Source organism: Caretta caretta, chromosome 8 (genome assembly GCF_965140235.1).
Source record: "Caretta caretta isolate rCarCar2 chromosome 8, rCarCar1.hap1, whole genome shotgun sequence".
Classification (NCBI taxonomy): domain Eukaryota; kingdom Metazoa; phylum Chordata; order Testudines; family Cheloniidae; genus Caretta; species Caretta caretta.
Genome location: NC_134213.1, coordinates 6155953 through 6226636, shown reverse-complemented (window position 1 = coordinate 6226636; position 70684 = coordinate 6155953). Strand labels below are relative to the sequence as shown.

The 70684-nt window shown below is 46.3% G+C and overlaps 2 protein-coding genes across 5 annotated transcripts; one reads left to right on the top strand and one right to left on the bottom strand.

Moving 5' to 3' along the window:
- Window positions 1-20663: 20663 nt before the first annotated feature.
- On the bottom strand, window positions 20664-28560 carry ATOX1 (antioxidant 1 copper chaperone). Its single transcript, XM_048861782.2, has 4 exons — window positions 28418-28560; window positions 26292-26367; window positions 22916-23091; window positions 20664-20919 (listed from the first exon to the last, which is right to left on the bottom strand). The coding sequence occupies exons 1-3, from the start codon at window positions 28421-28423 to the stop codon at window positions 22967-22969; spliced, it is 207 nt and encodes a 68-aa protein (XP_048717739.2). The 5' UTR covers window positions 28424-28560; the 3' UTR covers window positions 20664-20919; window positions 22916-22966.
- A 6484-nt stretch (window positions 28561-35044) lies between these two features.
- Window positions 35045-69877, top strand: G3BP1 (G3BP stress granule assembly factor 1). 4 transcript variants are annotated; one of them, XM_048860688.2, is made up of 12 exons: window positions 35045-35164; window positions 53822-53935; window positions 58159-58240; window positions 59088-59261; window positions 62122-62212; window positions 62580-62670; window positions 63049-63253; window positions 64763-64864; window positions 65499-65610; window positions 66040-66165; window positions 66284-66393; window positions 68779-69877. In XM_048860688.2, the coding sequence occupies exons 2-12, from the start codon at window positions 53841-53843 to the stop codon at window positions 68983-68985; spliced, it is 1395 nt and encodes a 464-aa protein (XP_048716645.2). In that variant the 5' UTR covers window positions 35045-35164; window positions 53822-53840; the 3' UTR covers window positions 68986-69877. The 4 variants fall into 4 exon arrangements, with proteins under 4 accessions (XP_048716645.2, XP_048716644.2, XP_048716649.2 ...); XM_048860687.2 differs by having other exon boundaries at window positions 66263-66393; XM_048860692.2 differs by lacking the exon at window positions 35045-35164 and adding an exon at window positions 35289-35418 and having other exon boundaries at window positions 66263-66393.
- The last annotated feature ends 807 nt before the right edge of the window (window positions 69878-70684 follow it).

Here is a 70684-nt window from a genome sequence, read left to right as displayed (position 1 = left end):
CCAGAGCCGGGTCTCAAATATAGCCAGCCATTAAACTCCTCCCTGCCATTGGGTAGAGACTGAGGTATCAGCCTCCCTTTCCAGGCAGTTATGGACCTAGCTGTCTGCTGACATAACTCCACTGATTTCACTGGAGTCACCCAGCGGGCAGTCAGGCCTGCAGACCTTTCGCAGGTCCTGTTCCTGGTAGGCAAATGTACTGTAAACAGAGGTTCCAACCCCTGAACTCTTCTGTGCAGCCTATAGACCAGACGGTGCTGCCCCCTAAGTGCCCACATCATGGCTGTGCGCTGCCCCCTGATTCATCTGCACAGGTTAGCCATACTGCAGACGCTTGTGTGGGGTGGGGGGAGCATCTCTGGGAGAATTTTGATAGCCCCCCCACCCCAACTATGCTTCAGGCAGGGAACGGGTGAAATCTTGATTTCTGTCCCTCCCGCCATGTACTGTCTAGTGCAGCTGTGCTGATGCGCCAACAGATATATGCTGAGCCAGGCATAGGGCTGGGGGAGGGCCTATCCCAGCCGAGACAGGAACTGGGAGTCACAGTCTGCTTCCTGGCAGGCTCCCAGGGCCGCGCGACCAGCTGCGACCCCTTGCTCAGAGCAAAACCCTGGTCAGACTCTGGGCTAGCACCACTCTCTCCCCTCCACGCCGCTGGCCTTTAAAATGGGTGACGAAGGCTCAATGTGAGGGACCCAACAAACAGGGCAACGTCTGGGCAGCCCCTTCACCTGGCCCAGATTGGCCTGAGAGCCCTTCCAGGCTCCTCTGTGGACGCACGTACCGTACGGCCAGCATTTGAAAGCTATGACTTGGAGGCGATAAACAGAATGCTCATTGAACGCCCTTGACGTGCATTGGACTAGGAGAGGTGTCTGGATGGAGAGGGGATAATGATATCTGCTGTGCCTGGATAAATAGGACCTGGCCCTTCTAAAAGGGAGGGTTGATGTACACACCAGGGTGGGGGCCATGCCTCCTCATAACATCCAAACATTGGCCACCCAGCCTCTGCCGGCCAAAGCGGCAGGAATAACAAGTAGGAACAGTTTAAGTTACAGAGTCTCTTGTTCTTGTGCTGGGCAGGCGTGTGCCTGACAGTTAATTGCTTGTCCTAGGGACAGCGGGTGCATGCTGTGACCAATCCTCACGGGTGAGAAATGGCAGGTGGCGCCTGTAATGAGAGGAGATGCCCTGCGGGATGGGGAGAAAGGCGGGCGATATTGAGGTGACGAGAGTGCTGTCCAGGAGAAACAATCAAGCCAACGGCTTTGGGACCTTGCAAATTTTGTGTCGGGAAGGGCGAGTCTCTGAAAAGACCAGCCCAGGAGAGAAGGCGCAGTATGTACCCACTCCTGAAAGATGCTGCTCCCAGGTGGTGCTGAGCTCTCAATTCCCATTGAAGTCAATGGAAGCTGAGGTTGCTCAGCACCTTGCAGGACTGGTCCCTATGGGAGACACCACACATGTGTTGTGGCCTCTTGTTGCTTCCCCTTAGGAGTCCAGCTAGTCACAAGAACGGGGCCAAAAGTGCCTGTGTGAGCTTTCCTGCCAGGAGGGCAGTGTCCTGAAGTGAGGGATGTAGCTGCTTAGGAAGGAGCTGGTGAAAGAGCAAAGGCCTCCAGACGAAGGCTGTTGGCTGGGCCCATGACACCGACCCCCCTTTGATTCACTCAGGTCTCCATGTTGCGGATTCCACAGTGACCCTTGCAGCCAAAGGCCAAGATTTGCCAAAGTTTCTGTTGCGCTTGGGTGCCTCCATTTTGGGGGCTGCCACTTGAGAGCCCTTAAAGGGGCCAGATTCTCAGAGGGCAGGTGCTCTGCACTTACTGAAGATCAGTATTTAAGGCCTCTATTTAAGGCCTCTCAGTATGCTCCCCCCCAAAAAAACAAACAAACAAAAACCCACCCACCCACTTCCCAAAAAACCAGCAGCAACCCCAAATTACTCGAGACTTTTGGAAATCTTGGCCTAGGCTTGGAAGTTCTGGTTTCTTGTGGTGCTAATGGAGAAGTTTGCTGCTTTGAACCAGAACAAAACAGAACAGAAAACCTGTGTTGGGGCCTGTGCATTGCTGAAGACAAATGAGACTAGAGGCAGCTGTTCGGGGGATGTTGGGTGCGTGATTTTACATGAAAATGAAACAGAAGCCTGGAAAATATAATAATTCCCTTGTGGTGGCTGGAAGGCAGGACTTTATTGTCCTTTTAATAACACTCAGCTTCAGTGAATGCTTGTTAAATGCTCCCCCCTCTCGCCTCAGCCTGTGAGTAGTTTAGCGACTGGATTGCACTGGGTGTTTCCTCTGTGAATTGTCCCCCACCCTCCCTCCTTCCTGTGTTTGCCAGCTGTACAAAATGGCTGCCCTGCAGCTGGGGATGGTGCATGTCCATATCCTGCCCAAGGGGCGTGGTTCTGCAGACGTGGTTGCGTATGCTGGGAGATACAGTTTAAGGGATCCCAGGAGGCCACGTCCCCACTGGCATCACTCACCGTCAAGCTGTTATGAGTGCGCACGGAAGGGTAACCAGTCTGTGCGTGAGCAGTAACGTTGGCTCATCCCCAGGCACAGGCTCTGCAGCATGGTACACAGATTCGGGCGTGTGTGTGTGTGTGTTTTTACAAGACATACCACAGGCACACTGGCAGAGGGTGTTTTTATATCTGTGCATTATGTGAGTAGAATTTGTGTTGCTTATGTTACCGCTTTGGGCAAGTACGTGCTTAACCCTCTCTGTGGCTAAGCAGAATTTCCATCTTTAGGGCTGTCACACCAACATCTTTGGCCAATTAAAAGTGCTGAAAAAAACCTGAGATACACAGAGCAAAACATCCTGCTTCCGAACTCAAATGGCTCCACAAGTGGACAGCAACTGATTGATTTTGGTCAAACAAGCTCAGCATATGTGGCAGGGCCCCACATCCCTGTTTAGAAGAAAGAGACTGACCACATTGTAAACACAGCACAAGCTGATCCCGCGGAATGGTTAAAAAGGACCCCAGGCATCCTTGGAAAGCCATCGGCCCCTGGCTGAGTGTTTCCTCTCAGGCATAAAGCAGTCGGGTTGATGCAGAGAGCTGCTGCGTGCTCGTAGCTGCAATCGAATTGCGAATGCTCAGTATCTCTCAGGAACAGACCAAAAACCAATAGAGTAAGCAGGAAAGCCCCGGCGTCCCTGTCCCATGTATCTTCAAGCTCTCTCGGGCTCTTCTCAATACTGTTATGAGCCATTATAAAATCTCTGGCTAGGCCAGTGATTCACGTTGACTTTCTAGTGGGGAGAGAAAAGGGCGAAGAATTTGATGTGCATAAGAGTTCTTGTGCCTTTGGCAATCCATTGTTGTATGCAGTGTAGTTGTAATGGTGTCAGCCCCAGGGGACAAGGTGAGATATAATATCTTTTACTGGACCAATTTCTGTTGGTGAGAGAGACAAGCTTGACATTACCTCACCTGCCTTGTCTTCGGCCACCCAGATATTTATGACCATGCATAAATATTTCATTCCATGCATGGAATAATCAACCAAGAGACTACTTGCTTAATCCGAGTGGATTTAATTTGATAAGATTTCTTTGATAGGAAGGCTAAAGAAATCTGAAAGCACAGAAACATGGAAACTTAGTCTGGTTAAAAATATAATAACCCAATAGAATATATTAACACACATGAAATACTTCAGCTCCTTTACTATGGAGACAGCAACATTGGTTTTTAAGTCATTGATGATGCAGAAAGGAACCCGTTGAGTACTGGGTTAATGCACCAGCTCTTCGCTACTGCAATGAAATGTGTTTGGGTGGGTCTCAGACTAGCCCCTCCAGCAGCAGTTGTTTGCTCATATGTATCGGCAACCACCAGAGTGTGGCACGATTTGGCAAGACTGGTGCTCTGTCCATGAGATGCTTGGGACGGATAGAACAGGGGCTGTCGCATGCCTCGGGACAGAGGTGCCTCAGCAAAGCTGCATGTGTTTGTGTGGCCAGAACTGAAATAGCAAGGGTGCTGCAGGACTCAGCGGCACTGGTAGAGCTGTGTGAGTGGAAGTTTGCCCCATGACTGTCCATGCCGTGCCTGCCTCTAACTAACTCTGTGATCCTTCAGTTTTAAGATTGCTAAAATTAACCATATTACACACTGAAATTAGTTCTTTGCCACTGGCATTGTCTATCCTTGAAGCATCACTAAAATTAGGGTGACCAGATGTCCCAATTTTATAGGGACAGTCCCGGTTTTGCAGTCTTTTTCTTATATAGGCGCCTATTACCCCCCCACCCCGTCCCAATTTTTCACTGTCTGGTCACCCTACTATAACCCATGACTCACGCCCTCGGTGGAGACCCTCCCTGAACTGATCACAGCTGGAGAAGTGCAGCTGTTTAAATAAAGTGTGTGTGGGGGGAGAAAATCCACTATGAGCCTGGCAAACATTCCGCCTCCATTGATCAGCATGTGAGGTGAAACTGGAGTGAGTCGTTAGCCCAGGTCCCAGAAGCCTGGTGAATTACCAGCAGAAGGAAATGCCCAAAGATCAATAGTAGTGGCTTCCCATTCCCCACCAGGAGTCACTGTCACTGCGTCTTTACCCATCACCATTTGCCAGTTCAGTCTGGAAAGAAATCAGATTAGAAGTGGGTCTGAACCAACCCACCTGCATCCAAAGAGCCCAGAGCTTTGGGGAAATTTGGAGCTAACTCCAAACTATGTGGCCTGGGTCCAGATCCCAAGTCACAGGACAAAGACTCCCCCCATGGTGAGCTCTCTTCCTGGCCCTGCAGGGATGGCTGCCCTCGCCCTGAAATTCAGTCTGGCAGCTGTTAATGCCTTGAATACAAGTGCTGACTCTCCGAGCTGTCCGCCCCCTGGCTCCCCACAATAAGGAGCTGCCGGGCCGGAGTTCAGCAGACAGGGGCTGCTTGCAAGTTATTTTTTTGTTTGTTTGTTTAAAATATCGGGTCCAAAGGGAGTTTTAGAAATACGGTTTTGACATTACGCTTTTGTAACAACAGGTTAAAAAGTCTCATCTGTAGAGTGGGAGCCTTCACTAGCCAATCAGAATCATCCGGTCCTAGTGTTTGTTCCTGTTCATTAGCATCAACTCCTCATCAGCCAAAGAATTTTTTTTTCTTGACTTGAGAGGTGGAAAATTTTGGCGGTGGGGGGGGAGAGAAACACGTTGATGATGTTTCTTCCCCCCCCCACCCCCCACATCCCCAGTTCCCACAAGGAGCAACCCCTCTGCTGCTTCTCTGGTCCAGCCCAGCCCCAAGAAACCTGCCTCATTCCCTCACTTGTATTAACCTGCCTGCCTGAGCCATGCTCTGAGTGCGAGAGAGAATTTGTAACTGGGATTGGAATCCCAGCTAACTCTGCTGGTGTATCACTGGGGAGAAGGCGCATCGCTAAAGAGGTAGGAACATACCAACTCAGCCTCAGAGGCTGGATGGTAGAGTCCTAATCTGCTGGGTTACACCCGTGTAAAACAGATGTAAGATCAGAATCAGGCCCTAGCTCTAAAGCAGGGCAGGTGCTCAAATCTAGGCAGTTTACGACCCTCTTCTAGAGAAGTTTCCCTTTCTCACACACACACAGACCTATCCAGAGACTAACTAGGCGTCCTTTCCCCTCCCAAATGAGCTGAGGGTTGGGCAATTGTGTTGGCTTGCTGGGATATGCCACAAGCTACCTGGCCCATGCTACCCTGTTCCAAGTGAACTTTACAGAGAGAAGATCCCAGCCAGCCAGCTCTCTGCAGTGTGTCCATCTTTACTGTTTCAGAGGAACAGCCGTGTTAGTCTGTATTCGCAAAAAGAAAAGGAGTACTTGTGGCACCTTAGAGACTAACCAATTTATTTGAGCATGAGCTTTCGTGAGCTACAGCTCACTTCATCAGATGTTTACCGTGGAAACTGCAGCAGTCTGCTGCAGTTTCCACGGTAAACATCTGATGAAGTGAGCTGTAGCTCACGAAAGCTCATCTTTACTGTGACATTAGTGATCTCAAGTTGCCGCTCCAACTTGTCGCCTTCCAGGGAATTAAAAATTGAGGGGTTTAGTGAAGAATCTGGGAAGGAGTTTGTTTTTCTGCTGGATGGCAAGTCAGAGATTAACCACTTTTCTGCCTTTGCCTGCTCCAAATCTCTCCTAGTTTAATGTAGTTCAATAGAGTTACAAAGCACATCCCCATTTTCCCCCCAGCTCTAGTCTCCCTGTTCCTAGCATTCCAGTCCTGGCACGCATGGGAGAGGGAGAGAGAGATTTCATCTCTCTGCATGTGCCTAGCGATAACTTGCATCTGGAATGAAAGCAGATCCCTATGATCACAGGCTGACGTGTCAGGGGGTTGACTCCCAGCCTCCTTCTGCTCCCAAAGGCAAGTTCTACCCTGCAAACTTTCTGACAACGCGTCAGTGATAACGAGGAGCCAGCCGAGAGATCCCTGCGTGTTCCAGGCTCTGAGTCTCCCGTCCATTCTGCAGGGAGATGCAGGGCACGGAGTGGCTTTTTTTTTTCTGGCCTTGATTTTTCCATTAATCAGCAGCTCCCAGCCTATTGCCATCCTAGGCCTGGAAAGAAGAGCTGGAGAGGTTTTTTTTGCAATACACGCTAGGGACATGTTTTAAAATCACACACCCAAGTGTCCCTAATTCTTTTCCACCCAGAGAAAATAGATGATTCTCTAGTAGGGCCTGCCCATGTTCTCTCTTTCTTCCGGCATCTGTCCTTTTAACACAGTCCATCCATTAACCAATGTGCTTTGTAGCCAGGCAAGAGTTTGCATCTCTGCTGCTGCTGTTTGCTGTCTTCTTTGAATGCACCCCTCTCATGCTATGTAATAAGAGCTTGGTTTTCAGAGGGGCTGAGCGGCACACACTGTTCCCATGGACACTCTGAGCCCCGGTGGATACCTGCCCCAGTGGAGATGCTGACATCTTGTTGTGTAGATGGTGTAGGTCTCGGTGATGGGACAGAGAAGGGAAGCAGCTACAGGGGCAGGAGGAGTTGGCAAGACTTGGTGCTGAAGATTGGAGAAGCCAGACAGGGTGGGAAGGGCCAGGTCCCTAATTTAAGACAGCCATATACAGCAGTGGACAGGTGTCCACTTCTCCATTACCTTGCTGGAGACCAAAGATTCAGTGGGTCACAGAGTCTGAACTGCCGTCTTCTGGCCAGGACTGAGGGCTGTGGGCAGGACGGTGCAGCTTGGGGTGGTGCAATTGATATCACTGAACCTGCCCTGTGCCGAGCTTCACTCTCCAAGATGTTCAGTCTATCACCTCTTACCCTCACTACGCAAACAACCCAAGGCGGGCTGGGTTGCCCCTTCAAAAGCAATTGACCCTCCCCCAAGAAAACCCACCCTCGCCTCTGTCAGCTGTGTGTCTGCTTTCCTTGGCTTCTCCCCAGCAGCTGAATTAAGAAACCAAACGGAGAGGAAACCATGAAGTAATAACAGTGGCACTGTGAAAGGAGCCCCAGACTTGTCCAGGACGGGCCTGACACAAGCATTCATCCCACTGAATACGGCCCTGGAAATTAGCTTTTTCCCACTGATCCCCCTTCTTTGTTATCTTTTGGCTGCAGCTCGGAGGGCACAGGTGTTTTAATACCGGACCTGGGGACAACGTAAATAAGGGGAAATTACGTTAATTCCAACATATTTCCAGGAATTTTATCCATAAAAGAGAAACTTCAACCTCGTTTTTCGCTTGTAGAATAAAGCCTAGTGGGGTGGAGTTAGGGGCTGCGGGACAATACAATGGCATGGAAGGCCAGCCTAAACCCCACTCACCTGCTTACTAGTCTTTTATCATGCAGCAACCCAATGAAATGGCGTTAGCCTCTCTCTGTATGTTGGTAACACGGCCCAGCCTTGCAGCTATTGCCAGACACCTAAGAGAGACCACTCCCTGCAGAGCACCGTTTCTCAGCCCCTCGTGTGCTGCCACAGACAAGGCCATTTAAGACTTGGATCCTTTTTAAAAAGGTGCCTGTGTTAATAAGCCCAGCTGCTATTAGTAGCCCAGAGAAGGACTTTGGAAAGGCTATGGGGCTGGATCCTGGTCCAGTCCATGCTAAGGTTCCTTTGTGCCAGGAGAAAGGCTGCCCTAAATTGGCATCTCAAGATGCCCTCAGCATGGGGGATTCCTTGGCTGCCCTAAAGCAGGGGGAGCTAGCTCTACACTGGGGGTAAGAAAGGGCATGATGGTTTTTCTGGATGAGTCTCATCTGAGTTGTCTGAGAATACAGCAGACCCCTCCAGCCAAACATGGGCTGTGTTGAAAAAACACCAGATGAAAGCCTGGGGCCCCCTCTCCCCTGCCCCAACAACATCCCACTTCCTTCATTCCACCGTGGGAAGGAAATCACAGGGCAATAAGCTGCCAAGATCCCCGTAGGCATGAACTTTGACAGTGAGGCCAGAGAGCTGAAGGAATGATTATTATCCTGCAAGGAGAGGAAACCGTAGAAAGCTCTTTGGGGAAGGGGGCATCTTTTTGGTCTGCATTTGTACTGCGCCTAGCGCAATAGGTTCCAGGTGCTCCTAGGTGCTACCACAATACCAATGAATAATAGCTGGCTTTGCCTGTTCTGCACTTTCCCAATGTCTAGTGCCCCCCCCCCCCAAAGGGATTACAGTGAGAAACACCAGGAAAAGTCCCTAAATTTGCCTGCATCTGTTCCCTGACTGCAGGACAATCTCATTTCCGGACACTCCTGCTACGTGTTTCACTTTCACAAGAGACACAAGTGTAACAAACAGAGAATCCCCCTGAGACTGAAAGACTTGCAAGAACGCTTACAGCTAGTACCTGGCACGAGTCGATCAGGGCTTGTCTACCTAGGCCTGGCTTGACATGAGTCATTGGATGTGGGGGAGAGAGGATTAAGGAGGTAAATGGATCACCAGGGTGGAAACAGACTGTCTGTACTAAAATAAGCATTTTTCTGTCCTAAAATTTTCCACCCTTGGTGCCATAGAGTTCAGCTTCCCCCATAGCAGAAGGGATTAAAAAATGGTAGTACCTTTCCAAGCTCTGCCTATAAAATAAGCCCCGCCTGCTGGAGACGCTGCTCAGGGTAGGTTATGTAGATGTTTAAAATATGATCACACAGGCTCTCTGGGCTTCGGAGGGCTTGCCTTGTGAGGTGAGATGGATGGGGCTGTTCACTCCTCTCAGAGCCAGGCCCTTGTTTCAGGCTCTCTGCAGGCAGACATGACTGCATTGGTTACACTCCCTTCACATTTTCAAGATTTTTTTTGGAGCCATGGCAACTGGAGACTGGCTTGGTTTTTCTAAGTGAAAGGTGAGATCCTGCTGCACAGGATGGCACTTGGGAGAGGTGCTAGTGTGCTCCTGCACCCTATGGTAGCAAGCCTGAGAAAGGAACCTCATTAATGGGGGTAAAGGGCTGGCAGGAAGGCAGGATTTAGGCATATATGCATCTTGCAGGTTTTCGGGGCATTTTAAAAATGATTCACCAAGATCCAAAGAAATTGCTCATCTAGGATCCCAGAACATCAATCCAGCAGTGCCTGATGCTTCAGAGAAAGGTGAAAAGCCCCATCATGTCTCTGGCCAGAAATGCAATGATACCCATGAGGGGAAAATGCCTCCGGTTTCCTGTGGCAATCAGCTGATGGCCTGAAACCTGAGATTTCACTGTTCCCATTTTAGCACTTATTAGCCCAAGCTCTTGCTTTTGTTTCAGAGCTGAAAGCCAGCCGGGCTGGAATGCAGGCAGGAGAGGCCCAACTGTGCCCTCCCAAAACAAACAGAAGATAAGAACTGCTCAGCTCAGGGAATTGTTTTCATTCTCCTCTGTCTGGCTCCAGCTAATAGAAAAGTGATTGAGTGGTCACACTTTGCACTCACTTTGCAATCTCTTTGCTTTACTCAGCTCCTGGAAAGGTGGATGTGAAGATCACAGTTTTTCAATATTGGGAAAACCAGGCCCAGAGAGCGTCAGTGACTTACCTAAAGTCACAGATCACGTGAGTGAGAGAGCCGGAAAGAGCACACAGAAATCCTGATCCCCAGCCCAGTGCTCTCACTCTGAGCGAAGCTCCCTCGGATGAATTAAATGCTTCGAAAGGCCTTTTTAGTTAATAATAAAAGTTCTTTTAGAAAATCCTCCCTTTCTCTGGTGTTAGAGAGGAGACCTGCAGAGAAGATTCTGACATGAGATGACCCTGCAGTTACAGACTGGATGCCCCTGTTAGTAAAAAGACAGCTGGCAAAGTTATTTGTATGGTCCCCACTACTGTAGCACTTGAATACTGCATCATTGTTAATATATTTATCTCTACAACCCTCCTGGGGGAAGTGGAGCACAGGAGAGAGATTACTCACCGAAGGCTAGCCAGCAAAGCAGCGACAGAGCCAGGAATTAAACCCAGGTCTCCTGAGACCCACTCTACTGTCATATCCACCAGACCACACTGCTGTCTATGGTTCTTGACCTCCATTCCTATAGAGACAGCATTTAATGTATTATTATTATTATTCATTATTATATCAAAGACAAAGTGGGTTCTGCAATTTGTTTGGAGCGAGGCAAGATTTGTGGTCACGCTAATCTCTTGTGGAAGTGAGTTCCACAGGTCAGGACCAGCTACCAAAGGAGCTCTCATTCCTGCATTCATTAGCCTCACCCTTGTTGTTAACAGCACCATTCCTTCTGTCCTGGTGGTACAAACAGAAGGGGTCTTTTAGGTGAGCCACGCTGGCCCCTTAGATGGTTTTGAGGATTAGCACCATGACCTTGAATTTGACTCCCTGTTCCGTGCAGTGAGCTGAGTGCCAGGGTGAAGAGCTCTGAGTGGTGTGTATCATTTACTAGATGGGCTATCACATTCTGAACCAATCGGCGCTTTTGTCAGTATCCGAAAAGTAACCTACTGCCACATAGAAGCCTGGAGATCCCGGATGCCAGGATCACTGTGGGCACGTCTGTATCTGTAGCCTCCTGACCAGCCCTAGGGTGAAGAAGGTCTTTTTAGCAGCCATGGGTAGCTATTTGAGTAACCACTAGCAATGATGGGTCCTGAAGGACCCCAGGGCCATGGACCATTCTGATGATCAAAGGCCAGATGCCCTCAGCGGAGGGTGATCTTGGATTGGTGGCAAGTTTTCTAGCAATTTTGCCCCACGTCTCTTTTGGCTAGGTTTGGCTTCAGCCATTTGCTCTGCATGCAGGTGCTGATATCTCCCAAACTCTATGGTTTGGAAAAGTCTATTAATATTATCTCATACCCTTTATTCATGCAAAATATGTAAAGGGAAAACAATGCAACACGGCCATATCTAAAAGCAGGGCATATTTATTTATTTCTGGCTATTATCTTGAGGCACCAATCATCTTAGCCGTAACAATAACATACTGTACAGTGTCTCCAAGCTATCTGTATGGAGAACCTTGATAACAAAGACCTCTTTTCACTTAGGGAGGTTGAAATTTACATCTCACTTGGTTCCTGTCATTTTCAAGGCTCTCAGAGCCGCTCTGCACAGCCCAATCCCGAGCAATCTGTGCTGTTATCCTCTGCTTTGCACTAGTCACTGTCTGTGTTAAGGCTGCAGTCAGGTCGCCCAGGTTTTTTAACACATTTCTGACCAAATCAACGGAATGATTCTGACAATAGCTGCACGCTTTGTTAGTGTCGTACGTGATGGATTAAACAAGCGACTCCTGTTTTGATTACTGGGCATTGTGCACCTAATCCCAGCCTGCATGATGTTGACAACAGGCTTTATGGGGCGAACTCTGCCCTAAGAGGCCTGTGGATGGCTAAATGGGACTTCAGTAAGAGCCGCACAAGAGCAGCTGAGCAGGGAATTTAGCCCTGGGATCTAATAGGGAGGGCATAATGTCGGATGCAATAGATTCCTCTTCCTCTCTTCTTCTGCAGGGGAACAAGCTGTATTTTCCATGCATTTGTCAACTCTCTATCTGTTTAAAATATGTGACTGGATCTCGAACTCGGAGATTGTATGGAAGAGATTGTATTGCCCCGGGAATTTTATAACAGCAGGGAAGCTGGATGGTTTTGTTTTAAGCATTGCGTTGCAACATTCCACTTACCGTTGGCTAAACTTTGCCCTTAGCTACCCACCGCAGCTCCACTGACTACTATTAGGATTGCCTGGGTGGAAGGAAGGGCAAAATGTAGCCCTACTTATCCGTAGTGTCAGAGATTGTTCTAAAGCATCTTCCACACACACCGGAAAGTGCTACAGTAATGAGTGCAATGTGTATGCATATAGATGGTAACATAGGAATTGCCAGATGGGCTCAGACTCGCGATCCATTGAGTCCAGCGTCCTGTCTCCAAGAAAAAAGAAAAGGAGGACTTGTGGCACCTTAGAGACTAACAAATTTATTTGAGCATGAGCTTTTGTGAGCTACAGCTCACTTCATCGGACGCATTCAGGCAGCTATAAAGGTGCAAGAAACCCTGCTGTAGGTAGCTATGGAACAGGCTATCCATAGAGAAAGTTTCTTCCTAAGTTACATTAGAGACTGTCTTGTGCCCTGAAACATAGCTAGATAGATAGTCCGTCTATGTATTGTATTGGTTGCAGTGGCGAATTTCCTTCCTAGCACAGCAGCAAAAGCTCAGCACGTTCCTTATATCCTGTGAAGCCTCCCAGAGAACTGAACCACCTCTGTGAGTCAGGAAGAGCGGGATGCTTGGCAGAGCGTCCAAGGCTTTCGTGCCATTCATTTCTATTGATCATTCATGAGAGACGTCTCCCAAGCTGCTATCCACTGCCACCCGACATGCCACTTCCTGCGGCAGCTGCCTGGCCGTGAAAGCAGCCACGCTAATCAGCACCTGTGGAGTCAGATTCATTCTCTGTCAGACCAAGGACCAAAGAAGTACGGGGCTTTTACAAACGTATCCCGCCACAAGAGCTACATTTCTGCATCTCATTTTGACTTTGTTTGCTTTCCCTCCCCATCTGCTCTCAGCAAAATGGTTGAATAGCTTCAGTTTCCACAGTGGGAACCCGAAGCCAAGCCCTGAGCTAGACCAGGCCAAATTGCCAGAGAAAAGAGAAGCAAAACAACAGCTCTTCACGGTGCTTCTACATTCCACAGCGGCTGGGAGACGTGATTTCTGCTCTTTATTTTTAACTTGGCCCTGACCACCTTTCCTAAGCCTTTTATAGAGTCACTCTGAAATAAAATATTTGCACACTGGCTTCACTGGTGTGTGTGTTTCCATATTCTGACACCATTAATTAAGCTTGTTTAATAGATGTTCTTTTACTGATTTTAGCATCTGTTTGGGGGTGGGCCTGTAAGAGATGTTTGCGAAGTTGTGTCCTTGTTCCCCTCTTGTGCTACCATTCATAGCACAGAAAGCTGCCTGGAACGGTCAGAAGACAGTGCATTGGCATGGGCATCTTGGTATGCCGGCAATCTCATCTGGGATTCGTGTGAGCATCAGGTGCAGAGAGATAACTGACCAGGTCAGCATGATAAGGACATAAGAACATAAGAATGACCCTACTGGGTCAGACCAAAGGTCCATCTAGCCCAGTATCCTGTCTTCTGACACTGACCAGTGCCAGGTGTCCCAGAGGGAATGAACAGAACAGGGAATCATCAAGTGATCCATCCCCTGTCGCTCATTCCTAGTTTCTGGCAAACAGAGGCTAGGGACACCATTTCTGCCCCATCCTGGCTAACAGCCATTGATGGACCAATCCTCCATGAATTTGTCTAGTTCTTTTTTGAACGCTGTTATAGTCTTGGCCTTCACAACATCCTCTGGCAAGGAGTTCCACAGGTTGACTGTGCCTTGTGTGAAGAAATACTGCCTTTTATTTGTTTGATGGCAGGTAGAGAATATTCTGAGCCTGGTCCTGTCCTTGGATTGGCTCTTTGTACTCCTCCTTCTCTTAAGCCCTGGGTTCCCCCTTGTAGGAATGGGCGAACCTGAAGGCTGTGAAGTTCAGGTTCAGGTCAGAGAGGCAGCCAAAAGTTTTCCAGCCAGTTTCCCTGTTTGAACCCCTCCACCTGGATCTTCCACCGAGGGAACATGGACGTGTGTTTTGTCATGTTTTGTAGAGCAACCTGGACTGGTGTTTATAAATTATGACAATAGCCAGCAGAGGGAAACACGTGCCTCTGACTGCACATCTGTCCTGGCTGAACACTGCTCCAGTTCCAGAGGCAACTTGCCAGAGTACTGCTATACATGGCAATGCTGAAGCAAAGTGGGGAGGTGGGGGGGTTTGCGTGTTTGCCTGCATGTTGAGCATCACCCACCATGGTTGCTCCGGAGCAGCACTAGGGGGGCGGAGCTGTGAGGACAAACTGGAAGGTGTGAGCCTGCCTGTGTGTCGCACTGAGCATGTTGTTTTATAGCATAAATTTAAAAGTGAAATTTTAATAGGCAAATGCCAGAAAATCCCCTGTCTCAGTTTAATGAATCCCGCATTGTAAAAGGCTGACACTCATTGCCCTTCACACCACGTGCCAGTTGGATTGTTACCAAAGGAAGAAAGCCTGAGATTCCCATAAGCCAAACCATTGCTCCTCTTTCAACAAGATCATTAAGAGTTTACAGTTTGCCCCATGTTTTCACTTCCAGACCTATCAGAAGGACCATTTGTCTGTGTGTCTCCTTCCTTTGCTTTACACAGAGGGCAATGTTATTTTGGAAACTCTCTCATTTCCTGCCTGTTCCACATGATCTAACTGCTCCTTGCCCTACACCAGACCCACAATGTCGCTTGTTAATTACAAAGAGTGGAAAATCCCAGTGTTCCTTAAACGGTTACAGAATAGCCAGTGAGGCTGGCTTTTGCCAATGCACGACTGAGCCCCGCACACATTTCCATCAAACAAAAACAAATTCTTGTTTTAAGACTGAAAGGTAAAAGGTTATCCACCCGCTGACGCCAGGATGATCATAGTGTATCTTTAGACTACGCTTTTGGGGAAGGACAGGTATTGCATGAGCAATCCCGGGAATCCCTAGAGTAGTGGGTTATAAAATACAGTGGTTTGCTGGTAACTGAGACAGCGAGAAAACTAAGTTCCCACAAAGGCTTATTATCTTATCAGAAAGGACGCAAGGCGGCGAGGAAGAGGGTGTCCTTGTGGTTGTTGTGAGGACTGGATGAAATGCTCTGTCCCTTTGATAAGCTTGCAAGGTTGTGGGACCCCGGGAGCCGTCCCATTGTCCTGCAGGGCCAAGGCTCTGCTCGGGGTAGGGGTATGCAGCGAACCAGGCTTGCGCTTCTCGCTCTGCTCTCACATAAACATTAATCCTGCTGAATTCTTTGGGGATTTTACATGAACATGCTCGGAATGCCACCATGCTGCAGCGTGAGTTAACGGCCACCTGGTACGAGCCGCTCTGTGCTGGGGGGAAGGCCTGCTGGGCAGCACGCCCCCGCTGGGGCAGAAGGGGTTATGGAACAACGAGCCCTCCAAGTTCTGCTCCCTGGAGGCAGGAGGAGAGGGAGGCAGCGAGCAAGCAGTGGGAGGATCTATCCCTTTGCTCCTCCACCGGCGAAGGGCACATATTGCAGCGAAGGGACTGTGAGAGTGGGGGCTGTGCAGCCCCATGCCCCCTCTCAGCCACAGCTAGGCAAAGAACAGGTTACGCCTTGCCTGACTTGCTCGTCACACAGCCCCTTGGCGCAGGCTACACGCGGGGCCAGGGAAAGACCCAGGGCCTGGCAGGATCTGAAGTGCATGGGAAGTGAGCAACGGATGCCTGTCCAGTTCCAACCAGCCAGGAGCACACACCACCATTGGCAGGGTCTGTTCTCGCTGGGCACAAACACCCCACTCCTCTCTCTTGGGCCCTCCAGTGGCGTAGGAGGGGTGACAGCCCTGGGGAGAATGTACTGCCTCTGCCCGCTCTGCGCCTACCCAGGCACGAGAAGACGCCAACCTCCTGTGCCAGCTAAGTTTAACACAGAAAAGCACGTCGCTGTGCAATGCAATCCCACCCACCAAAGGGCTGGGAGGGTTTGTCTCCATAGCAAGCTGCTGTTACCGGCATCTCCACTGGCACAGAGGCTGCTGCTGGAAGCCACCAAGCTGAGCACAGCAGGAAAGTTATAGAGGCCGTAATGACAGGGTTTTGTTCTCCTTACGAGATAATAGCAGGGGGAAGAGAGCAGGGTCCGAGGATAACCGTCGCCTGCTACTAGACACATCCAGTGGCATTTATCAAACTCCAAAGCAGATAGGGGCCGGGCATCAGCCCCGGGACATCGGTTCACTACAGTGAATTTTATGTTAACTGCATGCAGGCACCAATGCTGAGTCCGTCATGCACCCGCCACTCCCAGCCGACGCTGGACCGATAGCGAGAAGTCTGCACCGTCTGGGGGAGTCAAGGAGTTGTTCCCAGCTTCACACACACACAGCAGCTTAACCCCAGTCCAGGCCTTATCTCCTGCCCCAAACAAGCCTACTGGCGTTTAAGGAATAAACCGGCTTCCCCTTGCCTGTGTTTTTAGCAAATGAGAGGCAGGCCTAAGGGGCAGATGTTAATGGCATCTGGGGGGATTGTGAAGTGCTGCAGAAAGCTGGGTAGTCAGAGAGCCCTTTGTATGCAGGGCACCCCAGAGTGCTCTGTAAGACAGGCCAATACTCGGTCTGACACATGTCACAGCCATGCTGTGCTCAGCCACCACTCACCCAGCCCCTCGTCCCTCTGAACCTGTTTTATCCACAGGGGGAGGCTCCCACTTCATTTCCAGTTAACTGGAGGTGCTCTGCACCTGGCTTCCGTGTACGTCTGCAAATGGGGGCCCAAGGAGAGCTCCCAAGGGGCTGCCCGTCTCTCCGTGGGTGGAGGCTAGGCACATGGGAGCGAGTGAGGATGCTGTACCAAGCTACCAGCCACAGTGGCACATCAGGGTTCACAGAAACTGCCTCAGGTGAGCTCTGGGCAGCACTGAACCTGCCCACTGCCCCACTGGCATGGGGCACCACGCCACCAGCGCCATGGCACAGTCAAGCCCTTGCTGTGCCTTGTGCATTTTGAGATCCACTGCTGTGCCGTCGGGACTGTAGACGGGACCCATAGGTGCATGGCCCTTCTCATGGTGGGCAAGAGCTTAGGGCAAAGTTAGACGCCTCCATCCACACGGACGTTGATGGGAGCGAGGGTGCCAGCGTCTCTGGGAAACACCAAGGGGAGAGGAAAACAAAGGAAGAGCTGGGGAGTGGATTCTGTGGCCAGGAGCAAAGACATGAGAGAAAATTCTCTGATTTATAATGGGAACGCCTGTGACTTTCCTCTCCAAAAGCAGCAAGGCCGCAGCGCCTGCTGGTTTGGCAGGGAGGGCTAGCTCCTTAAAGACTGCTGTTTCCACTTAACTACCACCGAGACAGAGCTGGTAGCTGTGCCTCCGTGCCACACCATTCCCTTCACCTTCTTGCCAAGCTAACGCCAGACTTCCCCGCCCCCTCATAAGAGAAATAGCCAACGCACGTCCATTACGACTGGCTGCAAAATGAATGCCCAGCTACGTCTGCCATACCTAGGCAGGAAGGAAATCCAAAGCAAAGAACATCGAGTCAATAAATAAAGCTAGTTAACGTAAACCCAACGGTGAGGTGAAGAAACTGGGTGTGTAACGGGCAGGAAATGCCAGAAGGCTAGGTTTCACCCACTCCGTTAACATGGCTCCACTGCACGTCCTGTGTAGTTCTTAGGAAAGATTCCATAAATACTAGCAGTGTTCGTATTTGATCATAGAATCAATTATAGAATTAGAAGATTAGGGTTGGAAGAGACCTCAGGAGGTCATCTAGTCCAACCCCCTGCTCAAAGCAGGACCAACCCCAACCCAATCATCCCAGCCAGGGCTTTGTGAAGCCGGGCCTTAAAAGCCTCAAAGGATGGAGATTCCACCACCTCCCTAAGTAACCCATTCCAGTGCTTCACCACCCTCCTAGTGAAATAGTGTTTCCTAATATCCAACCTAGACCTCCCCCACTGCAACTTGAGACCATTGCTCCTTGTTCTGTCATCTGCCACCACTGAGAACAGCCGAGCTCCATCCTCTTTGGAACCCCCCTTCAGGTAGTTGAAAGCAGCTATCAAATCCCCCCTCACTCTTCTCTTCTGAAGACTAAACAATCCCAGTTCCCTCAGCCTCTCCTCATAAGTCATGTGCTCCAGCCCCCTAATCATTTTTGTTGCCCTCCGCTGGACTCTCTCCAATTTGTCCACATCCTTTTTGTAGTGGGGGACGGGGTGAGGGGGGGACGCAACTGAGGAGGAAAGAGGAGGGTGGTTATTTTTAGTAAATAAAAATACAAGATGTGTGTCATGCAGCCAAGGTAACATTCTGGGTGGAACAGTTGGCTAGACACTCAGGGTACATCACTGAGACTCACCGCCATCTGGGTGGGTTTTTTCTGTTTGTTTGTTTTTTGCTGTGTAGACATACCCTTGGCAGCAGAGCTGGTGGTGGAAGTTAGGATGGCAAAAGTGGCTTTAACTCATCTCTGCATTTCCCCAATTCTGGGACGGCTCTAAATTACACAGGCTACCCCAGCCCCAAGGAAGTCAGACCAACGCAGCGATTGCCGAGTGCAGGAGTCATCTGGCTGTGCCCACTTCCCCTGGGGAAGTTGCCCCTCATTGTGGGCTGGGAGAAGGGTGGTGCACAGGCAGCCGTGCCAGCACTAAGCCACCTAGAGATTCTCCTGCACTGGGGGAAATCCTCAGCAAGGGAGATCAGATGGGCTCTGGCTGCTGGAGCGGCACAAAGCAGGAGGAACGGGGCAGGGATCTAGCCCTTTAGCTCTCCTGACATGTAGGTGCTTTATATCATAACTTTAATGTTGCATTAACATTAGTTTTCAGCATTTAGTTCCCATGGTTTTTTAAGAGGAAAAATTGGGCATCCATATCAGAGACATGCTCCTTAACTGAGGGCTTATAGCAGTTTAGCCACAGCTGTGGAATATCTTGGATCTGAGCTAACGTGCGTTAGAGAAAAGCCAGTGTTCTAAACCTCTCTAAACTTGGCGTGGTCACAACTCAACGGACACAAATATGCATGAACGAAAATGTCCATGACTTAAAATTCTAAATGGATTGCCTTCAAACTTGAGTTGATTTTCCTTCCTTGAGGAAGGCTGTAAAACAAGCCAAGTTTGATGTTTCCAGCTTCAGAGAATTGCCAGAGCCAAAAATAAGAACATAAGAATGGCCATACTGGGTCAGACCAAAGGTCCATCTAGCCCAGTATCCTGCCTTCCAACAGTGACCAATGCCAGGTGCCCCAGAGGGAATGAACAGAACAGGTGATCATCAAGTGATCCATCCCCTGTCGCCCATTCCCAGCTTCTGGCAAACAGAGGCTAGGGACACCCTCCCTGCCCATCCTGGCTAATAGCCATTGATGGACCTATCCTCCATGAACTTATCTAGTTTTTTTTTTTTAAACCCAGTTATAGTCTTGGCCTTCACAACATCCTCTGGCAAAGAGTTCCACAGGTTGACTGTGCACTGTGTGAAGAAATACTTCCTTTCGTTTGTTTTAAATATCAGAACACATGGCAGTCTACTATACTCACTCCCCAGCACCAAAGTTCATAGAACTCAAAAGCAGCAGAACTGATTTTACTCAGAATTAGCTTTTGGCTGGAAATGACTGGGAAAAATGTCGGCCCAAGAGGAATTTCTTGGCAAATGCCATCAGCCTCTGAAAAGGGGCTCTTCGACTGGAAACTAGGGCTCAGCCTTAACTAGAGGTTCTGTTGCTGGTCAGAGCTATAATAAGGGTTAATTCAGTGATGCTCACAGAGAAGCTGTACTAAAAGAAATGCCCTTTGCCCCAGGAAGACTCATGGAGATGAATAAAATGGCACAATGTGCTACAGGACCAGCCACTGACACACCATCCATGATCTATCATAGGCACTGGTGACTTTCTAATGGGTTCGGATGTCAGGGACTCAGCCACAGTGGCTGAAAGATGGTGCACAAGGGACGTGCTAATGGCCAATGATAATAAATGCAGCTGGGAGGTAGCAGATGCGGGGAGGGGACAGACAGGTGGTGCTGGAACAGGAATCACAAAGGAAATCTCAATTAAACAGCAGGGGGACACTATTGTGGGTTAAGAAGCAATGTGGGCTAGTAAATGGGACACTGGACTAGCAACCAGGAGACCTGGGTTCTGTTCCAGTCTCACCCACTGACTTGCGGTGTTACCTGGAGTATGGGGTCTTGTCTCTAAGCACATATATGTTCAGCACCGGGTCCTGATCTCAGCTGGGATCACTATGTGCTACTGTAATATAATTGTTCTTTTGGGATAGGGGGAAAATGATACTGTTCAAAGGAAGGGACTGATTCCACTGTCCAAAGGATCCACTCAGCAAATCTTGTGCTTCTCTCACATTTTGAGGCCCCGCTGCAAAGTCTGACTATAATCAAGGTCCACTGAGGCACCAACTCATGTCACTTATCACTTAATCAGCATTTGAACTCGGCTCTCCAGAGACATTATCTCAAGCCGACTCTGTAGCCAGCACACAGGGCTCAGTGCAAGTTCCCTGGAGAACAAACAGCTTGGAGATCCTCTCCTGTTTCTAAGAGCCCTACCTATGCATCAGCCACCTCCCCCGGCTGAAGAAAACACCAAGCACCAGAACATGTATTTGAAAATAGAAGCGGCTCCTTCGTTTACTGCAAGGCCAGAGAGGGAGAGCGCATCTGAACTCTCCATTTCAAGAGGGGAGTTTTACAAACGATGGTTCAAGTAGATCATGGTCCTTTCCCTCCGAGGGTCCTTCCTCCTCCAGCCTTCTTCTTTCCAACAGCTGTCAGGGTAACCGGGGTCAAATGAGAGAGGGTGTCAGCAGATGTGTATACAGGCCATCTTCTCACTGAAGCGATCATGTTAGCGTTCCTGCAAAAACAAGGACAGTGAGGAGGGGAATTATACTGGGGTGCCCCCTGCTGGTTAAATCTTAAAGGAAACTCAGCAAGTTGACATCTAGTCAATTTCAAAATAGGAATTAAAGAGTTCCAGGTATTAACTTCCCCCAGGACTCCCCAGCCAGTGCATGTGGTTTCACAACTAGTACCCTCATTTTAAAGAAAAAAATCCTCTCCCTTCTTGCTGTGTGTAATATATGCAGGAAGTAACAGGCTGTATGAAAAGCACGGTGTCAGATGTAAAGCAAACTACCTGAAAATAGAGGAAAACATTTAGGGTCCTCTAATCCTCCAGCTACACTTATCTAAGAGGTTCGTTGTAACCAGGGTAGACAAAGGATTTTCTAAGAGTGATTTTCAAGGAGCCGGTGCCCATTTAAACAGCAACAAATATAATGTACGTGATCCAAGTCCACTCTCTACCCAGTGCTTTCAATTGTCAGAGTGCTATACCAAAGATAAGGGCCAGATTTTCAGAGGCAAAGGGCACGTGCAGCTCCCATTGACTGCAGTGGGATGGGTCAGTGCTCAGCAATCCTGAAAATTTAACCGTAAGCAAAGAGTCCTCCAGGGTGGATTGATTTAAATCACCAACTGGAAAGCCTCAATTTAAATAATCAAGTTTGATCAACTTTTCCATTTGTCCTTCAGGTGCATTCTCATTGGTTGATATAACCACTAATACATGTTGATTTACAACTAAACAGAGCCTTTACAATAGATTTGGTCCATCTTTTTGTTACCTAGGAGGGTATGCTATAATTATGTACATTTATTTAAGCAATTATATAAGTAAATATTTTCCAATTCTTATTAGTTGTACATTTAGTATGTTAGAAAATAGTGGCTGGGCGGAGTCATAAATATTAAGAATTTGAGGACTTAGCCAATCAGAGCTCAGGTAGGGAGAAGCTATAAAATAACAGTGTGAGAGGGAGACTGAGTCATAGAATCATAGAATATCAGGGTTGGAAGGGACCTCAGGAGGTCATCTAGTCCAACCCCCTGCTCAAAGCAGGACCAATTCCCAACTAAATCATCCCAGCCAGGGCTTTGTTCCCCTGTCACATCTCACATGCTGGCATGGAGAAGGGTGTCTCTCAGAATGAGGGGCCATGTCCCTTCTGCCCTAGTATTAGACATCAGGAGGAGGAGAGAGCCCCTCGCAGCCTCATCTCTCCCCCTGCACACACACAGTTTGGTCATCTCGGGGTGAGAAAGGGAAGGAGCCACTCTCTGCTCCCCTGACACCCTGCTGGAGCAGAATCCAGGGACACGCAACCCCCCGCAAGCTTGCCCTTTGAACGATCACACGTGGCTGCTGAAGAAGCAAACGGTGATGCGACCACAGTGGGGCAACTGGTAGTGCCAAGCTCACATCTGCAAGCTGGCGGAGGGAAGCCGACAGGTTTCCAAATGTAAAGTCTGTGCAAGGTTCCCCCAGGAAACAGCAACCGCTCTTTAACTTCCCTCAGCCCGGCCCTACACGCGCACTGCTGCGGGCGTGTCCACTCAGCATTCAGAGGGGTCAGTCTATAGGCTTCTGGCTGTGCTGGCTGGGAATGCTTCCTCCTCAGATAGAGATCCCATCCCGGATGGGGCCAGGGGCTGGTGCCTTTGGCTCAGGGGAGTTCTTAGTGCCGCTGCCCTGTGGCAAGGAGGGCAGGGGAGTGGGATGTTACGGTGGTTTTTGCTCCCGTGCCACAACTGAGCACAGGCCACACCTTCCAATCTCGACACTGGCAGTGACTCCCCAAGACCCACCTTGTTGGCATCACAGCTCAGCCTGCTGCCCAGCTCTTCACCCTGGAACGTGCCCAAACCCTGCTGCCATTGCACTGTGGGGGCTGCCCTGACCCAGCATCACTTCCTGTGGGACCTTGGGCAGAGCGGGTGAGCTCAGGGTTTCTCCTCAGCGTCTTGCATCCACTAGCTGTGTAAGGAGAGCCCTTTGGCAGCAGACTGACCTTCTTTGGGGTGTGGAGAAAGCCTGACCCTCAGACCCATCGGCTCAGGGGTTATTTCTCCCCCAGGTAGGAGGCGCTCTTCCCGGTTTTCTTCAGCGTGGCCAGCAAGGTGTCGATGCTGTGCTCCGAATTGATGCACACCTTCTTGTTGGGCAGGTCGATCTCAAACTGGACACCTGGGGGAGGTGAAAGGATACCCCGCGTGTGAGAAGAACCGTGCAGCCTCCAACCAGAGGACCCGCCATGGCCACCGCCCCCTGACTCTGCCCCCTCCCTCATGGATGGGTTAGAGCTGATGCACTGAGTATCCCATTAAGAACCAGGTGAGCAGTCTGAAAACATAAACAAGACTTGGGTAGTGTGTGCCCATCCTTGCTCTGATGCAAACTCAGACATCACCCAACCACTGCTCCTGCTCGGACATCTCAGTCCTGCCCCACAGGTACAGCCCCCAGCCATGCAGCTTCTCATGCTGCTAACTCAGCCTTTTGACTTCACTGCAACATCAGGAGAGGGCACAAATACCCCTCTACTGCATTTCTTCAGCACCTTTCCTCCACAGGTCTCAGAGTGCTTTGTGGGGATCCTTCTCTGCCCATGCCTCCAACCACCAGAAGTCCTCGCCCCCTTGGTTTAAAGGGACAATCCTTAAACGTGCGACTGGTGAGGAAAGTGCTGAGAAGCGGGCGAAGGGTGCAGGGATGCAGGATTGAGCTGAGAGACAGGAATTTCGTTTCCAGCGGCCCCCCAGAGCAAAGTCCCTCTCTGTCTGCTGGGGTCTGAAAACAGATGCTCAAGGCACACTGTTAACTAGAAAAACTACCTCCAGGATACATGGAGTACATCACACAGAGCGGGCAGTCAAAGGATATTCTGGTGACACAGGTTTTGTGCGCCTCCAGCTGGCACGTCAGCATATTACCACCACCAGGCAAAAACATTGCAGTGACCTATCCGCTCCAGAGCTCGCCTGCCGCCTCCCGCCTGGCCCTTCCCTTCCAAGGGAAGCACTGTCCATGGCTCCAACGAGAGGCTAAGTAGCAGGGCTGGACTGATCTAGTTCTAGCACTGCCATCCTGCTCGGAAATGGCATTTCCCTGGTCTCTTCCTGAGGCAGCAGGGCCACACAGGGTGAGGGAGGGAGAGGCATCCATGAGAAACCAGAACTGGCATGAGCCACCGGCGCTGGGTGCATTCGCATTCATTCAGAGCGCTCTGAGGTTTCTTTGCCCTGTCAGTTATTGTTCCACCTGCCATGTTGCTAGGGAGCGGCCATCTGGCTATCCGGGAACTCCAGCGCGGCTCTCTTGGTAAATACAGCTCAGCAGACATCAGCGTCAATATTTGATTTTATTTTTGAAGTCTGTACTAAATAAAAGTTCAGCTCCAGCAGGCCCACTGGCGTGCCGGGCGTTTCCCTGGTGGTCTTAGCTCGTCAGCTGAAGCTTGGGCTGGCCCACTCTCAACCAAGCTGAACAAAGCTGGGCTTTCCATGAGGAGTCGCTCCTCTACTGCGTGGGGAAGGCAGCTGCCAACTTACCCACCCCAGGCTGACTCCACTCCTTTGTAATACAGATGGGGCATGGGGTTTATCGTTTGGAAGAGCTGGTAAAAGCACCTGGATGGAAAAGCGCAGGCTGCTTGATCAGTGGCTGGGAAGGTCAACCTGTTTCTCCATAGCCACGGCAGTGATTGACTCCCTGTGCTTGGCAGGGCCGCTGTTCTGACGCTGGCAATATCCCTCAGGGGAATCACGACAGCCATCCCTACAGCAGCAGTGCAGAGGAAGGAGTATGCTAGATGCACCAGGGGCATCAGGCCCCTGCTCCTTCTGCTCTCGGGGCCTGGTCCAAAGCCCAGCGGAGTCCGTGGAAAGACAGGGATGTCAGTGGGTTTGGGAGGAGGCACTGAAAGGAGAATAGAAACGGCTGCAGTCTGGTGACTGCAACTTCCTGTAGTCACAAGAGAGCTCCGAGCAACTTCCCTCCCCCCACCTCATCAAAGGTCACAGATTCCAATTCGACATCTTGCCACTGCAGATCAATAATTCGTTACTGACTAATCAGCTGCAGCAGCGGCTCCCACAGGAACAGGGTGGGTGGCTGGCTTTCAAGGAGCGGCTTGACTCCCAGCTCATCTGCAGGGGGAGGGCAAGACCGAGTTTGGAACAGGCAACCCTCCAGCCCCCAATCGCTCCTCTGTGAGCGTGGTTGGGCAACACCATGCTAAGCCGGCCAAAGTCCTTTCTGCTTCCCTCTGCCAGGAGTCTTTCCCCAGGCCTGGGCAGGCAAGTGCCCCGAGAATGGGCTTGAGAGGCCCCATCAGACTACAAAGGAAGAAGGGTCTGGCTGTGAAATAGCCAGAAGGGGTGGGGCAGGGTGGATTTTAAAAAGGAACGGGCAGTTCGTGTATTAAATGTCACCCGCATCTTTGCCAAGGCTGCCCAGAGAGGAGCTGCACAACCCCCCTGCAGGGGCTCTGCCCCTCGCTGTCTCTCACAGGTACCGCATTAATGCCACTGCTTCACACCCCTTCTCCTGGCTGCCCGGAAATGCTGCTTTGCCCAGGCAAGTTTCTCTCAGGAGAAGATCACCTGGCAGACTCTTGTCTGTTGCCAGGAATGCAACCGGTCAGTGACAGAAGGGCCCCAACTGGGCCAGAGGTGCCAGCCTGAAGGTGTTCAGGTAGCAGCAAGAGTAGCCTGAAGGTTCCCTGGAACCAGTCCTGAAATGGTGCCACATGGCGAAGAGCAAACCGAATGCTAGGAACAAAAGCGGGAGCCGGTTTTGCAGAGAGGGGAGCAGGTGAAGGCTGTAAGTGAGGACCCAGTTCTTTAGGGAAATCATTTATAACATACAGGGTGAAATCCTGGCTCTATTCAAGTCAATGGCAAAACTCCCCTGGGGTTCAGCAGGGCCAGGATTTCATGGCTCTTCATCCAGGTCAGACAATCCACACTTTGCCTTGGCAGGGGCTTATGCTGGCTATGCCACCTGCCAACAGAGCAGCTCCCTGTTTGTGGAGGGCGTTGTCTGGCATGCCAGAGCCTCCCACGCAAATGCCACGGCTGGTCAGTCCAAAGCAATACTCCTCTCCTGGGGGGGTTGCACGGTCTCTTACCAAAGGAGGAGTCAGAATAACGAGGCCTTCCCTCACCCGTGGGGATTGAGAACTACCCCCAGCGATGGGTGACTTTGCCAGGACACATAGCTTGAGGCGGGGGCCCGTAGGAGTGGGGCACTTGGACTACAGTTTCCATTTCACTGCCATAGGAGCCGTTGGTCCCTTAAGGCTAGTATGGAAACTCCCACATCCGTGAAAGCTGTTTGCTGATCCCTGTGCAATTCTACACCTGGCTCAGAGCAGTGCCACTCACCTCCCAGCTTGTTGAGAACGCGGGTGACCGCATTGGAGCACCCTTCGCAGGTCATGTCAACAGAAAACTCATGCTTCTGAAATAAGGAAGAGAACGGATTGGAGACAACCAGGAGCCCTTCTTGCTTTGTCAGCAATTATCCCAATACACTGACCCAGGCCCTCTGGAGACCTGGATTTGAAACCCTCATGATGTCGCATACAAAATATGCTCTCACCCCAAACCTACCAGACACTGATCGTAATCCAAACGCTGCAAACGTCCTCTAGCATAAAACCAAGCTTTCTGCAAACTCCAGCTTATCTAGTTACTTTATCTCATTGTTTCCTTGTGCTCCACAACCTGTCTGTATTCACCTACTGTGTTGTCTTAGACTCTTAGCTCTCTGAGGCAGGGGCTTTCTTTTTCTTACTCTGGCCTAGTGTAATAGGATCCTTATCCCTAACTGGGGCTCCTAGACACGCCACTGCAATACAAACAATACTACGGTACTTTTAAAACATGATTAAAGGGACATGACTGGCACATTGTTAGAAAAAATCACATATTTTTAATTATGATCCTAGCTGCTACTAAAAGAAACTATCAGTAACATAAAATATATTTACCTGTGTTATTAGTTAACATATTCAGTTATTACAACCAAAAGAATCCTAAATTTCTTTTTTCGCACTAACGCTGTATGTTCACTATTCAGATAAAAAAAACCAATCAGCTTCATTTTACTGCTGCTTCAAGGCCATGGGCTTGTTGATCCTAAAAAATTAGGTTGACCGAGTTACATCATTTAGGGGTGTGAAAAATCCACACACCCCTGAGCAATATAGTTATGCTGATATACGTTCCTGTGTAGACAGCACTAGGTCAACAGAAGATTTCCACCAACCTAGCTTCTGCCTCCCGGAGAGGTGGATTAGCTAAGCTGACAGCGAACCCCTCCTGTCAGCATAGGTCGTGTCTACACTGAAGTGTTGCAGCTGTGTTGCTGTAGCGTTTTAAGTACAGACAAGCCCGTAGCCAGTTTATGTCTCACTCCCACTGTGTCTGAGTTCCCAGGGCTCCAAGGGAAAGTTTTCATCCAGAAAGACAACAACAATTTTGGTTCTCATTGACATTTTAAAAATTCATTAAGGTTAGTCTGATTTTGGGAGAATTTTCCCAAATGAAAAACTCTGGAAAATCCCCAACCCTCCCCGCCCCAGAATTAGTGGATAAGGCCCCACCCCTTCTGTTAAACTGGGTGCAAACAACTGGATGGCCGCAAGAGGTATAAATAAGGGGCGTGATGGACCAAGCCCTCCATTGGGCCAGGCGCTGCACAAACACAGCCCCTGCCCCGAGGAACTTACAGTCTAAGTGCAAGACAAACAGAGAACACATGCTACAGACAGAGCGGGGAGCAGAAGGACCCGTTGAGAACACTGCTCAGCGCGATGACAAGCAGTGGTCTCAATACACCAGCACCCTGGCCGTCAAGCCTTTTGTAGCCTCTACAGCAAAAGAGAATTTTAAGGGTTGATCTGGAGGAGGAGAACGAGCTAGTTTTGCGGATGTTTGGCTTATCCCAGGCGTGAGGGTCAGGATTCCCCCCCCCCACCCAAAGTCAGAAAACCAGGTGCCATTAACCTGCGCTGATGACTCTCCCCCATAGGCCCCCTAGCCCCAGCAGGCCCGAGCGTGCCCCACTGTAGCTGCTAGTAACAAGTGATCTGGCTTTCAGGCAAAAGCCCGGCCTACAACGAAGCGGTTCTCCCTGGTCCCTGCTGGGCGCAGCATTCACTGGCGTGAGCTCAGAGAGGGGCTGAACCCGAACCGCTGACCCAGGGCCCCCCACCCAGGTTTGGGGGACGCCTGGATCCGCCTCTGAACCTTATATCCGGACCAACCCCCCCACCCCCGCTCTCTAGCGGGCCGAATTCGGAATTCGGCAGGCTTCGGGCGAATTCGGATCAGGCCCCTCCCCACCCAGCGGGGCTCAAGGCAGGAAAGGGCCCGATTCGCAGAGGCGTGAGCCCGAGTCGGGCGAGGGGCTGCTCGCCCCGCCGGGGTCCGTGCCCCAGCAGCCCCGAGCCAGCCAGCGGCTGGCAGCCCGGGCCAGGCGCAGCGAGCGCGGCCGCAGCACCCACCGGCATGGCAGCGGCGCAGGGCGGCCGGTGCCGCTGCTCCTCTCCCGGCTCCGCGCGGACTGAGGCGCAGGGCGCCGGTACGTGCCCTGCCCTGCCCAGCCCAGCGCCGCCTCCGCCTCCTCCTGCCGGGGGCAGGCTGCTCGCCCAGCCCCTGCGCGCCCCGCTCCGTGCCGCGGGAGGGCGCGGTGCTCGGCCGGTTCCCTGCGCGGGGCGCGCTGCCTGCTGCGGGCGGAGGCGCGTCCCAGACCCGCTCCTGCAGCCGGCCCCAGCCCTGCCTGGCTTCTCCGCCGCCCCGCTCTGCCGGGAGAGGGTTTGCCTCCCCTCCACGCCCCCCGCCTTGTAGGATGAATATAATCCCCCGTGGCGCTTTCTCCAGTCCCCCCCCGTAACCCCACAGGCAGGCTGAGCCCCCTGCACAGGAGCCCAGTGACACTCAGCCATCCCTACTTAGCCCCAGACTTGTAGGGGGTGTCTCAGGAGCATCCCCTCCTCCCCCAGCATTTTAGGCTGTGGGCACCGGGGCAGGGAAAGGTGAGAGCTCCTGCCTTCTTGGCTGCCGGCCTGGGGATTGAACTGGGGAACCTCCAGAGCTGAAAGCATGGGCTGGTAGAGCTCCAGAGCCACCCTACGGGGGGCTATAACAGACCCATAGCTTCCGGGGCTGAGCACAGAAGGGGGACTTGTAACACAGAGGAAGAATAGATGGGTCCTGCCCAGGCAGGCCATAAAGAAAATGGAGAGCCCCTGAGCTTTGGAGCCCTGCAGTTGTCCAGATTCACTTAAAGGGAGATGCTGTTATTCATTTATGTTTAAGTGATTGTTACTTTTTGGTTTGGGACAGCTGAGAGTCTTGGGGAAGGCCCTTTACAGGCATGTCACTGTGTTCCCATCACCCTAAGGGGGCCCAGTAATTGCTAATGTGCATCCATGCAAAGCATGGACTTGCCAGGAGTACTGGGTGCAAGCCTCACAGGCCAGACTCTGCCAAGCCAAGTTGCGGTGACTTCTGTGTATCTATCCCACAGTCCCTGTTCCTCCGCAGCTCCAGAAGCAGTGGATTCTGGGAGACTTTGCAATGCCACCACGACACCAGAGGGCAGAAGCCAGAAACCCTACATGGAGGTTAACTGAACAGGGAGGACAAATCAAAAAGTGCAGGGCAAGGACGGAGATCAGAAGTTATTTGCTCCTGAGAGAGAAAAGATAATTGTGGGAGGACTGGAGTTCTGGGATCAAATTGGTTTAGAGTGAGCTGCCCTGCATTTAGGCCTGCTGAAAGCAAATGTAATCCAAGCTATATTTGGCATGACGCATGTGCACTATTTGGAGCACTTTTGTGGAGGACCCAATGTTTCCTTAGTGTGTCCTAAGGGTATGTCTACACTATACCTAAGGTTAGGGGGGAACCCTGGTAAATTTCTTTAGTGTAAATGAGACCCAAATGTCACCCCACCCACTTCCATTTCTCCTCCCTTTTCTACAGAGCTGTGACTGGGACAGTAAATCAGGGTTTGGACAATTTAGGATGAAGGGTGAATTTTTTTTTTAAATAATGAAAGAGTTTTCACTCCTAATTAGGAAATGGATTAAAGCTGATGTCAACTGTGCCGATACTGAGAATCTGATTGGGTTTGGGGAAAGGAGATTTTCTCCCAGCTGGACAAACTGCTCCATAAGAATTTGTATGTGAGAGAGCAATAGAAATACCTGCTGCAGATTTAAAAGGGGGTTGTGGATATGGGCGGGAGTGTAAAAGAAAGAAGTTGGTGAAACAATTGGGAAAGTTCTGAATCAATGGTGGATACTTAACAGCTGTTGGGGAATTCCACCATCCTTAGCACAGAGCCACATGCACCCTGGAGCGATAGTCCTCAGCACTGGAATAAAAAGGGTGCTGGTGGCTGGGGGAAGGTCCCACTGGTGGGGAGATAACAGTGAGGATTAGATGCCTAATAGGCTGGAGGGAGCTGGCTTGGCTTGGGTGCATCAGGAAACCACCCTTCAGCCTATGAGTTGTAAGATGTTATTGAAGTGTATAGGAGCAGGAGAACCCTCCAGCATGGGGTAGAGCATTGAGTGAAAGCCTAATAGATGCTCTGGTTTTTCTGCTCTAGAATAGGTCAGGTGAAATGACAGATAAAAATCCACCTGGGAACACTATCTCCTAGCCCCTCTGGAATTGCAAGTATCTCCCAAGCGCTGGCTAGTGAGGTGGTGATTCCTGGTTTTGGCCCCCATCCCAAAGCACTGCACTAAACTAATCTTTGGAAGAAATGGAGTGGAAGAAATCTGCTTTGTAAATCTGAGAGTAGGGTGTGATGTAAAGGAGGTGCTGCACGGTGGGACTCAGAGGCATGGGCAGTGGTGTAGATAATCGATGTAGAAAGTGTGACAGATCAGGATTGAGATGCATTGGTAGAGCTGCCTGAGGAGCCCAGGACTGGAATAGAAAGGGATGTGGCAGGTCGGATTAGAAGAAATGTCTGAGTCGTGCATGGGGAGCTGAGGACTGGAATAGCAGGCCTGCTGCAGGTCAGGAATGAAGTGCGCTGGCAGAGTTGTGTGGGACAAGACAGGAAGTGCACTGTGTAGGAGGGAGTTACAGACAGCAACTGACCACTGTATGCCTGGCAAGAGCACCAAGCTTCAGTTGGATAAATAATCTGAATGGGGAGCATCTCCTGCAGGCCCTTGGCCAGAGCAAGCTAAATTGCTTCTTAAAGCAGTCATTCTTTGAATCAAGCTTAACAGCAGGTTCCAGTTGCGAGTCATGACGTTCACTCTCCCTGAATTAGCTGGACATGGGCCCGCATCAAGGGAGGCAGGGTGGAAGATGATACCAGCCTTGAGGCCCAGTAGCACAGGGGTCAGGGTGGATCCATTTCACTGCACATGAAAATGTCATCTTGTTTCACTGCTGTAAAAGTAGGTGCTGATGTGATCGTTTTTATAAGAAGAGCGGTTATCTGAGAGACCACGCTGCTGCACTGTGCCTTGTGCCTCTCTCAATCTGTATCACAAGTGTCCCAACTGTGGGGCTGGGAGAGGGGTTATTTTACACGGCTGTCCGTCCCTTGGCTTGTATTAAACTCTGGAAGGGCCTTGCTACTGATTTATGAGCTGGCAGCTTGCAATGTGGTTCAGGATATAAATAGCAAAAAGAAAAAAAAGGGAGGGGGGATATTAATGTTGGGGATGGCATAATGCCAGCTGTAAATCTCTGTACAAGAGAAGGGGGGAGGAGGTTTACACAATGGCTTCTTAAAAGACTGCCCGCTAGGGGAACAAGAGGCATTAAGTCCCTGCTATAGGGTCAGACGTTACCCTCGCTTCCACACCACCACTGATTTAGCTGGGTTTGCACAAGATGCAGGTGAAGGGAAATTTTGGCCCTTTGGAAGAAGAGTCAATTTGGTCCAAGCAATTGTCCGCCTCCTGGCCACCACCTCCACACAGACTTGCTGAGATACAGCAAAAACAAACACATGCTTTAGGAAACTGACCTCAAGCACTGACGGCTTTTACTTTGTTAAAGCGGGGATGTAGTATGAAAGCTGCTGTTACCTTATGGGGCTCTTTAACCCTTTTAGGTGACTAAAGGCAATGTGACTTGGATTTTATGTGATGGATCAGTACCTGGGCATCTCTTTCCACTTGGAGAGTGATATCTTTAGTGTAGAGAGGTGAAAAGGCAGTGCAAAAAAATGAACCCCAGGCTCATTTTGGTGACTTGTTTCTTATCAAAACTCTAAGAGCAAGTTTTAGGTGGATGGATTTCTCTGTTTATTTTGGTAAGAGACTGTGAAAGAAGAATGCTAATGTACAAACAGGTGAACTAGGCTATTTGTATTCTCTTCCAGGTGCTCCTGCACTCAACTCCGTTTGAGGTGGGCACAGATCTCCAGTCTGTGCTTTTCTCGCTGTGCATAGCGGGTGATCTTTACTGATCTGATATCCAAGTGGACTTGTCACTTGGGACGTTTGCTGGGAAATTCCCAGGATGGAGTTTTGTGTGTAATTGGAATGGATTTGATTATATTCCTATGCTGAAAATTCTTAAGAGCAGGTCCTTCACTTTCCCAATGGGTTAAGGGAGCAGTGAAGATCATGCACTCCTGCCTCACAAGCTGGCAGGGCTGTAAACTCAGGGAGCCCTGGGTCAGAACCATTTAGAGGATGCAGTATCATCCCCAAGGCTTCAGTAATGATGGCACTGCTGAACCTTGATACTGCATTACACATTGTGGCAGCCCCAGGGAAATAAATGGGAATGGAGACGGTTTAGTGCTTTGCACAAAGTGGAGCAGCATCAGGAGTCTTCCAGGGAGACTGGAATGGTGGGGAAAAGCACTGAGATACCATGATGATCAGTGCAGCACACATGCCTAGATGAAGACAGGTGGCCACACTGGTGTGGGCCACACTGTGGAATGGAGACCAGGCAAGGCCTGGGCCCAGCGGGAGGCTGGCCGTGCAGGGTTCCGGAGGCTGAGGTAGGCAGGTTCAGCGGGTGACTGGGCCGTGCTGGATTTGGAGGCTGAGCAAGGCCGGGGCCCAGCGGGTGACTGGGCCACGTAGGGGTCCGGAGGCTGGATGCAACGGGTTTGGTGGGTGACTGGGCCGTGCAGGGGGCCGGCCGCAGCGGGTTCGGCGGGTGACTGGGCTGTGCTGGGTTCTAGGAGGATCCCTGGCTCTGTAGAGGCCCCCATGGAGCCAAGGGGGCAGGAGCCAGAGGAACTGGGGTCGGGAGGAGCAGGCTCTGGCTCTGGATTCACCAAGGGCAAGTCATGCCTGACTAATCTAATTGCCTTCTATGACGAGATAACTGGCTCTGTGGATGAGGGGAAAGCGGTGGATGTGTTGTTCCTTGACTTTAGCAAAGCTTTTGACACGGTCTCCCACAGTATTCTTGCCAGCAAGTTAAAGAAGTATGGGCTGGATGAATGGACTATAAGGTGGATAGAAAGTTGGCTAGATTGTCGGGCTCAACGGGTAGTGATCAATGGCTCCATGTCTAGTTGGCAGCTGGTATCAAGTGGAGTGCTCCAAGGGTTGGTCCTTGGGCCGGTTTTGTTCAATATCTTCATAAATGATCTGGAGGATGGTGTGGATTGCACCCTCAGCAAGTTTGCAGATGACACTAAACTGAGAGGAGAGGTAGATACGCTGGAGGGTAGGGATAGGATACAGAAGGACCTAGACAAATTGGAGGATTGGGCCAAAAGAAATCCGATGAGGTTCAACAAGGACAAGTGCAGAGTCCTGCACTTAGGACGGAAGAATCCCATGCTACAGACTAGGGACCGAATGGCTAGGCAGCAGTTCTGCAGAAAAGGACCCAGGGGTTACAGTGGACAAGAAGCTGGATATGAGTCAACAGTGTGCCCTTGTTGCCAAATGCCTTGAGGCATTTTGGGCTGTATAAGTAGGGGCATTGCCAGCAGATGGAGGGATGTGATCGTTCCCCTCTATTCGACATTGGTGAGGCCTCATCTGGAGTACTGTGTCCAGTTTTGGGCCCCGCACTACAAGAAGGATGTGGAAAAATTGGAGAGAGTCCAGCGAAGGGCAACAAAAATGATTAGGGGTCTGGAACACATGACTTATGAGGAGAGGCTGAGGGAACTGGGATTGTTTAGTCTGCAGAAGAGAAGAGTGAAGGGGGATTTGATGGCTGCTTTCAACTACCTGAAAGGGGGTCCCAAAGAGGATGGATCTAGACTGTTCTCAGTGGTGGCAGGTGACAGAACGAGGAGTAATGGTCTCAAGTTGCAGTGGGGGAGGTTTAGGTTGGATATTAGGAAAAACTTTTTCACTAGGAGGGTGAATGCGTTACCTAGGGAGGTGGTGGAATCTCCTTCCTTAGAGGTTTTTAAGGTCAGGCTTGACAAAGCCCTGGCTGGGATGATTTAATTGGGGATTGGTCCTGCTTTGAGCAGGGAGTTGGACTAGATGACCTCCTGAGGTCCCTTCCAACCCTGATAGTCTATGATTCTATGGGCTGCAGCCGGGGCCCAGGAGGCTGGGCGGGGGCCTGGGCCTGGTGCTGCAGGCCGGGAGAGCCGTGGCGGGCTCAGTGGGCTTGCAGCAGTCCGGGACAAGATGGGAAGCAGGCGGCCCTTGCCTCCAGCAGGGGGGGCGCTGTCTACCCGGCTGGGGAAGGGCAGCCCCTTTGTTAGTGGTGCGTTTCCCTTTAAGTGGCTCTAATCTCCGGCCTGTCAGTCACGCCCAGCTATGCTCCCTAATTGGTTATCGCGCTCACTGCCGGAGTGAGTGCCGCCCCGACCGAAAACGGGGTTTACCTTGCTAGATTTCAAGGGCGCCGCTGGACGACGCAACCACACTACTAAGACTTAGTCCCCACCTCCTCCAACTCTCATCTAATAGCGAGAGGTGCGTCGCCTCATTGGCCAGCGGGGGAGTCAGTTGAGCTTTGTCCCACCTCTGTGGCTGAAACGACAACGTCTGTTGGCTGGTACTTACGTCGCTCACTTTAACGTCCGCCTGCCTCAAGGCAGTGGGATAGGGTGGGTTGGCTGCCACTCCACAAGCACCGCCCCTTTTTCGCAGCACTGGCCAAACGGCGCCCGAGTAGGGAAGGGCGGCGCTCAGCGATTGGCTGGCGGGTTGCGGCGGGGTTAGGCTGCGCGCCGGATATATGTAGCCGGCGGGTGAGCACGCCGTTGCGTGAGGTCTTTCTATTTCCTGGCCGGCCTGCCTCCTGCTCCAGTCCCGCTCCGTCCGCAGGTAACGCGGGACGGGGCCGGCCGCGGCCTCGGCCTCCCCTTCGGGCTGCCGGGAGCGGGGCGGCTTCGAACGGCGTCACGTTCCTCCCAGGACGGTTGCGCCGCCTCCCAGCGTCACAGACGCGCGGGCCGGGCTCGCCCGGGCCAGGCTGAGCCGTGGGGCTCGGGGCCTCTCGGCTGGGCGGGCAACAAATGGGGTGGGGAAGCTGCTGTTCTCTCCCCCCAGGCCTGGCAAGGTGCCCCCGTGGGGGAGCTGTAAGTCGCGGGGGGGCGGGGGTGTGTCTGTGGGAAGGGGGGGCGGCTCGGGGCTGCAAGTCGCTGGGGGGAGGGTCGGGGGGTGTGTCTGTGGCAACGGGGGGGTGGCGGCTCGGGGCTGTAAGTCACCGGGAAGGAGGGGCCGGGGGGGTGGCGGCTCGGGGCTGTAAGTCACCGGGAAGGGGGGCCGGGGGGGTGGCGGCTCGGGGCTGTAAGTCACCGGGAAGGAGGGGCCGGGGGGGTGGCGGCTCGGGGCTGTAAGTCACCGGGAAGGAGGGGCCGGGGGGGTGGCGGCTCGGGGCTGTAAGTCACCGGGAAGGAGGGGCCGGGGGGGTGGCGGCTCGGGGCTGTAAGTCACCGGGAAGGGGGGCCCGGGGGGGTGGCGGCTCGGGGCTGTAAGTCACCGGGAAGGAGGGGCCGGGGGGTGGCGGCTCGGGGCTGTAAGTCACCGGGAAGGAGGGGCCGGGGGGGTGGCGGCTCGGGGCTGTAAGTCACCGGGAAGGAGGGGCCGGGGGGGTGGCGGCTCGGGGCTGTAAGTCACCGGGAAGGAGGGGCCGGGGGGGTGGCGGCTCTGGGCTGTAAGTCACCGGGAAGGAGGGGCCCGGGGGGGTGGCGGCTCGGGGCTGTAAGTCACCGGGAAGGGGGGCCCGGGGGGGTGGCGGCTCGGGGCTGTAAGTCACCGGGAAGGGGGGCCCGGGGGGGTGGCGGCTCGGGGCTGTAAGTCACTGGCGGAGGGACGGTGGGGTGGCCCGGGGCTCCCGCAGGTTCCTGACCCGCAAGGCTCAGTGGGCCCCATGCACACGCGTTAGAGACGGGGGCTGCCTCTGCTGGACGTGGGGATAGCAAACCTCGAGCAGTTTGGGCTAGAACAGCGAAACCGTTTTACGAAACGGTTCCTCTGATTTGAAAGCCCTTGTATGTTTGGTATCCGGGATGTGAGGAAGAACCTTCCTCTAGCCCCACGGAAAGGAGTGACGCTATAGAAATAAGTGAACGTTGTTGGGATCGTGGAGGATAGTGTTCTCTCTGAAGGCAAACATTTAAAGGGAGGGGGGGCAGTTCAGAGGAGGGATACAAACGGGAGAGAAGGAAATTTCATTGTGATACAAAGCTGCAAGCTTTGTTCTGTACTTTACATTGCCTGTGTGTTCCATCAACTATGTAAAATGCCCCCATGTAGTAGCTAGGCTGCAGAGTTTCTTCCTGGGTTAAGGTGGCATGGAAAAATATCCACCTGAGACGATAATGCTTAGCATTTATGTAGCCTTAGTCACCTGTAAATCTCTGCATTGTACAAAAGAGGGTAAGTTTCACCCCTCTTTTGCAGATGGGGTAACATTCTCCTCTCTGTGGCATTAAATGATTTATCCAAGGTCACGCAGCAAGACAATGGTGGAGCTGGGATTAAATGCAGAACTGTGTATAGAACAGTGTGTCTGAAGAGCTCCCAGTCACTTGCGAGGCCCCAGACCTACTTGATTGTGAAAGCCCTACCTGTATTACTGTTCATCGCTTTGGATGCCTTCCATAGAGTTAGTTTGCAAGATTGTACTTGGAATTATTGGTACATGGATGTTATCTGTGTGGTGAGACATCCACATTAAGCATTGTGTCTGTAATGACAGGTTTCAGAGAAGCAGATGTGTTAGTCTGTATCCGATGACGTGAGCTGTAGCTCATGAAAGCTTATGCTCAAATAAATTTGTTAGTCTCTAAGGTGCCACAAGTACTCCTTTTCTTTTTGTGTCTATAATGTATTCCATGTGAAGGAAGTGGCATCTTCCTATTTAGATGTGAGGAGTGTTTGCACCAAACAGCTATGTTTCCAGTCTGCTATTTTTGTCAGGCCTATCCTTTCACAAACTAATGACAGCTTTAGGAAATGTAGAGAGGCAATCAAGTCCTGAACAGTAACCTCCAGTTGGTATAAATAAAATCATTTGGAGTGTACGTTAGGCCATTATGCGCATCTTATCAACCATGTTTCAGCTACTGAGGCTTACTTTCTTCTCTAGAAAATAGCATCTTCTATTCGCTAAATCAGTCACTTTCACTTATTCATGGGCAAAAGAGGTTAAGAAAACATGCCAGGTTCTCAAATAGGATTTCAGGGAAGATGAGAGTAGACTACAACATATTTGCTGACTGACTAGGATTCTCAGATGTTTATGGCAGTGTTATTGGCTGTGGTAGAATGTTCACACTCTTCACATCTTTCCAAAGATACTATGCATTTCTCTGCTGACCTGAAGTAAAATCGAGTCATGACTTGCAGCAAAATGTCTAAAGTGCAGCTGCTTGTTCTACCCAGTTACACCTGAATGTCATATTAAACTGCAAGTTTACTTTAAGTATTTGGATAACTAAAGAGTTCCCTGAAACAGAGTAATACTATTGTGTGAAGGAGAAATTCATACATTTATGTTCCCAGGTATCAGAAGTGTGATTTAAACGTTAAAATGTGTCCCTCAGATTAATATGCCCTAAGAGCAATTTCTAAATATCTTATATAAGCATGCAAAATATACCTGTTTACTTATTTTCTTGTGTTAGAAGTTAGTTGTTAGAAAGCAGGAGTACATTTCAAGTTTCTTTTGATTAAATCGGTTATCATAAGGTCTTGGCTTAGTAGGAAGATGGGGAAACCTTCAGTGTCTGATTTGGTGAATTTACATTAATACTTAATGTAACCAACTTGAAAGCTAGAAGATGGAAGCAAGGAAAGGAAAAATACTTGCCACATGTGTTCCTGACATTCCCAAACTCCCTGGCAAAACGTGAATCTTTTGTAGGAGCCCTAATATGGAATGACATAGCAAAGAATCCTTTGTATGTACCCTTTCATGGTCCTGGGCAGCCACAAAAGCAGCAAAACTAATAAAGGTACAAACATAGTGTCTTGTCTTATGGTTGTTAGTGACAAGAGGACACTTTTTTTGTATAATAGTTCACTAGTCTGCAATTGGCTATTTGTCCATTCTGCTGCAGCCATGGTATCATATTTGATGATGACTGTCAAGGATAGTAATGACATACATTTGAACTTTTTGTCTGTTTTTAAAATCTACTAAAACTTCTGAAAATATTTTTGAGAAGTCCATTATTTACCTAGGAGCTGTAGTCCTGATATTCTTATCTATTTGTTAAAGTACCAAACCAGGCTAGAAGCTCTCTCAGGGGAAATAACTACACCGAACCCTCGCTAGAACACACGTCTATATTGCACAAATTCGCATGTAACGCAGCCATGGATCCCAAATTTAATTGCTTTAATTGGAATTCATTTTAATGTGGTCCCCGCTGTAACGCGGAACTGCGCATGGATCCCAAATCTTGTGCTCTAGCGAGAGTCCGGTGTATATTCACTTTAGTCTCAAACTTCCATAAAGGTTGCTAGAAATAGTGTGAAGTACTTTAAAGACTCACTGTATTGAGTCTACCTCCTTTAGCTCAGTGTTATCAAACAGCATTTTTAAGGCTGAAATTTAGACCAAAAAATCTTTTCCTATTAACATTTCAGTTCATGCTGCAGAAAAACATCTCCTAGGATGGCTTTAGCACATGTCACCTGCTGAGAATAGTTGAGAACTCCACTGAAAACACATGCTAATTGAGGTTGTTCTTTCCCCTTGCACAGTGTGTATACCAAATTATACACGGAGGAACACTGGTTAAAGAAAGTATAGTTTAAAAAAAACAAACCTGAGGGCTAGTTTCTCAAACTGTAGGACAATTGTTTGGTTTTTGGCCTTTAACCCTAGTGACTTTGAGAGAGAGCTGCTGAAATTGACATATGACAAGCCCTGTTGGATGAGTTAGGAAACACTTGTAAACTAACTGCTGCAGCTTTCCAATGACGTAATCCAAGCCTTTTTCGCTGCGTATTTTTAAGTGACATGGCAGGTGGGAAGTTGAAGAGGAGAAGTCAGAAGGTGGATTAAAATGGAGTGGGTCTCAGATCTTATGACAAGTGATGCTGTCCTGTGCACATACATGTCAGCTACTGAGTTTGTTGCACTTCATCTTTGGTTTAATTTATGTAATGAGACTTTTTTTCACAAAGTGTGGGGATGTGTACAGTTATTGACATGCATTTTAATCAAGTGACTGGTATTGAAAGTCTTTAGCATTGGATTAAAATATCAGTCAGAATTGTTTCAGCTAAAGCTGCTGTGTTGGAAATGTCTCCAGCTGCCTTGACTAGGAAAAAAGAGAGGTCGGATATTAAACACAAACTATTAAATGAATGCATCTGATACTACAACAGGGGTTCTCAAGCTCTTTTGAATCATGACCCCCCAACTTTACAAATATTTTTGGAGGCACCCACAATATCCTACACATTTGTAATGATATGTGTAATATTATCCTTTAAAATCACCCTCTAAACTTTGGTCACTATCTTGCATCTTCTGTCATATCCCAGACCACTTCGGTTCCAATTTAATTTATTAGTGCTGTTGTGCTGACTATTAGATGAAGGAAAAAACAGTGTTAAGCACTGTGAAATTACCCAAGGTACAATCTGAACTGATGAACAGCTGTCTCCTCAGTTCTCCAACATGGGGAGCCTTTTACATTGCTTTGCTGTGAGAGCTACCACTCCTGGTTTGCTCACTCACAGACTCTAGCATGTTACTTACAGTTAGAGTCTGAGTGCTATAGCCAGCCACTCATGAATTACACTGGAGAACAACACTAGGAAATTCCAAGTCCCAGACTTTCCCCAGAAGTGTATGTCTTATGCTATCCAGCTCTTTACTGGACAATGCATGCTCATGTAAAGTCGGTCATTTTAATAATAGAAAATGATTTGCACAAATCCAGTAATCCCAAATAGGGTTTCCCAAACATACTGTTTTAAATAAAACAAGTTTAATAATTACAGAAAGATAGATTTTAAGTGACTGCAAGTAAGGAGGCAAAAGAGTCGGAATTGGTTACAAGAAAATAAAAGTAAAATGCAACTAATGCCTAACTTAACAAGCGAAGTGAATTCAAAGCGGGAGGGGGGGCTCACTATGTTTTGCAGTCTTACTGGCTGAATGTCTTTCAGTCAGAATCCCTCCCCCAGTCCAATGCTGCTTCCTTGTTCCTCAGGTCTTGTCGATGCTGTGGGTAGAGAGAAAAAGGGAGAGAGAATTTGGGGCAGCTGCTCTCCCTTTTAGTTCTTTCTCTTCAAGAATCATCCCCAGCTGAGGTCCAGAGATACCGTCTATGTTGATGAGAGCCCCAATCTGTTTTTGTCAAAATGTAGATTTATTTTTTTTCACTCACACCTTCTTTCCTGCCAAAGAACGGCCACTCAACGATGGTCCACCAGACTCCATTTGATACCTGACTGAGGTGTCAGTCACCCCCCTGTCTCCGTGGAGCTGGCCCATGACTGCTCTCCAGACCTGGAACATGTCCCAGCAACATCACACAGTAGAATTCTGCAGCACTACACACAATGCTGCCATACACATCCCACCAGGACAACAATGATCACTCTCAAATGATCTCTCACAAGGCACAGCCTGCACAAAATTTATCATCTTGTAAAAGGGGTGAATATGGGGTACAGCCTGTCTCACATCCATTTCAAAACTTCTGGAATCCTGTTTTCAAATGACAAAAACATTTTTTCATGTCTAAAGTCATGCCAGCATTGACATGAGGACAAGAGCAAGATGGTCAGGATAACCTGCTTTTTTAAAGTGTGCATGTTGCCTAACATACTAAAACCTCTTTTCCATATGCTTGTCCAATACTAATTTTGTCAATATCTCATAGCATTCATACATAACTCTAACATTTGTATTGCTACTTAGTTCCCTCTTAAAGTGAAATCTGAGGGGCTACTTGTGTTAACAATAAAACAGGACTGAAATAAGACCCCGTGTCTATATTTAGAAGAAGCTGCGATGGCCCAATGAATCCAGATGGAAAAATTGTGAACCTAATGATGAATGATTTTTCTTCTCTTCATTGAGCCATTGTAGCTGCTCTTGACTGTCAAAACTACTGGTTATTATGACAATAACATAGCAATAGCCACTGTCACTTTGGTTGGTTGAGGGAAGTGCAGAAAAGGTAAAAATACTGAAAAAAGCTGACTTACAGGAGTATTGAAGTACTTTAATTAGCGCATGGTACACAGAAAATATTGACTCTCTTAATAAACTGATGCCTCATGCTTCTAGGCTCAAATATCTTGTGAACTGTCAGGACTAGAAACACTAGATCAGGGAGGTCAGACTATGGCCCACATGCTGGATCTGGCCCATCAGGGCTTTCAGTTCGGCCCATGGGATTGTCAGCCCTGTGGCGCAGCAGGGCTCAGGCAGGCTCCTTGGCATCGCTCCGCTCCTGGCACCACGTCCCTTCGGCCCCCTGGGTGGGGTCGGGGGCAAAGGGCTTGGTGTGCTGCCCTTGCCTGCAGGCACCACCCCCCGCAGCTCCCATTGGCTGGGAATGGGGATCTGTAGCCAGTGGGAGCTTCAGGGGTGGTATGTGCAGGTGAGCGCAGAGCGCGGTTGAGCCACCTGTCCCACCCCCAGGAGCCACTGCTGGACATGCTGGCCACTTCCAGAGTTTGGTGTGGGGCTAGGGCCGGCAGGGAGCCTGCCTTAGCCCCGCGGCCTGCTGCTGGCAGCCCGGAGCTGTTTGAGGTAAGCGGTGCTGTGCCAGAACCTGCACCCCAACCCCCTGCCACACACCTGCACACCGTACCCTCCTCCTGCACCCCAGCCCTACATTCATGGCCCTGCATACAAGTTCCCCACTCAGGTGTGGTCCTCGGGTCAAAAATTTTGCCCACCCCTGCACTAGAGAATCAGTACAAATGGTTTTAGGATCAGTAAACTTCTGCAGGCACTGGTCCAGTATCACAGATCAGAAGTTTCCTATGCCTGCACTAGGACCAGTATTTGTGGGGGGGATTGTGTCCTAGGATTTTACAAAACCTAAGGGTAATTGAAATTTCTATGAATTTTCTGAAGCTCTTTTACTCTTTCTGGGCATTTAGAAGGCAAATAGGGTTGGAGATCTGCTTTCATGTTGAGTTTACAGGGAGATATGCCAGTAAAAAAAACAGACATTACTCAGTAGTGTTTGCAACACGTGGTACAACCTTGTGCTAGTAGCAGGAGAACCTGAAAGTGAAACTTCTTAGTCTGTGGTACATCTCATTTTGGACAAAAAGTTCTCCTTGAAGAATTTGCCAAAAAAATTAACATTCTGCATACAATATTTTAAAATTCTATATATTTTATATATCAAAATAACACAGAATAATGGGACTCCCGCTGCCAGCCCTGGGCAGGAGTACTGGGGGAAAAAATAAAATTCTGCACGAAACATTAATTCTGTGCAAATTATGCATTACACAGTGGTGCAGGATTCCAGTAGGAGTAAAAAATAAATAAATGGTGAAATAAACTGAGTCTATGAATTTTTTTTTTTTTTGTCTAGAGTGTAAGTAAAACCCAAACCACCTTCTATATAGCAAGCACTCAATTTTTAACTCTCATGATGTCCCTTTATTTGACCCCTTGTATCCAGATCTGCTAGGGAAATTTTTAAAACTTATTACCTTCTGGTGAAAATAACACTAAATATATTAGTCCTTTTTTGAGATTGGTTCTTTTGTTCACCTGCTGACTGACTATTCTTGTTGACTGCAGCAATATAGGGAAGAGTCTGTTTAGCATAGTAAACTAGCTTCCAACCTATTGTATATTTCTCTGAAAAAATGAACACTATGTAGGTTAGTCCTTGTTGTTTCACTGAAATATTGTAACCTCTAATACCACTAGTATCTCCAGCAGCACTGTATAGCAATGTGGTATTTGGGCCAGGGTATGAAAAACTTACTAGATGCCTATTAGGCAGAGCCCATTATGAAATGTCATGAGGAAGCTCAGTCAGTGGGGTCCAAGGGCAACATCTTAGTGACATCTTGAGCCCTGCTATCCTCAGCTGCTGATAATGGGAGAAAGTTGGGATTTCTACCAGGTTGCTCTCTCTGAGCCCTACTTGTGTGGGACTGTGTCTTTAATATCTGCCTTTAGCTAGTACGGGTGGTGATAGAGTGAAAGCTGCACCCTCCCATGCTCCTAGCTGCAGGTGGCGGGGGTGGGGGCGTGGATTTTTTTGGTCTGTTTAATTTCTTTTCTGCTAAGAGCTTCTCGGCTTCTCTGAGGGGAGCAGGTCTCCACTACTCTACCTTATCCTTCATATTCTGGGGTTTCTTCTCTTATGAACATCCTCCTATGCCTGCCTCTATAGCATGAAATTAACATTCGTGAGCCACTACTACACTCGGATTCTAAATAGCAGCAATGAAAAGCACTGGTTAGTTTAGCTCTTGCTGCTTGTCAAAACTGCGAACAGCAGCACAGACACTGGGTTTTGTCTACAAACTGGCAGACAGTGCTGCATCTATTTACTCTGGGTTCGCATTTGGAAAGTTTATTAGCAACAATGATGACTAGAAAGTGTAACTTCTGTAGAATACAAGTCATTTAGGAAGTTTGGCTTATTTATTCATATTGTATAGAGGCCTGTCTGGGAAGGTTTCCCCTCTGCCATTGGCAAGTGGTGAAGTAGATCTCTTCCTCTCTCCTCCCTCCCCCCCCCCCCCCCAAAAGTATTGGTCGGGGCAATGCTAACTTTAAACTTAATTTTGAGCTGTTTTGCATGTGTTTTACATGTGAACTTTTTAGCATGTGTCATTGAGCAAAAAAGTTGCATCCCTATAAAAAAGATTTCTGTGTGGTACAAAGCATATTTTTCAAGGACCCTTTTTAAAATTTAGATTTTTTTTTCCTGTCATGTTGGTTTGGCTATATTATTTCAACCAGGAAATATGCCTCTGGTTCAGACCCCTGCCCCCCAGCTGCTAGTGTGTGTGTGTGTGTGTGTGTGTCTCTCTCTCTCTCTCTCTCTCGAATGTGTTTTTCATCAGATTTTCAATGCTCTCTACAAAGGAGGTAAGTTGTTATCCCCATTTTACAGATGGGGAAACAGGAGAAGTGATTTGCTCAGGATCATCTAGCAATCGGTGTCAAAGCCTGGAACAGAACTCAAATCTCCTGAATCCCAGTCGATCGCTCTGTCCACTAGACTCTGCTGCCACCCTTCTATAAGTTACGTGGCTTTCCTTCTACAGCAGTGACTAGAGTTTATGGCAGACCTAGTGTATGGCTGGCTAAAATGTGTGAGTGCGCTGGTGATCCAGGTTAACTTTTTATTAGACACAGCTACATTTTGAGTTAAAATGTCCTTTAGTAATCCACTTAATTGTATTAATATACACTGTACACTTTTTAATTACTCTATGCTTGGTTGACTGAGGTTCACCTGCTGCTGTTTTTCAGTGGGCAGTCACTTATGGGTTGCATTAGTAGTATTTCATAGGAGAAAGTAATGTAACAGTTAAAATACCGATCACTCTAACTCATTACAAATCCCATTATTCATGGATAAAAGACCTTGCGTCAGACATTCCATCACTTAGCTTTGTGCACCTACTTCCAAAGAGATGAGGTTTTTGATATCTTTAGATACAATAGAGCAGTTTGTGCCCATTCAGCTGCTGTAGTTCATCGGCTTTACTGTAAGCTATCTATGCTTGGAAGGCCAGCTTGTAAGATTTTCTCACAGGCAGACCGTACAGTCTCCCATACAGTCAAAGTACAAAACAGTGCTAGTGTCTATAAACAGGTAACTTCCTATAATGCTCTCTGCTTTCCATCTGTCTTTATATAAAGGCTTTCTTTTTCATTTAGGGTTCTTGGCTTTTGAAATTTAATGCCTAAATGGTATTCACCTTTTTTTAAAGGCACTCTTTATCTTTGCGAGTACAGTAGAACCTCACCAGAGTTACAAATGGACCAGGCAACCACACACCTCATTTGGAACAGAAGTACACATTCGGGCAGTATCAGAGACCAAAACCAAATACAGCACTGTGTTAAACGTGAACTACTAAAACAAAAAAAGTGAAAGCAGAATTTTTCTTCATAAGTAAAGTTTCAAAGCTGTATTAAGTTAATGTTCAGTTGTAAACTTTTGAAAGAACCAGCATAACCTTTTGTTCAGAGTTATGAACATTTCAGAGTTACAAACAACCTCCATTCTCAAGGTGTTTGTGACTCTGAGGTTCTACTGTAGTTATTCCCCACCTCATGGGAGACAGAACTTTGGCATTAATTTCCCATGTTACTGATTCTAACTAATGCTTCAAGATTTCTGTACCTGAAGCTCATTGGGTGCTGGCCCCTACCAGTGCTTGCAGTCTTGCAGACTGGTTTGTCAACAAAATCTGTTCTTTTAATAGCCTCTTTCCCCGGGTAGTTGAGGGTGAGTTTAGTGGCCTTCCCATTCTTTCTGATCTCTGGTAGCTCAATATTTGTTACCTTTTTTGTGTTTAAATATGCATTTCCTTGAAAAGTTCGCATTACTTATTCTACTTTAGAACAAGGTGGTCTAATGATATGCTTTACCAGCTAGGAGACCAGTGCTCTAGATTTCACTTAGAGATGCAAGGTTATTTTGCTTGTACCATGTTGTCTATCTGATCTGTAGTGTTTGTAACACTATAGTTTTCCACAGGTACCTACTTGCTGCTTTCCCCCACTCATTTGAGCAAACAAAGCCGAATGGATCCATCCAAAAGATATTTGAAGCAGAAGCTAACAGAATGGAATATTTATGCTATAATTAATAATTTATTAATAATTTCATTCGTCCCATTGTGGACTCATGTTGGACTGTGATTCTAGTGTAGGCTATTCTACAAATCACTGTTTATACTGACAGGTTTCAGAGGAACAGCCGTGTTAGTCTGTATTCGCAAAAAGAAAAGGAGTACTTGTGGCACCTTAGAGACTAACCAATTTATTTGAGCATGAGCTCAATATACATCAATATACATCAAAATACATCTGATGAAGTGAGCTGTAGCTCACGAAAGCTCATGCTCAAATAAATTGGTTAGTCTCTAAGGTGCCACAAGTACTCCTTTTCTTTTTGTTTATACTGAGCCATTCTCACACGAGCAGGTCATTCTCACCTGTTACTAAGCAACCTGGAAAAATCTGAAAATGGCACTTCATTACTGCAATTGTGATTACTAATGACTATATCTTAAATATCCAGTGTCCTTTTGGATTCAGTATTTATCAAGTATGGAATAGGATATACAACTTCTATAAATCTCTGTTACTGTGCAGGTTTTTATAAGCAATTCTTCAGCTTTCAAAAGGTAGCAATTGATAGAGGTTAAGGAACTACTCGGCTACCAACACAGTCAAGAGCTAGGGTATATAGTAAGTATAGTCAAACCCTGAAGTTTGCAAAAATCCTCACATAGAGAACCTAGTGAGTGCATGGTGCCAGAATGTCCCTTCTATAACTAGATAAGGCTATGGAGGTGAAAAAACTAAAAATGTGTTGTATTTTCTCAAGGCTATTGTGGGTGTCACTTAAGTGGTGTGACAGTGCCATGAGAATCCTTGCGCACACTTACCTTATGGTTACGAAGGCTTGGGACAGCTTTCCTCACAATTCTGTAAATTTACAGTAAGTCATAAAAAGCGGACTGATGTAACGGAGATATCAGAGGAGTCTTTATTTTTACATATGGTAACGTTAGAAGATTGGGAATCAAAGACTGCTGCAGGATTATTCACTTCATTATGCTGCGAAATCTTCCCATCAAAAGAAACTAATGCTTTGAAGTGATTTAATAGTTTGGTAGATACTTTCTCTTTGGTTGAAATGTTGGCAAAAAGACGACGTGATGAGTTAGGTGGAAGATAAAGGTACAAGGGGCTATGAAGGTAGGCTATTTGGAAAACCTGTAGCCTGGTCCTAGTGTTTCTGGAAACCATTTCTTCCTCTCTGTTTTGATTTCAGCTGTGTAAAGCATCCTTCTGGTAGCACACTTGGTAGTACTAAACACAACAGCAGTCTCCTCAAAAGGGATGTCTGGAATCCTTTTGATTTAAAATGTCAGTTGAACCTACCCCTCTGGGATCATTATGACAGATTAAATGGCTTTTGTGATCACTAGCTGGGCTCGCTGTGAACCTGAACTCTGCATACAGAGCAGATAAGGATATCTGGAGGAAATGTGACACAACTAGGACTCTCGTTGAATTTTATAACTTCAGTCTTGGGTTATTGAAAGTCACAGGTCAGTTTATTTTGATTATATAGTAATTTGGGTGAATGTTTTAGAAAATGCTAATCAATTTTGGCTCAAACTAAGATGAAAGACCACCTATCTGTCACAGTCCAAATATGGTAATATGGTGTTGTGACTCTAAATCTTAAATTTGTTGAATGCACTGTTTGCATAAATCAATTTTTAATTTCTATAACTGTACTTTGGAAACTCAGTGACGAGCACAGATTTTCTGCAAAGTTGTAGCATTATAACAGATAGTGGGAATTCCACCAACCAAGTGAAGACCAGTTTAGCTGAGGTATTTTGTCTAAATTTAATCTCTTGCTTTAATAAATGGCTAGGATTTAAACTTTGGTAGCAGTATACAGAATGTAGATAACCTGTTGGTTTTATATTGAGTAGCGCTGTGTTACTCTATTCCAAAGTGGTGGTCCGTGGACCAATGCTGGTCCACGAGCCATCGGCTGCTGGTCGCCATGCACATTGAGGGGGAAAAAAAATGCCAGTCCCCCACATCAGATAGCTTGAGAAGCACTGAAGTAACCTAATAAGTTATTCCTTACACTTGGGAGTAAGGTGACCGAATGTTAGGAAATAATTCGGTCTCCAGCTCTTCTCTTATGACCCTCTCCCTCATCACCACTGCCAAAAAGATGGGTTTGTGATAACTCGGATACTACTGTGGTGTGGACAGTATAAAATACACTTTTACATTATCCTGTTCCTTGAACATAGGTTAATGGTAGCAATATATTCCTGAGTGGTGTGGAGCAAATATTCTTTCTGGAGAGATGAGGTTTATATTGTTCAGTTTGTTGGCTGGAGAACATGAGCAGATGGTTGCTGGTAGAAAAGCAGCAGGTGCAAAAGGAGTAAAAACAGATTGCTGTCCACCGATTAGGTCCTGTTGGTTTTTCACTTTTTTAAAAAAGTCTGCTTAATAAGGGTTGGACTCCCTTTTATTGCTCCTTGCATGGTACAAGTCAGCAGTAAATATGAAAAGTCTATATCAGAACTAAGTAGCAAGTATTGAATTAGAATTGCCCTTTGCTAATTTAGTGTGGTATTTGTATGATAAAATCCATCTTTGATTAGCCGAGGTAGAAATCTGTCTTCAGTATAGTAGTGGCCCAGTTTAATACAGCAGCATGCAAAGTAATGTGAACCCTAGTGGCTGAATGTAGATAGGAAATGTTCATCTATGAAAGGAAAAAGATACAAATCAAAGGGGGAAGGATTCTGATAAAATGTTCATGTTTTTTGTACAGTATATTCTGTTGGATTTGGGATTGTGTCAAATTCTATGGAGAATTCTGTGGTAGTAGGTCATGAAGGCTCTGTGAAACAAAAGTGTACCAAATTGGACTTCCATTCTGAAAGCAATAGAAAATGGTTACCTTTGTGTGTCTGATTCAGCTTCCTCTGAAGTGAGTGAAAAGTCTCCTATTGAGTCACTGGGAGTTAGATCAGGCCCTATATGTGGGTATTCACAAATATTTTGTGTGCTACAAAAAACAAGCTTATAGGACAAACAAGCAAGTATTATGTCCTCTACTAACCTGGCATCCAGCTCATTTTCAAATGTAAACAATGAGATGGGCATGAAAAAAATCTATCATTCATGAGTTTGTTACAGCATCACTGTGATCTGTGCAGTAACTAAATGTTGCCTCTTTTCTTAAAGTGGGTATTGGATAGGACTTTACTCTTATTTTTCATCATTTGTAGTTCCACCAATTTAATGCATCCCCCCCTTTCTTTAATAGTTTGAGGTTATTTGCAGTGTCACCCAATGAAATTAAGTACCCAATTAAATTAATAGTGGATGGGGAGCTGGATCTATACATATGATTCACATTTGGAAGGCTTTTTGCATAACCATCATGGTGAGAAACTTTTTTTTTGTTTGTTTAATGAAAGCTGAGTCTACAGAATTGGAGTATGTCCTGTGGGCCAGATATGTGTATCTTCCTGGGTCTGTGGGGACTTGCAGAACTCTTGAGATTTATATCAAAAGGCTGAAAGCTATTCAGTTAACTTTGAGAGAACCTGATTTAGTTTTAGTTCTTGTTTAACACCATTACCTGTAGGACCTTGAAGAAAGGATGTGTGATTTTGTTTTGTTTCCAAGAGTTGAAACACCAGCCTTTTCAATGAAAGGAACAGGAGCTCACAAATATGTATCCTCTGGGGCATGTCAAATCTGATCTTCCGGGATTTGGCATTCCTGATATTGCTAAAACACGAACACGTTTCTTAAGTCACATATTAGACCTCTCTCTATACATCTGGGGGTGGGGGAAGAGAGCACAAATCTTCTTTTAATCCCTTGTAGGTCATCTTTAAATAGCCCTTCACAACTTAACCCTGCTTTACCTAGCTGATCTAGTAACAGTGTTTGAGCCATGCTCCTCCTTCAGTCTGTAAAAGTTTCCAGCCTTTGCCCATCAGTAAGGCTGTTACTTTATAAACACTTTTGCAGTCTCTCCCACGCCACTGCCTATGTAGGCAAAACTCCTGATACAATCTGTTCAGCCATTCTCTTATCCTCCGATTACTTAAGATTCAGATTTCAGAGGAACAGCCGTGTTAGTCTGTATTCGCAAAAAGAAAAGGAGTACTTGTGGCACCTTAGAGACTAACCAATTTATTTGAGCATGAGCTTTCGTGAGCTACAGCTCACTTCATCAGATGTATCACTTCATCTGATGAAGTGAGCTGTAGCTCACGAAAGCTCATGCTCAAATAAATTGGTTAGTCTCTAAGGTGCCACAAGTACTCCTTTTCTTTTTAAGATTCAGATGTGTCTCAGATGTGTCTACAAAATCCTCACTGCAGGTCATGGTTAGGCATGGCTGTTTCCCCACTTGCCTTTTCTGACTTCCCTCATGCTTGTTCAATCCTTGTCATTTTTCACCCTTCTCCACTCCAATTTAAACAACTGAATGTGTAACTTGCAAAGCTGTATCAAGTGTCAGCATATTAGTTTGCTTGTATGTTGTATCCCTGTCCCCTAACCTTTGTCTGTTTTGTGTCTTTTTGACTGTCTTGCAGGGCAGGGATTGTCTCCTACGTTTTCATAGTACCCAGCCCAGTAGCATCTTCGTCACAACTGAGTTTTTGGGTGCTACCATAATACTTAAATGTATTATTCATAAGTCCTGCCAAACAGAGAATAAACCTCATCTGCATGGTTTGGTTACTGTAGAGAAGGAGGCATCTTGTGGGCTATCAGACGTACAAAACTGAAATGTATAAAGAATCTGATAAGGTAGACTTAGAAATTTTGTGATATTCAGGATTTCCCTGTTTCTTTTTGGAGTTTGAAATTACTGTTTGTGTATCTGCTACATCCTCCACTGTGGCCATAATTTCCTTTGCATGCCTATTGAAACCATCAATATTTGTCGCTTACTAAATTGTTCTGGTGTTATCTTCATTACAGACCATTAGACTGCCACATGTTGTAAGCTTGATGGGGCTTCTTGCCTATAATTTGGGCAAAAACACTCTTCTGTGGCGGCATAGGGCCATATCCTCAGGTATGCTGGAACAGACATAGTGCGTCTGGGCAGGGGACATCAGTAATTTTTTTTCACTCCTGAATCCAGAAGGTAATTTGGGGCAGTTCTGACTCAAAGTTGCACTGGGCTTCTGGATGTCCCTGTATGCAGGGCGGGAGGGAAGAAAAGTTCAGGAGCAGGTGTCAGAGCCAGCTACCTTAGCTTGGTTTCCCTGGATATTCTACGTATGGGGAGTACCCAGCTGGCTTTCCATCCCCATTGCATTGCCAGAGCAGAGCTGAGGCTTTGGCCCAGGATGAGATGGCATACAATTAAAGGCAAGAGCAATACTCTATATATGTAATTGTAAAAAACTCTGTAGGCTTGGATTAGATTTCGATTGTTGTTTGTGAGAGTCAAGCGACTTCTGTTCAGGACTGTTCATTAGAATTCTGTCTCTCGAGACCATCTCTTGCTGTTTCTCTTTTTGATCTCTCCTCCCACCTCCCTCACTGGCTCTTTATAGAAGACTGAGTCTTGTGCAAAACTTACCCTTGACTAATATCAGGGCATCTTGATAACAACTTGTCCTACTGAGAATGGGACCGTTATGATCCCATAATGGTCAAATTTTGTATGTCTGTGTTTGTACTTTTCTTCATCTGTGAATGACTTGTTTCCTTGCGTGTAGCTTTTATAAAACATGTGACTCAAGCAGTTTTTAGGATGCACTTGAAGTAACATGTCCTTAAAGTCAAACACTGAAGCTATTGACTTTCGCTTTCAGGATATTTCTGATTAATTGGTTTGTGATGAACTCCAATTGGTTCACTTTAAAATAACAAAACTAAGGGTATGTCTACACTGCCCATGTTACAGTCACGCTCTCCCGGTGATAAAAAATAACCACCCCAAACAAGAGGTGGCAGCTGTATTGCCAGGAGTGTGGCTCCCGGCAATAAAGCGCTGTCTGTACTGGAGCTTTTCAGTGCTTAAACTTTTGTTGCTCAGCAGGGTGTTTTTTCACCCCTGTGAGTGACTAAAGTTTTAGTGCTGAAAGTGGCAGTGTAGACGCAGCCTAAGGTTGAGATGTCGTGCTGTACTTCTTCAGAGGTGCGGCACAAAAGATGTAGCCCGGGTAAGAGAGGGCAAAGTTGGCTGTGTACCATGGGCTACCTCCTGAGCTGGTGTAGCCTCCAGAATAAGTTAAAGCCGGTCCAGAGGCTGTTCTGATTTAGGGCAGCCTAGCCTGACCACTTACAGGCTACTATGCATCATAGAATATTCAGAAAGGATATTCTCTCTCTCTGTATACCTCCATGCTGGCATTATACCAGAGGGCAGAGTAGGGCTGCCTTTGTTGGTTCTGTGCTGTCTTTTGTGCTGGAGAAATTCCCCAGGAGGTTGTTATGGCCCCTTCAAGCTGTTGGAGACCAGATTCCAGCCCTGAAGCTATTTTTAGTAGCACAAATTTAAAAGAATGAAACCAATCTAAAATTCACTGTTGACCTACTTGGTTGTGAGGCTCAAGTTGAGTGATGGGTGTGGGGGCAGCAGGTTTGTCACATTTCTAAAACCCTGGTTGGCAGCAGGGAGAAGGGATTAGGGTGTCGAACATTGGGGAGAATGTGTCTTTCATATGTCTTTTGGGTAACATCTGCTCGGTTTACTACAAACTTTTGCTAGTTTTTTATTACTGCCAGCACTGCAGAGCTAATATAGTGGCAGGAGAGCCACTCGTCATGTATTCTGCCTTACATCAACAACAAAACTGTCAACCAAGCACTGATCCTAGTATCCATCTCTGTAATGGTGATGTATGAAGCAACAGTCGCCCAGCTTGAACTCTGGTACTGGTAGCAAAAAAAACTCTGGCATTGATTTATAATCTGCACCAATTTTATGTGAATAATTGAGGGGAAGCACATAGGGACCATGAGTTCTTAGATTCCTTTTTAAGACTGACCTAGACATTAAGATTTAGAATGTTTTGTGAATCTCTCAGCAGCAAACATTTTCTTTTTATAATTCTTGATCCAGCAGGATTAAATAAAAGGTAAATAGACTGTCTGTGTCCAAGGCTGGGTACGCTGTAACTCATTTGACTTATCTGTTGGATTTAGCTGACACATGATCAGCTAAGTGGGGGAAGATAGGTGGGAAGGAAGGAGTTTGCTTTTGTTCGTTAGGCTACATTAATACAGTCCAGTATGCCTGTTAAATTTGAGATTGTTTAGAACTGCATTAGAGTCCTGTAGGAGTTTTGTGCTGTTGGAAAAGATGGGTTGGACTGACTTTTTAAAAATGGTCTTAATACAGTAGCATAGGCTTCACTTTAGAGTGTCATGGGTATGTTTTGTTTCTAAATTTTTCCTGTGAAGTCAGGTGAGGTAAATAGAGCTTGAATCTGCTGTTAATGACTTAACCCCTTAGGTTCTTCAAGAGGATTTCCTTACTTGTATGCTTGCTACCAGGATTTGTGGATGAAACGGGACAAAAATCCAGTTGTTCAAATGGAGTTCCCGTTGTCGTTTCCCCCCAGTAAAAAAAAAAAGTTGATAGTACAGCCTTATCAATTAAGTGGGTAACATTATTGTGTTCAAGCTCATTGTAGCTGGCCGTGTGTGCTTTTCATTGTAACTCTATACTTTCATCTTCTCTACTGTTTCAGTGTGTACAACAAAATAGTCAGCTACATTTTCATGGAGCTTTTGTTCTTCAGTTTTCAGTTGACCAAAGAAATGGTGATGGAGAAGCCAAGTCCCCTGCTGGTCGGGCGGGAATTTGTAAGGCAGTATTATACTCTGCTGAATCAAGCACCAGACTACCTGCACAGGTAACGCTCCTGAACGTTTCTCTTTGTTTTTCTTTGCATGTATTTAACAATACTTTTATGTTATAAACTGTAACAAACCTATGCCCTCCTTTTTGGCTTGCCAGATGCAAGATATGAATACTTTTTTTTAATGTATTAACTTGTGCTGGGTGGTCACTAATCTTACAGTAAATTAATTCACTCCCAGCTGTGACCAAATAGAACAAAATAAAAGTAAAGGTTACAGCAGATAATTTTTTATCTGTCTAAGGTATTTCTAATGGTCAGTACTTATATTTTGAGAACTGCTCTGTTTGCTGTTAGCCTGAAGCTTCTTTACTCATTCAGGTCTCATTTGTAAGACTTAGTATCATAACAAGGTTGGTTAAAAATCAATCCTTTTTTTAAAAAAAAATTTAAATTAAATCTGAAATTTATGGCAAACTATTTTAAGGCCTAAACTTAATTTAATCATTTAAAATAATTTTTCAAAGGTACATTATATCCTTGAGCTGCTCCAAAAGTGTAAGGAATTAAACTGTTCTGAAATTTTAAATTGTATGCAGAATCAGAGGAAAAACATCTCTACTTTTGAGATCAACTCAAGCTTTATAACTCACAATGTCACTTGCTGCATTAAGTATCCATATTTTCAGTCTTTACAATGAAATGAATGCTGGTATTTACATTTAGGAAAATGTCTACTTCTGATTTCTGTTTTGCAGAAAAGTTTTTTGTCTTGATTAATTTGGGTTTCAGGTTAGCTAACAGGTACAGAGAGAATATTTTCATTTGGACTAGTTCATTCAAGATAAAGCCTGGCCTTTTGAATTTTGTACACTTTTAACTGAACTCCAATTTCCATCCAAGTGCAGCTTGATGCATGCTCAGGGAAATCATTATCTAGTAAATAAGAAATGCATCATTCATCAGTTTCTAACATAAAGTAAAAATTAAAAATCTGAATTACTGTATGTTATAGTATATCTATTCACATTTACTTAAGCAATTATATTGCTTATCATCCTGGATATTCCTAGATTATAAAGCCAGAAGAGTCTGCTGTGTGATCATCTAGTTTGACCTCCTGCATAACACCTGTCCTAGAATTTTCCTGAATTAAGTCCTGTTTGAACTAGAGCATATCTTTTAGACAAACATCCCATCTAGATAATTACCAGTAATGGGGAATCCACCACAATCTTTGGTAAATTGTTCGAGTAGCTAATTACCCTTACTGATAAAAATCTGTGCATTATTTCTTGTCTGAATGTGTCTAGCTTTACTCTCCAGCCCTTGGATCTTTTTACACCTTTGCGTGCTAAATTGAAGAGCCTATCAATCACATTTTTGTTTCTCATGTAGTTAGTTATAAACTGTGATAGTCACCCCATATCCTTCTTTTTGTTAGCAAAAAGACACATGAAGTGTAAACGCCAAGTATAAAGGGTATATTTGATTGGAAATCAACATGTTTTAATGGTTACACCAATCAGTGAAAATTAACCTCTCTTTAGGAAAAGAAGAGCAAATGCTAAATACGGTTAAATTCAATTATTTAAATTAGGGTTTCCTGCGTGCTGACTTAAATAGGTGCACCCTGATGATAAATATATCATTCACTGAGAGACGTACGCTTGCTTAGGGTTATACTTTGCAACACTAGATAAGCTAAGAACTCCTACAATCCTGAAACCCCTCTTCATGTATAAATGTCACCAGGTATTGGGTGAAGATGATTTAAAATTGTTCACAAGTGTGCAGAATAGCTAACCCACGCATTTAGCCCAGACACCCTTTACTGCATGTGCTCTGGTTTTTATTCTAATCTAACCTGTACCTGGTGCTGGCAAAATTCTCTGCTCTGTAATACTACTGCTATTTTATCAAATGGTAGAAGAAGCTGTAAAATGGAAGCTTCACCTTTGCTAGTTTGGTAGTTTGCACATTAGTATCTTTTTAAGTCTCTAGGTTAATGAAATATCATTCTGATTATAATTTTTAACCAGAACTTGACTAAATATTGCCAGATGGCACCTGCTAGCCAAAGGACTAGGTTGATATGGCAGATGAGCTTTGGGCTTGTGGGAGAGGAGCACACCAAGATCCTACAAAGCCTAGCACCAATCCCAGCTGCTAGGAAAGGGTGATAAGATTCTTATCAGCGAACTGTGGTGGACCATACTGGTGGCTCTGTCTATTGGGCAGAGGAAAGAACTCTTCTTTCACTCCCCAAATCATAGAACCTCCTGATGGCTGTAATGGTGGAGGGGGGTGTTTCCCGCTACTGTAGCTGTTTTTGGGAGGTCTTCCCTGAATACTTCAGTGCCTGCCTGTGCTGCTGTTAATAGTTTTCCAAAACAGCAGCAGCAGAGACATATTCGCATGGGCCCTGTCAGTTTCACGGCTGTCCATGGGGTTCTGAATAGCAGGAGTTAAACTAACCAACGTCTTGCTCATTATTCTAGGCAGCAGCGTGAAGCTGTGAGGCTTGCGGCTGTCTCATAAGACTGCATTGCATGGGCTCACACTTAGGAGGTTTATTTTGCAATTACCAGTGTTAAGAACTCTTTTAAAAAGCTGAATTTCTACAGAAATTGATAGATGGCTTGACAATCCCTTCAGTTAAGTGAAGGACATACAAGTGTCTAGGAAGTATTACTCGTATTTCTCAGAAATAGCCTTGGCAAACTGTACAAAGAGAACGACAGGCAAAGTTTATTTGTAGTGTGAATGCATTTTGTGGCACCGATTCCACTTAGCAGCACTTTGAATGGGAAGTGTCAAGGTACTTTTGACTGAAACAGGACTCTTTTTGTGGGGGGTTCTCTCCCCCCCCCCCCCGATCTCTTACAGATGACACTATTCTGTCTGTAAATCGCTGCATTCTCACTCTTGTGATGTTGTTCCTGCATACTAGGTTGCTAACTTCAGAAGGAAAATTAAAAATTAAAGATGAGCTGTGGTGCTTGTCAAAATTAAAATAAATTGCTCTAGTGGTGACATTTAGTATGTATAAAATGGAAGTTTCATTTTGCAAAGGATTTCAAGATACCAATCCCCCCCCCCCAAAAATCTGAAGAAATTGTTCTGGGTTGATTAAAACATTGTTTGATTTTTGACTTCTTTTAAAAATTTGTGTGTGATATAAACATTTCAAAACAATGTTGTTTGAAAACAAAAAATCAAAATGTTTCATTCTGAACATATTGAAATGGGTGTTGTCAGAACTTTTTTCTTCCAAAACAAAGTTCTGGCAAAATCATTTCACAAAGGATTTCAATTTTAATGGAACTGCATATTCCAGCAGAATATGGTTCTGTTAAAGTTTCTCCAACCAGCTCAAGTACTCACTAGGCTGTGGTTGAGATTCAGTATGCAAATGTGTTTAAATACCTTTAAAAAAAAAAAAAAAGGCTTTGTAGGCTTTCTACAGTCATCTGGTTCCCTTTAGGGTCAGTGGAGCTCTACTTGGGTAAATAGTGGTACTGGGGCTGGGATGGCTTGTTTGGTTTTTTTGTTTAAGATAATTCTGTTTCCTCTTAAGAATGTAATAAAACCAATATAGTGTAGTTATGATCAGGAAAGGTCTGTAAAATTGGCAGTCAACAGAACCAAGTTCCACCTACAGATTCTTTGCTGAAAATGTCTAAGCCAGAAAGAATTCAACTTGACTTTTATATACTAAGGTGAGTTTACAGGGTTAGCAGTTAATTGACGCAAAAAAATTTGCTCAGCTAAAACTCTTGATCTAGAAATCACTGAAGCAATAAACATGAACACTGCTGTTTCTAGAGGCCACTTTCCAGAGTACAGTTGCATGTCAAAACTGGTGTCTTGAGTCTCTACCAGTGGTTTGAGTATCTTCGATGACTCCATTGGGAAGATGAAAGATTCCAGAGTACTGTCTTCCTAAAACCTATTCGGAGAACCTGGAATTGGCCAGGTGACTTCAGACACCCCTCAAATTCTTTTAAAAGAGCAGAAAACTTGATGGCCTGTTCAGTGAGAGTATTAACTTCTGACAACAGAAGAATTTTGGTTTTGAAGAACAAATACTTGCAAATAGGAATTTGGATTTGCATGCAGTGAAATTTTGGACTGAGCAATCTTGACCATGTGCTGTTACTAAGCCTAGGTTCAAATATAGTATTTTTATAGTAAAATACTGTCTTCTGAAGACCAGTAATATGATTCGACTTTTAATACAGCAAGGCTTAATGGATAAATTCCCTCTTTTACAGGTTTTATGGAAAGAATTCTTCCTACGTCCATGGTGGCTTGGATTCCAATGGAAAACCAGCTGATGCCGTCTATGGGCAATCTGTAAGCTTTTGTAAAACTGAGTGAAATACTTTTGCAGGGAATTAAATAGTTACAATTAGATTTTTTTTCTGATCTAAGGTCTTCTGGCTTGTTTAGTGTTTCAAGCAGATCCATCTATTAGATACGGAGCATATGTGTGTTCATGCTCTCTGGGGTGTTCGTAGTTTTACTTGGTGCAGTGTGAACATCTTGGACAAACCTACTCTGGGACTTGAGAATTAATTTGCAGTAATTTGCCATCCTTTTGTGCTTGATGGGCAAACTTGTCACATGTTTCAAAAACTATCGACAGCTATGAAATTTGGAGATGAATATTAAATACTGATAAGAACACCACATTAGAGCTGAGTGCCCTGGGCTATGCTGTCGCAGTGGTGAAGCATTTAATGGTATTCAAGCAGCGATATCTTCTGCAAATTAACGCAAACTCCAAGTGTCCTCTTTGACTCTTGTCTCAACTCAGAAGAAAAAGCACATGGCATGATTGCCTGGGTTTTTTTGTTTGTCTGTCTGGGTGCTGCCTTGATGTGAGTTCATTTTATGATCAAATTTGCAAGTGGCACCAAAATTGGAGAGGGAGGGGGAAAAAAGCCAAACAGCAGACTGACCTAGAGAGATTAAAACAGTGAAGGCTGAAGGTATTGAGGAAAGTTTAAATATAAAGAACTACACCAAGGGGGAGTGGCTTTTGGTCTATGCTCTGTAGGGCTTTGAGGGCAACCCTAGACTGCAAACCTCACCCTGAACTTGATATTCTCTATACCCACCAATCTGCACTATAGAAGTCTTTCTGATAAACTGAATTAACTTAGAAAATGGGTAACTGATTCTTCTCTGCCTTTTGCAGGACATCCACAAGAAGGTGCTGTCTCTGAACTTTAAGGACTGCCACACAAAGATCCGTCATGTGGATGCCCATGCTACTCTTAATGATGGTGTTGTAGTCCAGGTGATGGGAGAACTCTCCAATAACATGCAGCCAGTGCGCAGGTTCATGCAGACGTTTGTACTTGCCCCTGAGGTATGCTTTATTGTACTTTAAACGTGGGGTAGTACTGACCTGAAAATAGCTGCAGCTATTCAGCTCCACACTGGAATCTTAGGGTTCCAGTTGGAAAGTGTTTCTCGCACAAGAGCCCAGCAGTGGTGTGCTGCAAATGCTTTAAGAAGTTACATTACTTGGAACAGTATCAGGAGGGGATGTAACATTTTGAGTTGTGCCTAATAAGTATCATTAAAATGTTGCTTAGGTAGGTATTCTCAAAACATTGCTGATCCCCACTTAACAGTTGTATCTTGCAGCTGATACCTCAAACATCTAGTGTTGGAGAACAATGCTCTCCAACATTTGAAGACTTGCATTCCAAGCTTTCTGATACTATAAAGTATTGACTTCTTGCTGCAGTTGCTTTCAAAATAGCAGTTTTCAAAATCATGTGACAGTTGAAAGTGGGAGTGAAGAAAGAGAGATGGTAATTGAGTGACATTATTTTTAACTTGGCAATTTCCAATTTACGTTTTGGAAGCTGTAGCTCCTAGTCTTTTTTTCAACTTTGGTAGTTCATAACAAATTGTTCTGTTCCCTGAGTCTTGATTAACGCATGGAATGAGAGGTCCATGATGAGCATTATTGCAGCCCACCCATCTTATTTACAAGTACCTTGCTAGCTTGAGGACATGCTTTTGCTTCTGCATTCTAGAGGCTGTATAGTTGAGGGTAGCTCCTAATCTCCATGTCTCCAGCCTTTCCTAACTGGACTTAGTTTGACCTAAAATCCTGCTTTTGTGTTTGTGATCTATTATACTTTTTATATTTGACATGCGTCAAATACTACTTCTTAAATACAGCCCCATTAGGGAAACTATTACTATGCAGCATCTGAGCATATTAATAAATTCTCTAATGCTTACATAGGCAATATGACACTAGACCTATCCATGAAGTCAGGATGTTTTCAGGTATTTCATTTAGATTACTCATCAGTCTCTTGGTATTCATAAAGAGCTGGCTGTTCTGTATTTGATCACCCTTTCTTCTCTGAAGTCCAGTCACAGACACATGAGCTATGGTGTGCTATCAAGATACAGATAGATTACCAAGTGCTAACTACTTTTATAAAGTGGAATGAACTTCTGACCCTTTTCTATTTGAAATAAAACTCAGTTGTGTCTTAAAAGTAGAAAATAACATGGACAAGGTGCAGCAAAATAGTTGGTATATACATGTCTATTATTATACACTTATCATGCTCATGGTAGTGAAGGCGGCCCTATCTTCTTCAGACACCCCAGCCGGTCCTAGGTTAGGTTTGCTTTCCCTGAACAACTGCCTGCTCCTCTTGAACTAACTTTCCTCTAAGCTGTGCGGCAGCAGGGAGAGGCACCTCTCCCATGGCCCCCAGCCCCAGAACTTCCATGACCGGGGAGAGGCAGCTCTTTTCCCCCTCCAGCCCCAGAGCTGCTGTGGCTGGGGAGAGGTGGCCGCCTCCCTTCCAGCCCCAGGGCAGCCTGCACCTCAAACCCCTCATCCTTGACACCCATCCCAGAGCACGCACTCCCAGCCAGAGCCCTCATCTCCCTACACCCCAAGCCTCTGCTTGAGCCCCCTCCGCACCCTGAACCCCTCAGCCCTACCCCCGCCACACATCACCTCCATATTGGTGCACATAATAAAATTAATTCCTCACATGCATGGGAAAAATTAGAGGGAACATTGCTTTTGAGTCCCCTTTTAAACTTCCATAGTCTTTGACTTTGATTTCCAGGCTTTTTACATCCTAGAATTGTCTCTTAATGCCCCAGTGTGTTTATCATCAGGTGTCCTATCGTGAGCCATTCTGTTTCCTTCCTGCTTGTTTTCCTTCTATATTACCACAGTAAATATTCCAATTTACCAGGTAAACCAACAGTATTCGTGAAGTATTGTAGAGCAGCTCCAAGCCCATAAGTCTGTTTGTAATTGTGATCTGTTGTTCTCAAGTTGGCCTCCAAAAAACTTTCTCAAATCCACAGCTAGATGCAGTTGCTAGCCTTTCGTTTGGCTTTAATTTGGCCTTATTGATCCTGTCAGCCATAATGAAGCAAGGTATAGCTGTTTGTTTGGACTGAATAGCATTTTTCCTTTCTGCTTCAGGAATCATTTAAAAAGCTGTACAGTGTCTCATTGCTTTCTGCTGAGTTTTATGGGTTATGTCATAGTCCTCTCTGTTGCCTACAGGTGTGTGCTTGCTATTATGGTAGAATGGCTTTTATGATTGCAACAGTATTTCCATTTTGACAGGCGTGTCAAACCTTTATTTTTAAAAATTATATGTATGTCAAAGCAAATATGAACCTAGTACTTGAATTTTCCATATTGGAGATGAGTTTATAGGTTTTTCCTCATAGAATAGGAAATAGTTGCCAATCACTGTGGCCCAGATCCCTAGGTTTGGCCAAACTGCTTAGTGCAGTACATGGAATGGGGGGTAAAAAGTGGTACAAAGCAACCTCTCCACTCCCTTGATCCTCTGCTTGACTGGAGGCCAAACCAGTCCTATCCTAGCTTAGGACAGCCTCAACTACAAATTTGCTTTAAGTTGCATCACCTAGTGTGGTGATTCTTTGGAGTGCAGCACATGCTAGTATTCTCCCCTGATGGCCTGCCCAAGAATGTCCCTTTTGCTTGGGGGCTGAGTGTAGAAGCAACTTGGCTGCTTTTGTGCCACCCAGAGGTTCCCTCTGTTGGGCAGTTGCTACTTCTGCACTGCCAGAGTGTCACAGGAGGGGCAGAACTGTGACCAGGCTCTTTCACTGTGACTGTAAACTCTTCATAATCATGTAATGTTTTGCTCTGGGACTGAATATAACGGAACCAACTTCTTATTCCTGCTTGCCTCCAGGGTTCTGTTGCAAATAAGTTTTATGTCCATAACGACATCTTCCGCTACCAAGATGAGGTTTTTGGTGATTCGGACACTGAGCCTCCAGAGGGTAAGTAAGTACCAGGAGCCTGGAGAATTCTACTGGTGGCAGCTTTTGTGGCATTAGTGGGCATAGTAAGCAACTCTCAATTCTCCGGCTAGAGGAGATTCTTCTGTTACGAGAGGCATATTTGCAGTAAATTCAAATTGTCTCCTGTGTTGCTTTTTTTTCCCCTTGTCCCTTTTCTACTGCTGGTACTTCAGCATGGGCTGTTGGAATACAGCTACTGCAGTTGCTGTCACAGTCCTCCTTCCTACAGTGATATTCAAATAAAAATTCCCCCAAAATATATGTATTTATGAAAGAATCCCTTTGTTGAGCTTGGACAGTGTGATGGGTGTGACTTGAGTTCTCCTTCTTCCCTAACCCACTCTAGAATCTGAGGAGGAGGTGGAGGAACCTGAGGAAAGACAGCAGACCCCTGAGACGGTTGATGATCCCGGTGCGTACTACGAGCAGTCTGTCAGGTAAAAAGACTATACTTTTACTATGGGGAAGTCAAAGCTTGAGCGTTGTGATCTCTTTAAGGACCGGGTCTGGAGTCAGATGTGAAGAGAAGTCAGGAATGACCATGTTTTATCTCTAGAAGTTGGGCTTCTGCTGCAGGAGCTGTAGCATCAACATTGTTAAATGATCCGCTATTAGCTGTGAGGCTGAGCCTGACGTTCTACAGAATAACCTGTAACTCGCGTCCCCCGGAAGTATATGCCTCTTTAAGTGAATTTTGCTAGGCCCTAGTACTTTGCATTGTATTTTGCATACCTGGGTTCTAAGCATGCCTTCAGTATGGTTCTTTATCCAAATTGAAAAGCAAGATTGTTCCCATTCATGATGTTTTTCTATAGCAATGACTTGGAGGAACAGCTGGAGGAGCCAGTAGTGGAACCAGAACCGGAGCCTGAACCGGAGCCAGAACCGGAGCCAGAACCAGAAGTGCAGGAAGAAAAATCTGAGCCAGTATTGGAGGAAACTGTTCCTGAGGAGACTGTGGAAAAGAGTCCTTCTCCAGTCCCTGCAGACCCTGCTCCTGTGGTGCAAGAGGATTCCAGGGTAATGAAATGAGTGACTTTCACTGTATTGTTTAATCAGTAGAATCATAGACTATCAGGGTTGGAAGGGACCTCAGGAGGTCATCTAGTCCAAGCCCCTGCTCGAAGCAGGACCAATCCCCAATTAAATCATCCCAGCCAGGGCTTTGTCAAGCCTGACCTTAAAAACTTCTAAGGAAGGAGATTCTACCACCTCCCTAGGTAACGCATTCCAGTGTTTCACCACCCTCCTAGTGAAAAAGTTTTTCCTAATATCCAACCTAAACCTCCCCCACTGCAACTTGAGACCATTACTCCTTGTCCTGTCCTCTTCTACCACTGAGAATAGTCTAGAACCATCCTCTCTGGAACCACCTCTCAGGTAGTTGAAAGCAGTGGTAGTTGAAAGCATATGTTCATCATCTTCTTTCTTTTTTTTTTTTTCTTCCTCTTCCTTATGTATAACACACCAAAATCTTTACTCTGGCAAGATGGGGGTAGCTGGATGAGAGGTATCCAAATTCTTTTGCATATGACTTTTCTCTCCTGCTCCTGAATTGTCCTTTTCACCTCAAATTGAGGTTCTCCACAGAAAAACAATGGGTCAATTAGCTGGTTGCTGGTATCTCAATAGGAGGACACATTATCAAGGCCCTCTGTTTTGTACCTGTTCAGTTTGCTCCAGAAACTGGCTTGAATTTGTCCTTGACTTTTTTTTTTTTCCCAATACATTGAATGCTTATGGTGAGGCTTGGAAGAATTATGTTTTTATTGGTTGTTAATAATCGAAATTTAGGCAAAGTAAGAAAAATACTGCTTGAGAACTTACTAGAATTTGATTTCAGCATCATTACTTTTGTGTTTTGACATGTGATATTGTGTGTTAACGGTTATTAAGCTTGAACTCTTTGAATCTCAACGTCTACTGTCGTTAAATAAGCGTCTTCCCCTTGTAATTTCCCACAACTGGGAACATTTAATTGGGTACAAGGAATCTTAAAATGCACTTTGTGCATTTGGGAAAATTTAATAAGCGTCGATAGGCACTAAATTTTTGTTTTTCTTTTGAAGTCAAACTCTGCCCAGCCAACTTACGGCTGTGAAGGCATCTTTCCAAATATGATTTAGGGTGTAACCCCTGCAGTGATGAGTCTAACAATAGCCCCAGTTCTGTGCTGCATCCCTGCCTATTTATGCAGTGTTCAGGGGTTAGAAACAGCTTGATTCCCCCATTGTAGCAGGGGAGGGGGATCCATGGGTGCCACAAGTCTAGTATAGTAGCCCTAGGAATGAGACCGTGTGTGGCTCTAATGCTCTGCACTCTGTTTTTCTGAGTTGGGATGGTTCATAGGCAGCTGTGGGGAAATGGCTGAGGGCTGGATCCAGAACTCGGAAGGCTCAAAGGTGTCTTTAAAGCTGTTACCACCACCTCAACTGTCACTCCTGAGAGGCACAGTTCAGGGTCTGGGCCTCTTGTTAGAAGTAGAACTGCAGGCCTTGAGTTACTTAGTAACACTGTTCATTCCTTTAGACATTTTCGTGGGCGTCTGTAACCAGCAAGAATCTCCCACCCAGTGGAGCTGTTCCAGTATTGGGAATACCACCTCATGTTGTGAAAGTACCAGCCTCACAAGTAGGAATACTGCACGAATCACAGAATACTTGGGGACCTGGGTGAAAATATGCAGTAGAAATTCCCTGCTTATAGCATGGATTTTAGGATTCTTCATGGGGTTTTGCAATTGTTAGGGGTTTTGTAAATAACCATTTAAACAAAAATCACATTTGTAACCCTTGTAGCTGGAAAGAAAACCTTCATCAATATGGACCAAATGTGCTCACAGTGTGTATTGAGTGAGTCTGCCTTGAAAAACATACGCAAAAATCTAGTGAGGGCAGTTCCACAGAGCTTGGGCAAACTTGCCAAGTTAGAGGTACTAAAATCTTTCAGCCATGATTAGGCAAGATACATTTCATCTCCCTTTCCAACATTATGTAGCACTAGGGTACATTTTATTGAATGAGGGATAACTATTAAAAGTCTAGCACTATACAATAAAAACAGAACAGCATTTCATTTTGAAGTTACAAGTATAACTTGAGCTGAAATGCATTCTGTTGCCACTGATGAAAAGAACTGCTAATCTTTTGCAAATTGGAAATTATCTCAGTATAATCGAAAATTTGATAGTAAGCTCTGAAAAATGAACTTTGCTACTAGCCTTGCCTGTTTTTACTTATCACTTATTGCTTGTTCATTTCTGCAGCCCCGTCCTGAATCCAAGCCTGAATCCCAGACTCCACCACAGAGGCCTCAGAGGGATCAGAGGGTGAGGGAGCAACGAACAAGCATCCCACCACAAAGAGGGCCTAGACCAAGTAAGAAAAGCTAGAAGAGCATAAGTACTTCACTTTTTTTTCCCATTTCTATCTCCTTTTAATTGCCTAAGGAGCCATGAAGCACTCAATGTACGATGTGCTGATTAGTGTTGTTTTTTTCAGTTCTTAATGATAGATATTCTAAGTCACTTCTGCTGCTGTTGATGTTTTAGCTGATCTGGTCCTGAACCTCTGTTTTAGAAATGAACTTTCACAAATATAAAAAAGTTTGTAGTATTTAGATGGGTTTTTTTTTGTTTTTAGGTTTGCTCATCAGTGTGAGTTTCTAATGCATGGCTGTTGTGAAAATTATTGAAATTCCACTAGAACTTGAGACTGAATCTTATTGCTTGCCAGTTACTCTGATGATTAGGACTGTTCAGGTATTATGCATGCTGTTTGGCTTTAAGCAAGTTTGTTTGTTTTAAGTTCGTGAAGGTGAGCAGGGTGACATGGAAACTAGACGGATTGTTAGGTACCCAGACAGTCATCAGCTATTTGTTGGAAACCTTCCTCATGATGTGGATAAAACTGAACTGAAGGACTTCTTCCAAAGTAAGTTGCTGACTTTGCTTTGTTCACCACAAAGTTTTGGGGCTGCAACCATAAGCACATGTCTGTTTCTGCAGAACATTCTAATGTGTGACCAAAGAACTTGGCTCCTCTCTTGCAGATTATGGGAACGTTGTGGAACTCCGCATCAACAGTGGTGGGAAGCTCCCTAACTTTGGGTTTGTGGTATTTGATGATCCTGAACCGGTTCAGAAGATCCTTAGCAATAGGGTAAGGTGGCGGTGTTTGGACTAGCGGAGATTTGATTCTGCGAAGTAACGTTTTTGAATCCGTTCCTCTCTGTTAATGGTGGGCAATGTCTGTCTGTCCCTTAAGAAGAAGGGATGTTCTTTTAGCCCCTCTCTTCTTCCTCTGCTCCCAGTTTACGTCCATAAATGAACCACTCTGAATAAGTGTGATTTACGTGTTCACACTGTTTGGAAATTAACACATGCAGTTGGCCAAATTTAATGCTGAAGCAAACTAGTATTTTACAAACCTAAACAGTTAACTAGTAAGCATTAGTCTTACTGTTTAACCAAACCTAACTGTTAGCCCCTGGACTCTGCTGGCCGCCTGCCCGCCCAAGGCCCTGCCAGCTGCCTGCTCCAGGAGCAGTTCCTCTCCCTTTAATCGGTTAACCATTTAAATGACATAATTTTAATAGTTTAAACAGTTAACTTTTAAAATGGATGTTTACATCCCTAAAGCAAACCAAAAGAGAGAGAAAACTGCCATGGAGAAAACAGAGCCCAAATAAAGAAGCGGGGGGAACCATGTTTGTGTTTGCTTTGAAGAAGGAATTTACATCCTAAACAGGCTGGGTGCAGAGTCACCTGCTCTCAGCCTGGCCACAGCCACTATGAATGTAAAAGGTTATAGCTAGTGACCCCATGGAGATTGTTGTGTATGTGGTAGATCTAAACACTTTGCACCCACGCACATCTGCGCCTGTACAGCCAGCCGTTAGAGAGTTCGCAGCAGTCGGGCACTTCTCTTCCTCCCTCACCCCTTCGGTGTGACCCCACACTTACAGGCTTTTGGAGAGGAGTGGCCAGTCCTTGGCCCTTTCTGTATTATATCTGTTTATATCATTTTGTGCTCTTTTCCTGCAAGTCTCAAATCTGCAGGCTCTAGGGAATGTTTGTGTCAGACTTAAAGTAGAATTAACTGTGGTGCTCTCCTTCTTGATAATATAAGACAGTAGTGGGGCTTTATGTGTATATTTAACCCACAGCTGAACAGTTCAAATATCTTTTACTTCTAATAATTCAGAACCCTTATTTTCATCTGTAATTTAACTTTAGTTATCTGTATTGATCTTCTCCAGCGATCATGCACAGTATGCTGGACACAAGCACGTTTCCTTTAATTCTAGACCGGTTCTTGCAACAATACTATCTCTGTTACATTACAAATACTGCGTATTGGAATTTAAAGATTACTAGTAATCTTTATCAACCAGAGAGCTAAACCTGCTTGCTAGCAGTTCCTGTGAAAGGGAGGCCCTGCCAGTGGAGTCTAGGGGCAAAGTGACAGAGAGATACTTAAACCCTATTCCCATACCTGGTTGTTGGGAAGGGTGTTGGTACCCCTCATGCCAGGGTATTGGCTCGCGAGCTCCGTGAGAACTGATCATCAAGTGGGAATCTTAGCTGAAAAGCTTTCTGCTTGTCACTGGCAAGAGGAATTCTTCAAGCCGCCTTTATATATTACAGCATCCAGAATAACTCATGGTCTCTAATGAGGTATAATTGATATATGTATGAAGGAACCTTCACTCTTGAATTTCTTAGCTTTTTGTAGACTTAATTCCTCAGCCTTATGTGGCAGTAGCTTATTTACATATTATGCTAACGGGGCGTGTGTTCTGTTTGGCCTCTTCTCTCCTTCAGTGAAATTTGCCAACTCTAGGTTTGTCTACACAGCGAGTTACCGCGTGGCGAGCCAGGCAGCGAATCTGCAGCGCACTGTGCGTTAACTCACCATGTGGACACTGCTGCAGCCCACTGAACGTCCCAGAGTGTGGCTGTGTGTACTGTGGTAGTTCTCTTGCTGCCATATAGACAAGCCCTCAGTAACTCATCATCACAGCAATACAAAATGCTGCTATACTGAAAGTGAAGGATTTCACCAGAATGCATGGAGGATGCAGTATGGGCCTCTGAGCTGCTTCAAATCGGAAGAAAAGTCAACCGGAACACTGTAGCAGTGATCTTAATGATTTTTTCATTGTATTAAAGTGTGTCAGTGAAACAAGCTCATCTTATCTAACCACTTGCCAGGAAAGGTGGAGCATGTAAAGTGTTCAACTGCCTGAGAAGTCACAGTTGATCCATCCTTCCAATTGTTTGAACCGTCACACACCTCTTCTCCTGCCACCCCCAAAAATGTGTGGCTGAGTACACAACTGAGATAGTGTTTTTTGTTTTGTTTTTTTTTAACCTGTAAATAGGTAGCTGCCATGAGCTTTATTTCCTTCTTTCTTGTCTTGCTCCTGTTCCTAATACTAATCCCATTGAAGGGAACAGCATAAATTTACCCAGGTGAAAGGCTTTGTTGGAGAGTTACAGCTGCATTGTTAATGCTGGTAAATCTCTTTTCTTTCTCTTGCAGCCCATCATGTTCAGGGGGGAGGTGCGTTTGAACGTGGAGGAGAAGAAAACACGAGCTGCCAGGGAGGGTGACCGCAGAGACAACAGACCACGTGGACCTGGAGGCACTCGGGGAGGGCTGGGGGGTGGGATTCGAGGGCCTCCACGTGGAGGCATGTCTCAGAAACCAGGATTTGGAGCTGGAAGGGGCGTCGGGCAACGTCAGTGAATGCATCAAGGATGTTGGCATGGTGGCACAAACCCTTGTTCCTGCAGATTTGTGAATTTCAGCCTTGGGTATCTTGGAATGTGGCCCTAGCCTGTTATAGACTGCTACGTTTGATACTATTTTGGCCCCTTTTTGTTTGTTGTTATGGTTTTGTGATTTTTTTTTTCCTAGTCCTTGTCCCAGATTCCAGCTTTGTGGAACAATATTTTAGGAAAAGTGGATTTTAAAAAGAAAAGAACTGAAGTTCCTTGCTCACTGCAAACTTAACGGACTGGATTTTTTTTTTTTTTGTACCAGTGGTCTTTCCTAAAGGAATGTGTGGTTGGTTTTTTTGTTTTTGTTTTTTCCCTCTCTATACTGAAATTGTGTGCGTTTCAGTCAGTGGAATAATTTTTCGCCTGCATGTGTTCAAGAGCCTGTAGGAAAACCTAGCACTTGGCAAGCATTTCAAGGCAGGAGAAACTATTGTTTGTCCCTTGAGGGTCATGTGCACATCCTCTGGTCTGGCCATGTTGCCACTTGGAAAATTGACATTCACTCTTCTCTCTGTGGCGCTGTAAAGTGGAATAAAGGGTATCCATAGAATCTTTTTTCTTTTGATACATGATCACGAAAAGGAATTCTAACTACTGTTTTACCACTTACAAATTTTGGATTGTGGGATAGGTTTTAAATGTCTAGAACTTGACTCTTAAAACATTTTTCCTGAACTTGTGAAATTTTTTATTGAAATAGGGAGTTTTTTTTCATGTTTTAGTTTGTATTTGTAAAAAAAAGAAAAAAGAAAAAAAAGAAAAAAAAAAGCAAAATTGTTGTGCCTTCTATTTATCTCTCATTCCAGTCTTGGCAAATTGTTAAAAAAATAAAAAAAAGTCTAGATTTGCTTTATCAAGTGGAGTATGTTGGAATTCTTGTGGAGGGGTGAGTTTCCCCTCCATTCCTCCCATCACTATCTTTGTCGAAGATAACGACAAAAGGTTCTTTGGAAACTGAAGCAACCTCTGCTGTGGCAGTAGGTAGAGATGTCTAATATCATAAAGCACGTTGGTGGTTGGCTGAATGTTTGCTTTATCCAGCTGACTGAAAAGTTACGTGATTTTGTAACAACTCCCATTGTGACTAGAAAACTGTGGTTGTGGATATCTTTATTGTTGAAATGTAAATGACCTTTTTAGGATCGTGTACGCTTACTCTGTTCTTTATTATGGGGGGGCTGCTTTTGCAGTTTGGGCATTAGTTTAGAAACTCTCCTCTCCCAGAGGTGAAACTACCTAGATCAGATGCAGCCTCTGACAATTATGCTAGAGGTGTACTGATTGCTTATCAATTGCTGGTATATACTCCTGGTATTGAATAAGTATCTTTTTCATTCTCAGATTCAACTAAAATTGAAAATAAAAGGCAAGACTGTGTGTACAATTTTTATTACAGCAGTCTTAAAGGATTCTGGGGAACAGCTCGCTATTTTAGTAATTAACTTTCATTGTATAGAAAAACATCTGGAAGAAAATTGCAATCTTGCTTCCAGTTTAATACCAGAAGCCACTGCGGTCCGCTTAGAGCGGTGGCTCAATGCACCACCACCTTACATTGATATGAAGTGACTGGATGGTACATCAAGCTCATATGCCCCCTGCAGTATCTGCATCACAGTGGGCACCCCGGAGAGCTTATTAGTAATTGTCTTTCATGTGAACCA

Coding starts and splice junctions, on each gene's coding strand:
- ATOX1 (XM_048861782.2), bottom strand. Junction 23,092..26,291: donor CGTTCTCAACAAGCTGGGAG/GTGAGTGGCACT, acceptor CACCTCCCCCAG/GTGTCCAGTTTGAGATCGAC.
- G3BP1 (XM_075131244.1), top strand. CDS start 53,802: ATGGAGCTTTTGTTCTTCAGTTTTCAGTTGACCAAAGAAATGGTGATG. Junction 53,936..58,158: donor GCACCAGACTACCTGCACAG/GTAACGCTCCTG, acceptor CCTCTTTTACAG/GTTTTATGGAAAGAATTCTT. Junction 58,241..59,087: donor ATGCCGTCTATGGGCAATCT/GTAAGCTTTTGT, acceptor TGCCTTTTGCAG/GACATCCACAAGAAGGTGCT.